This window comes from Mercenaria mercenaria, chromosome 8, assembly GCF_021730395.1.
Source record: "Mercenaria mercenaria strain notata chromosome 8, MADL_Memer_1, whole genome shotgun sequence".
NCBI lineage: Eukaryota > Metazoa > Mollusca > Bivalvia > Venerida > Veneridae > Mercenaria > Mercenaria mercenaria.
Window position 1 is genome coordinate 75,629,701 of NC_069368.1, and position 72,089 is coordinate 75,701,789.

At 32.9% G+C, this 72,089-nt stretch overlaps 1 protein-coding gene across 2 annotated transcripts; it reads left to right on the forward strand.

The window, feature by feature from the left end:
- Window positions 1-2,642: 2,642 nt before the first annotated feature.
- Window positions 2,643-48,756, forward strand: LOC123566039 (carbohydrate sulfotransferase 1-like). 2 transcript variants are annotated; one of them, XM_045359862.2, is made up of 9 exons: window positions 2,648-3,090; window positions 17,652-17,774; window positions 19,902-19,934; window positions 20,420-20,473; window positions 21,130-21,186; window positions 27,646-27,823; window positions 43,859-43,912; window positions 44,268-44,380; window positions 48,026-48,756. In XM_045359862.2, the coding sequence occupies exons 2-9, from the start codon at window positions 17,699-17,701 to the stop codon at window positions 48,715-48,717; spliced, it is 1,257 nt and encodes a 418-aa protein (XP_045215797.2). In that variant the 5' UTR covers window positions 2,648-3,090; window positions 17,652-17,698; the 3' UTR covers window positions 48,718-48,756. The 2 variants fall into 2 exon arrangements, with proteins under 2 accessions (XP_045215796.2, XP_045215797.2); XM_045359861.2 differs by lacking the exon at window positions 17,652-17,774 and having other exon boundaries at window positions 2,643-3,090.
- The last annotated feature ends 23,333 nt before the right edge of the window (window positions 48,757-72,089 follow it).

Here is a 72,089-nt window from a genome sequence, read left to right on the forward strand (position 1 = left end):
ACGCCTCGCGCTGACCCACACCCTGACATACATTTTAAACCATTTCCAAGGAATTTAGATAATACTATAATTTCTTTTATTATTTACTGTCATGCTCTAACAGAAATATTTTTGCTGGTATATCTATATATACGTATATAAACGTCAGTTATAGCACATTCTAAGTGAAATAAGTTCTTGTTCTGTTTACAATTTAAAACCTGTAAAGTTTCGTATACGAATCATCGTATACCCCGTACACATTAAACCAGCCGTGCATAAAGTGTGTCGTTAGCGCAAATCGTGATTTTCTCCTTCGTGTTGCGTTCGACTTGTGTGATAAAAATAGCGACTACTGTTCTATGCTTGAGTAATGAATATTGTCATTTTGATACCTTTTATTAAAGTCCGTCCATCCTTACGTACGGTGTTCCGTTTGGACGATCGTGACTTTTTATTTAATACTAAACTGCGATGCACGATGGTACGATGACGAAAACGCGATGACACGATGATGAAACAACGATGGTACGATGGTGAAAACGCGATGGCACGATGATGAAATTGCGATGGTGCGATGGTGAAATGTCGATGTAATATCGCGTTTTCATCATCGTACCATCGCGTTCACATTGCACTACGTACCTTCTACATCCTAACAAGAATAACAAGAGTTTGAATAATACCATGTGACTATTACAACCAGCTTTCTTTTTACTTCCATGCATAAATAAAATACAAAGGACGTGGCCTTGAAGACTTTACAGTTTTAATGAACTGAGCACTGAACATTTTGTAAAACATTTTGCAAAACAGCAAAATCTAAATGGTAAATTTCTTCTCACAAATTACATTGAGATACATTCATCTATTGTTCACAAAAATACAAGTGTACGAGACTACGCATTTCTAACCGCGGAAGGCGATGGAACGATGGTGAAAACGCGATGGTACGATGGTGAAAACATGTTGGTACGATGGTGAAACCTAGATTGTACGATGATGATAACGCGATGGCACGATGGTGAAAACACGATGGTACGATCATGAAACGCGATGGTACGATCGTGAAACAACGATGGTACGATGATAATAACGCGATGGCACGATGGTGAATACGCGATGATACGATGGTGAAAACGCGATGGCATGATGGTACGAGGATGAAAACGCGATTGCACGATGGTGCGATGGTGAAAACGCGATGGTACAATGATGAAAACGCGATATTACATCGACATTTCACCATCGTACCATCGCACCATCGCGGCTTCATCGTCGTGCCATCGCGTTTTCATCATCGTACCATCGTTGACCATCGTTGTTTCATCATCGTGCCATCGCGCCTTCGCGTTTTCGTCATCGTACCATCGTGCATCGCGGTTTATTTTTAAATAAAATGTCACGATTGTCCAAACGGAACACCGTACTTAAAGCTACAGTAGCTAGATAAATAAACGAACCCAGGAAATGGCCATTTGGCAAACGAAAACGCGGTTTTCCGCATGTTAATCACACTGTTTTCGTGCTCTTTGAAAAACAGTTTATAACTTTGAGTCGTATGTCCTACCTTTGCCGAGTTTGGCTGGTGATTCCCCCCCCCCCCCCCCCCCCCCGCCACCCCACTTTTGTACAATATTTTTTTTCCTAGGCTGTTGTTATTATTATTGGTAGGAATTATTCCATTCTCCTTAAAATTTTGTTACTTCATGGCAAATGTTCGAAGACACATTTAATTGAAATCAGTGCAAAACATGGCTTCACCGTGCTATTAAAATCTACGCAACCCACTATTTAAACTATGTGAAATAGTCATTTGAAAAAACTCGATCACTGTCTTTTGGCCTTAACTCACTCATTTGACGTGTTTATAGCATTTATTGGGTACCATACAGTAGGGACATTAATGTATTTAACTGTTTATATACTTTAATAATCGAAAAATATATAACATGATGGCAAATCAAAGATTATTATAAAGAAATTTTCTGCTTAATAAGAATATGAGAAAATCCAATTATTGAAATTTTAACGGTCTAAAATAACAAATAAGGTCATGATCGTTTAAACTGTGACTTCAAAACCAAGTTATATATACAACTAAGACCTATAGGGTACTCGAGGTCTGTGATTTTTACCGTTTTAACACGCAATTAACACACTACATGCTTGATTATCATTGTAAGCTGAACCTGGTGTAATGCATGTTTATTTAAAGAAAAAATAAGAATAATAAGAAACTAAGTATCTCAAAGTCCAAGAAGGAATAAAGCGTTTCGCTTTGATATAATCGATATTCGATTTAAAATAATATTTTGTTGAACGTGCTTTCGGACAAGATTTTCAAGAAAATATTTTGGAGATAACCGTAATATCGAGTTTCAACTGTATTTTCAAATTTAAATGCATCGGTCAAGTCGCAAACCGAAACTGGCGACAAGCCTTTTTGTTGCCTTCAGACATTGTCTAACTCTTTGGTATATGTCATCACTAACTTCTTTTCCAATTTCTATATTGTTAGAGAGAAATCGCCACTAGTTATGGTTCTCTTTCCGCAGTCATCTGGAGTGAGATACAGCAGGGCGTTCAGCATGAAGTCACAAACAAAATGATTGTACCTCTATGAGTTGCGAATATCAAATAATGAAATAAACTCCCAGTTGCCGAACTTATTATCAGTTTGTGTATATGATAAAGTCGTCTCTAAAAAATCGAGCATGTAGTTTAAGTGATGGTAGAAATAGCATGTATTTATAACTTTGCACGTGTTCATAAACATACTTTGTTATAACAGGAATAATTCTGATGTTTCCAAGCTGTTGTAAAATAAATTTTATATCTAATATTTACAAAACAGATTTGCTGCATCAATAATATTATTTACGCGTACTTATTAAATTCAAGGATAGTGGGCATACATCAAATATACCCTATGCCGTGAATCGATCCGTCCTGTTATGATATACCACACAGTTAGAAAGGTACGGCTATGCTTATTTACCATGATGCGATTACAACGTGTTGCATTGTTTGTTGGCAATCATAAAATCTGCGTATATGTTTTGACCATAAAAGTTGAAGACTTTCAAGACAAAGTTTCGGGTGTTGATGGTAAGTACTAATTTATTTTAGAATAAGTTTAATAATTTTAGTAAATTGATTTTTTTCAATGTGAAGAACACATCCAATTCTTTTTTGTTTCATAATGAAATCTTTAATTACATTTTAATGCATCGGATACACAAGTTGCTTCATATTATCTATGTTGACCTAAATGAAAATTTAGATCGTAGGTCCGTCTATAAATTTAATGAATTGTTTAAAGAACTTGGAAACGTCAGACATTTTGCATGGCAAAATTCTGAATTCTTCTCAATATAACTATGAAACAAAATAGCCGGACGTTCGTTCGTTGTTCGTTTTTCGTTGTTTCGTTCGTTCATTCATTCATCCTTTTAATCATGAAAAGAATAAATAGTTCAAACAATTATTTATTTATTAATTCAATTACTGTCGACAAAACGTTTCAATCACCAACTGATTTGATAAGAAAATGACCTTGTATGAGTTATTTAAAACAATGTTCAAAATGTTCAGATCCACACATTGTTTCAACAATATCTTTGGTGTTACACTATAATAGAATTTTAAGGAAGAAGCATGAACCTACAGATATATAGAGTTTTATTTGGTACAAGTAAATTATTCAACGGTTCTTTAAAAATGACTTCTAAAGGTTTGCTTTTTAGATTTTTATACACGAGCATTTTTGTGTTTTACTTGCCATGCCTTTTCGTTTCCATTACATATGTTAGAGATTCACCTGGAGGGGATTACTTTTATTTACACTGTTCCGTGTCTTTGGAACACGGTGGGGGTAAGAGTGAGGTTGGGTGCGCACCATACACCGGTTTAAGCTCCCCAGTGGTGTTTTTGCCACTGACCGTTCCAAGGCGGTGCCCCACTGTGTCCATTGTTTGTTCGTATTGTCCTCTTGTGTTGGCTTTGTATGTGTGCGCGTGTATGTGTGTGTGTGTTCCTTTGTTTGTTCGTTTTGTCCTCGTGTGTTGGCTTTGTGTATGTGCACGTGTGTGTGTGTGTGTGTGTGTGTGTGTGTGTGTGTGTGTGTGGTGTGCACGTCTGCGTGCTGTAGGTTTCGTCTTTGGGAGGCTGCGATTTTGGTACGTGGCATTCCCTGTTTGATATTTGTCTTTGTTTTTTTTTTAGCCTGTTATGTACATTAATTCATTAACAAATTTGAATCATAGAGAACATTCATGAATTAATATTGAGTAAAATTGGTTGTCTTAGCGTCCTCTTATATTGTATAGAATGATTGTAAGCAGTTTTGACACGTATAATCTAACCGTAGTCTTATATCGAAAGAAAAGAAAATACAACGTTATTAGGAAAGTTTATAATATCAAATATTACATGATTTTTTCCATATACATATTTTGGATGATAGTTTACACTATCCATTATCTGAGTTAGCATGCCTGCTATTAACAAATGAATTTAGTTTAAGGCAACATCACAGTTGATTTAATAATCATTATCTGAGATGTAAATTTAAAAATTCAAAGGAAAAATAATACGAAAAAAATGTGCGACACCAACCATTTTACATTTATTAAAACAATTATCCAATATGCCAGAAAAGAAAAGGTTAAAAAGTTAATATGTAAGCTATCAACAAAAGAAAAAAAGTTTTAGTTAGTATCAAAGTAGTTTTAATAAGCATTATTGTTAGTGAAATAATATGTAATTTTGAAAGCTTTAGTAATAACTTGCCTTAGGAGCCAAAGTCAAGTAAAACCCACATCAGTACTGTTGAATAAATTAGAGCTTTTCCTCTTTGTATATGCGAAATTCGAAGTGTTTTATTTTTCATAACAATTACTGTTTCATATACAAAAGCAGCAGGTGATAAATTTCATTTTTTGTAAAATGTTTTTCATTTCAACATTTATATTTTCAAGTTTTTATTAATTAAACGTAATTGTTGGTACAGGCTTTATGGGTAGGGTTGTCTAATGTATTTCTTTCTTTTCTTCAAAAATTTTCTGTAATGACACAATTAACAATTTTTTTTTAAAACCATTTAAGGCTTTAAGCCGTGGTATTCGCAATAATATGAAATTTAGCTTAAATTAAGTTGTTTAAAAGTTATTATTATTGTTGTCGTTGCTTTTACTGTTTTAATTATTCTTATCATTATTATTGTTATTATTATTATTAAATATAAATATGCAATTTCCATGTGGATATACCATCTATTTTCTGTTATTACTTCAAGAAGAGAATTAAATCAATTCATGAAATTTGTCTTTTTTAGTTACAGTAAAGTTCTTAAGCTCTCTGTTGAAAGAAACCCGAGCTTAATGACTGATACATTTGAATAAGCGTCTAAGATTGCTTTTGTAAGTTCCTAATGCCATACATTAATAAAGTTATTAATACAGCCATACATATGAACAGATACTACAAAAGGTACGAAACTCGACGTTTATTCCAGGTTCAATACAATGCAAAGGTTCATACTTGATCAGAAAAATCGCTTTATCTATATGATATTATAATGTCATGGTGTTTCTTTTGGACTGTTTTAATTCCATTTCTCTCACCAAACATCGAAATCATGGTGGTGAAAAGCAGAAATGCTATGATTTAAACTGGAAACTAAGTTGTGGAAAGCCAAAAGTCATTACCATGAAAGTGTAAGTCGTAATCACGATAATGGTAAAAGCACGCAACCACAGGGATAAAAAATGCTATCCAGCTTTAAACATTTATCATCATTGATTCTATTTCAGCATTTTTGTTTTCATTAGTGTCGATTAGACTTCATTTTTGTAGTTTGATTTTCATTATCATTGTTTCGGCTTTTATGTGTGTAGTTCGATTTTACCATTGTCTTTCACTTATTACGTTTCGGCTTTTTTCGTCATCCGGCGTAGCTTTGACTTCCAACACAGTTGTTTCAACTTTCTGTTGCTCATTGGCAATGCAATCTCAGAATTGATAACTGTATCTCAAGATACTTTAAAGGTATTATCTTTCTTTTGATTTATGGTTATGATTGATGTAGTAACAAATATTGTCAAGAATTAAATGACATATGCAAATGAGAATCGAAGCAGAAAATAAAAACTATGATGATGAATTAAAGTCGAACCAGTTTTAATGAAATTTGATTATTTAACGACTGACATATTGAAAGAATAATTTTACAAGCGATGTAGAATATGCGTTTTGACTGGTCGTAATTCATATTTATATTTTGTACAATAAAAACTTAAATATAAAGAGCATTTCAACTATAAATAAATCAAATAGTAATTGTAAATGATTTTTGACTGTATCCACATGCATATACGAGGAAATACTTATAAAATACAGATACAAAGGAGAAAAGTATTATAGTAATTTTGTAATTGAAATTTTAAATGCAAAATAATGATTTTTTACCGTTTTCAACAATACTTTCAGATCAAAGATAACATATATTTATTATAAGTATAATGTGTAATACAATATATACGTATCAACAATCATCATAACTAACAACACCTATGTCAATATTTCATTTGAAATGCCCCTGAAATTCTATATAAAACGATACATTATGTCCGCAACAAAGTTCTAACTCCAGAAAAAATAATTTGGACATCAATTAACAGCAAATGTGTGCCTGTAAATTTCAGATAGATGATGTATACAAAGTTTCAATTCAGATGGATTGAAACATTCAAAAACGTAGAGTATAGAATATTCTGATGAAGCTGTGATGCTTCAAAGTCTGAAAAGGTCTGAACTCAATAGAAATTTGTCTGACTTTACAGTCCCGGCAAAAATGCTTCCATCTTCTGCTTTGTAACCAAAGCATACGTTCTGTAGTTCTAGCGAAACCGTAAATAACCTAAAAAATGGATATCGTGCTTTGCAAATTTGCATGCATTGGCAATCTATTGATAAAAAATAACTTAATCGTGTTTTCTTCCTACAACTTGCTTATATGTGCTGGAAATGGCAAAATTATCATTACATCTAAAAAGAAGACGACAATCTGCCTCTAAAACATACAAACATAAAAATGCATGGACATACACTGTTCTTCTATTATGACAATTAACCTTTCAAAGACACATCTCAACCTAGAAAACCGCTTTTTCCTACAACATGAAAGTTTTGAAAGTTATTCTAATTATGACGGTGGACAATTCTGGCCTTCCCAAAATAATGTTCTTTTACAACTACATCTGTAAAATTATTATTCAGTCAATCTCTAATCAGAAGAGAAAAAAACATGAGTTTATAACTACAGTAAAAGGTCTTGTCTGAACTCAGTTTTATGTCTATGATACCGGCAACAATAAAATAAGTTAAAATCACCTGTTTGAATAAATGCCATCATAATTGTGATCAAAAATACTGTACGTCTAACAAAAATTGAAAAAAAAAGTTGTCTCCCTTCGACACAGTTTGCTTTTAAGCAGAAATACAAATCGGAAAATATTATGTGGGCTGTAATTAAGTAAACAATGATGACTGGCTTATCAAGAATGTTTGCAATGGCCACAGTCGTAGGTAGAACTTTACAACAATCGTAAATAGGTTAAAAAGCATTTCTCAGTGAATAAATGACATGTGCTTTACTTTTACATTAGTTTTTACGCCAGTCACTTCTAGTTTCAAAGAAATTGCAGAAAGGCACATTTTGTCATATTCTTGAACTGTTCTTTTTACATAACAACAACATTTATAGCCAGAGCCATCAATTTGAATAACGTTATCCATGTACTACGTTTCATGACAAAATATGTTGTACTTTAAAAGCCACCGCAGTACATCACTTCGTATGGCTGACATATTGATAGGAATGCGGGGCAAACCCATAAGATCCCTCCGGCTGTTGTGGAGGGATTACAAGTATTATACATGTAATACAAATAACATATAGTAAAACATAAAAAAAGACCCTTTTCAATGTGAAACAAATGATAAAGTTTTCGCTATGATGAACATAAACAGAATTTAATAAGCCAACTTTTAGCCGTGGCCATGGAAACAAAAAGAGATCAACAGCATTTAAATTGTCATTCTGTGCTTTTGATTCCAATATAAGATATATTTTATCTTATGTTTTTTATCTTTAATTGTTTCTTGTGTACGAATGTATGGGAGTTTTGGCGACCGTATTTCGGCCATTTTGAAAGATATCAAATGGGCCTCATAAAAATATGTCTCATGTTTTGATTAAATTTGAGCCAAATTTGGTGTTTTTTACATTTACTGAAGTATTTACGAATTGATCGTGCTAATAAGTAATAATTTCCATAGCTTCGAAATCACACATACTAGTATTCAAATGAAATATATGTGTGTTTTATAAATGAATTACAAGATTTAGCGTACCAAATGGTTCCTTCTAGCGCATATTAAATATTCTTTTTAAGGGATCTGTTTTAGCATCCTATTACAGATGTTTAATAAATTAAAACAAGTTTTATAAATTTGTTTTGTTAGTTTACGCGCAGTCTTATCTATTTAAAACATCTAAAGTTATTTCAAATAAACATATATCTAACTTATTATAATAATTAAACACCTTCTACCTAAATGTTATATAAGCGGACAATAAATCATAAAGACCATCATTCTATCAAAACATCGGGAATCCTCTGTCAAACCATTCCCTAGTGGCAAAGATCGAAAATTGGCCGTGTGTTAGCCTCTTTGTCATACTTAAAGTTTTACATAGCAATACATGGACAGAAAAGTGCTGCCAAACACATTTAATTGCATCGCATGATTGATGCATCCAACTCCAGAACGACATAATACACTCTGGGACCATTAAACTTAACTGGAAAAAAGGGGTTATATACGAGCCGGTAGTTACAATCTAATGTTTACAAAAAAATACGGCTTGATTCTGATAAAACTACTTACCTTAAGGCAAGAAAAACAAAGTTTGAAATAATTATATCGCTGAATAAAGTGAAAAGAATGCATTGTACAATTCTGGATAAAATCAAGGGATGTAATTGAAATGTTGTAAAAACGGCGACGGTGCGTAGAGTGTAAACAAGCGAAAAAATCTCGAACTACTTTTTAGGTGCAGTATGTTTTGATAGTTATACTTAACGTCAAATAATATAGTTGATATTAAATGAAATTTGTAAAAAACATCCTTTGGAGGCAAAGAATAAAACCAAGCAAAACAATAGCAGATTTTATTTTTGCGGGAGTCTATTTTCAGATGATGCATATTCGTACAAGTTAAATTTAGGAGTTATATGATTTAACCTATGTTATTGTTTCTTGAAGGTCTGTTATTACGTAGCTGTATTTCGTTAAAGATTGACTTGAAGATGCGTAAACAGACATTGGCAAAGAGGCTATTTGTAATGAATATGCATGAGTCCAAGATGGTGGCGCACTACTTGAATTCGGATGCCTTTGATGAGACCCTTGTATGTATTACCTGCTCAGTCAAGAGTGACATGTTCACCATAAGTGTTACTTCTCTTGAGAATGAACAATTAATCAAGTCCATTTGATAATTTAAAAAGTTTGATTAAATACGTTATAATTTAAAAAAAATCAACATTTAAACAATGTTTTCACCCTATGGGGTATCAACTGTTCAAATACTTTATAGTTTTCACTCTGTCTTATTAACGTTTTGACCTTAAGGCCATTATAAACAACACAAATCTCGAATAGTTCTTTACATCATGACGTTCTCTCAGTGCAACATAAATGAAATTCAAATACGGAACTAACGTAACGTTGTATGACATCACTGTCAAGTCCCACTAAAAACTGAAACACATTAACGATTTACAGGGAATGTCAATAGTTATCTGGTTAATATGAAAATATATAAGTTTGCGTCTTAAATGGAAAGTATTTGGAACACATAAAAATATACTGATGAATGTCAATCGTATGAAAAGCTTCCAATTTGATATACACAGGTCATGACAAAGAAAAAGCAATCAATACACATCAACTTTAGAAAAATGTAGAAATATATACTAAAATTATATATACAAAAAAAGAGTAGATGAAGGCAAAAAAAAACATATTGATAAAATTTTGCATTCAACCATCAAGAAAGTACTCAAAAAGCACTTTGTTAACAGTATGGGATCACCTACAATTAAAACTGCAAACTAAAAGTAAAATTAACGTATAAAGGGAAAAAATTCAAAAACAGTATTAACATTGAAACACACGTTATAAGGTCTGTAAAATTAAGATCAAAATGTATATGGATGTAATAAATATATGTTAAAGACAGACAGAAAGGACGTATTATATCAAACAAATGAAGAAACATGCTCTTTTAAGGTTGGCATTGACATGCAAAGAAAATTAATATGAAACGTATTTAAAACCAATCTTCTCTCCAGAAAAGTCAAAGTTACTTAAGCTCTTAATAGTTTTAGTTTGCATTATCTCCACAGAACCCAATGTATTGCTTTCGTGTTTAGTCCATTTGGTGCCTCTGTCTGCAGTTCGTGGATCAACACAAGTTCATTAATTTTTTGGTGGTATCAACTTTTCTCTTCCATGTGCCCTTATATTGAAACACCGACATCATCTATGTTATGAACAAGCATATTGAAATGTTCTGCCATCGATTTTGTGCGTTTCAGTCATATGTCCGCTTCATGTTCCCGTAATCACTCTTTTAGTTATATTGACGTTTCACAAACGTATACAGTTTTATCACACAGACTACAGCTTATCTTATATATCAGGCTTCATGCCTAGTAATGTCTGCATTCGCATGTCTCGCTCTGGTACGTCCATTTCGTTGTTAAACCTTCCTCTGTCAATCATGTTACACACCGCGCACTTTACATCTGTGTTTCATGTCGTCTGTTTGGCACTGTCTCATAACCCTATTGTCTTCCCACGTACAAACGGATTAGAAATATTTGTGTCCCTGCAGAACGTCCCCGTGAATTTGTTTCATTCTTTTTTTGATAAACGTAAATATAACAGAGTGAAACTTATCAGAGTCTTGGAAGCTATTTATACCTTAAATTTCTCTTATCTGTTTCTCCGATAATAAGGACTAATTTAGATATTTTTCAAGTAAATTTTCGTAAAATTCTGGGAATTTTGAAAGAGATTAAAACGGTCAGGATACGAGTTATATGACCCCGGGAAGTGCCTACGCCTTTAGTATCATCAACAATGAAATTGGTCCTATCCCTAGGGTGACTATGTCTTAGACTACCTGACAAACGAAATAGAATGTCCTTTGTTTAAACGTAAAGCTGGAGAGACCAAATATCTCGAATATAAAATTTTCCTTTGGCTACCTTGCCTAAATAATTCGTGTACCTATGATTCTGAAATGATTTCAATTGTGAGCTCGAGAATTTCAGTGATCAGGCAAATCACTAAATGTTCCCGTCAGACAATGTCTTTGTATCAACAACATACCAGTCCTATCGTATAGATGCTCGGCTTCTGTCTTCTTAGTTGAAGTTGCAACTCTATATAATTGCCCTGACTCCTGGATGCTCAGCGCCTATATGCTATCACATGTAGCATTCAACTACTATATAGGTATATCCCCGATGCCCTGCCTATGCTTCGGCAATAACGCTGAACCGTCTATAAGCTGGAACTCTCCTACTCTTTGGTAGATTACCAAACTCTGGGTCTCTGTCTCAGGTTTCCGATGCTCAGCCTATATTTGCTTTAGTCTATAGCACTCAACTACCATAAAGGTAAAACTCCTATGCGCCGGCCCTAAAGCTCGAAATATTGTTGAAATTCTGCAACTCTTCTTTAATCTATGAACTTCAAACGTCTTCTTTTTTAATAATTTATCCGCCCTGGCAGGGTAGTTGCAATAACCACCTTCTCAAGGTACTGGGATAAATTATTAGTTGAATCCTCTATGTGTTTTCTTCGATCGCTGGATACCGAATGCCCTCTCTGTCATCCATCAACCTATTTATACCTCAGCAGACGTGCTATTTTTAGAACTTGTTTCTGATTGGTCCAAATTTAAGCATAGCGTTTAACAACGAGTACTTGCTTTATCAAATATCTGGTTCCCTTTAACTTTTGTATATGGCATAATGTGTGATGCTTGGATCCAGCTATCCACATACTGAATCCAAACCAGTTACAAATGACCCAAATTCTATTATTTACAGTAATTCAACAATAATTATAGCATGGAAAGGGAGTCAAGCACTGTCTGTGCTTAATGTGTTACGTTATCAATATATCAAACGTACAAATTATTCTGACAAAAACTATTGGGTTAACTGTGATCGATTTTTAATCATCACGAGCAAAATAAGAATCAAGATAGCACGTTGACCTACAAACGTATTTCTTTTCTAAAAAATCGGGGTTTACAGCACTGCCACTGATGCAGAAATCCCAAGCGTAAAAATACGATAAATACATTTCTCCCGGTTAGAAATCCTATGTAAAACAGATGACAAAGTCAGATATAGTGATTCAATCTCATAGAACAAAGACATATGATTTCTCTGTATAGAGACATATTACCAAAACTCTTGACATCATTACATTTTCCAGTATTAACTGTATGTATGCGTATGCGACTGCGACAATATTGTTATGCATGTATCATTTATGAGGAAAATTGATAAACATTAAATCTAAATGGAAAGAAACATCTTGGATATCAGTATCAAAACGTTTGACCAAAGGCAGAATATGTATTTCCGAAAAATGTAAAGAAATTATAATTACTTATGTTGTTTATCTGCATCCAAAAGTATATGTGACAGGTAACGTAATCGCTAAAATCTTTCATCGTATGTTAGTTCGCCTATTAAAATTTACGCGTTTTGTGATCGCTTTGTTTCTGCGAAATGTTATGGATGCGAAACAATCTCAAACCTTGAGAAAACGTTCAGCTTTCATTGGTAGTCAGAGCTGAAAAGCTGTTCCGGGATATATGTCCATGAGATAAATTACTATAAAAAAGTAATTTGTTTCAATTAAAATATGATAATTCTATCAAATAAATCAGCTACAAAAATGTATATAATTTTGTGACCCTTGTTATAAGTAGGATAGCTAACCATAGTAGTAGGCACCAGTATCAGTACTTTATATGATTCTAAGTATGGGTACCATATCACAACTCACACTGTACCATAGTAATTTAAGGGGCAATATAGGGACATCCGAGGAGCAGAGATGTAGGGCTTCCCAATAAATATGAAAACATAACATTAATAAAATTCATAGTCCACCTAGGAGACAGTAACTACTGTTGTTATTGATGACGTTGTTGCTGATCTTGTGGTATAAAGTTCGACTGTGAGTCTATAGCTTACTGGATAGTGTATTGAGGTACCTATGTAAAACAGATTGACGATTCTGTTTTTTATTTTTATTTTTTTTTTGTGGATAGGGTCTGATGACATGTGTTGCCTCATTGACTTCTTATAATAAAGTTTTGGTTGAAGGTAAGATACAAGAAGTACCTGAAAAGTAGTGACAAGTAGTGGCAACAGTCCAGTAGTTTCTCAATTTATCGTAAGCCAACAAGTGTGGCATTTCAATTGACAGATTATTGACATGTCTGTCCATATGACCGGTAATTACAAATAAAATCATATTCAAAAGCACATTTAATTAGTAGTGGTATATCAAACTGCCTGAAAATAATCTAGCTGCAAGTCTTGCGAAAAGCAGAGGACGCATATAAGATACGTGGACTGCTTGGCATTGGCGCATCTTAAATTAAAGCCGACTTTGACAAAGTAAGGGGACAGTGTGCTGTCATACAGTACTATTGCCCGATTGGCATCTCTCTTAAAAATGAAGAAGCAGCACCAAAAGATGAGGCCCGTCCTGGGCGGACTCTGACTGCTGTGTCTAACAAAGACATATATGTTGTGAAAGTAATAATCGAGAAAGATTAACAGTGGAAAAGATAGGAGAAATGTTTGTCTTTAATTCATCAGTGTTTTTTTATTTTAAAAAGAAAGGCTAAACCTGCGAAAGGTCTGTGCATGCTGAATACTGCATTTAATAACCCCTGAGCCAAAGAGGGAGAGGTCAGAAAATGCATCCGGCCTGCTCGTCAAAGATAAAGTCAAGCAATCTAGATGTTTCAAAGTAATGATACGCACACACACACACATACACGCACACACACACACACACACACACACACACACACACACACACACACATACACACACACACACACATATATATATATGAAACTAATCTTATTGGGTTAGTGGACTTGCTGTGGCATGTGCGTGTTCGTTTTTACTGCTAGGCGCTTTGCCGTAATTGGTCTGGTATATTGTGGTGGTGATTTAGTTCGTATAAATTCTCTCTACTATATAATAATTTATAATGCGAACTTGTATCCTAGCGGATCTCACGTATGGGAAAGTCAACTGTTGTGAATATAGTTATATCCCTTAATGCAATTTATCTATATATATATATTCAATGTATCCTCGAGATCCAGTTAACTTTCAGAGAGATAAAATATAGCCTCTCTGGTCCCAATCAGTTATAAAGACTAAAAAGTCACTACTGATTTGTGAGACATGAAAACAAAGATTTGAGTATATATATGCAAATGTTGAACCAGTACGAATGAGTAGTACAATTCGGGCTCGTATATAAAGAAGCGTCGAAACTAATATTATTGGGTTAGTGGACTTGCTGTGGCATGTGCGTGTTCGTTTGTACTGCTAGGCGCTTTGCCGTAATTGGTCTGGTATATTGTGGTGGTGATTTAGTTCGTATAAATTCTCTCTACTATATAATAATTTATAATGCGAACTTGTATCCTAGCGGATCTCACGTATGGGAAAGTCAACTGTTCTGAATATAGTTATATCCCATTGAGTTCGTACATTTTGCTTTATACGCAATGTTGCTTAAAAGTTGCGCGCAATTACAGATCACTACTGGCCTAAGAAATCTTTTTCAGGAATACGTCATCCGACTTGGTGTTCGAAGAAAGCGATAAAATGCAAAGAGAAATAGGTAGGCCTTAGGCCTTCTTGATAAAATATGGAGTGGAGTTGCCTAGCCTGCTGTATAGAGTCAGACGTAACAACTTGTACCAGGACATGACTAAGTCCAAACCAAACGCAGCTAAATTTAAAAGTTATTATAAAATTCTATCTTAGCATATTTTCAGCTAGATTTTAAAGACAAGATCCCTTGGAAGACCAACGGGACGAAAACACCTTATATGTCTATGTTTTTTAAACTTTTAAAATGATGCAACTATAAAGATACCAACAAATATGCAACAGTGTTTATCATTTCCAATGTTTTATCACTTTTGCTGTTTCTGCTTGGATTCATACACATCTTACCACCAGTTTTTCGTTTGGGTATAAAATACCACCTTTTCTCCGTCTTAGCCTACTTTTCATCGTTTCTCTTTTTTTGTAGAGTATCGACGTTCTGAATCTCTACAATATTGTCACGTGAAGCATTTGGTATGATAAGATTCATTGTCCTCTGTTTACACTATTGTTTCAATGCCAAATATTTCTGCATACGTCTTCCGTTCTTCTGTGAAATAAAGAAAAGAACATTTAAGCAGTGAAATCTGAATGTTCTAAGAGGAAACACATTTGCTGTAAAAGCCAAAGCCAAATAGCTTTTCCTTGATGATTTTGATGATCTTGTCTGTTGGTAGTACCTGGAATAACCAAACCATGCGTTCAGTTTTCTCAAAGTGTACACACAACATTGTAAAGTGAACCTTATAGAAAGGGAGTAAAGAAATACAAATATACCACCATTTAGTCAATAACAATATCGCCTATTCAATCAAATAGTGCTGTGGATACGGATGTTATGAATACTGTGTTGTTTGTTATAATAATAATAATTATTATTATACCATATTTATATAGAAGTATTTTCATGAACATGTACACATTGAAAAGTGCTATACAGAATAAATTGCAAGCAATACAAACAAATACGCATGCAAGAATAAGGCATTCCACGTTAACAAAACTCATGAAAGTAAAACATTTAGATAAAACAAGACTAACATGCAAACATATTTAAAAGTATTTAAGTGACCATAGGATAAGATAAGGATTAGAAACTGTTCCACGCTGTTTTATGAAGAAGAAAAAACATCAATGTATCGGTCAGTTAACGAAATATTATACAAAAAAGGGTTTTAGCAGGCTTTTGAAAGCAGCTAGCGTGTTAACTCCCCTTATCTTGACGGGAAGGGAGTTTCAAAGCTTTGAAGCAGTGAACGAAAAGCTTCGATTGCCATACATCATGGTTTTAGTTTTTGGCATAACCAGTGACAGCGTGTCTAGTGATTTAAGGCTTTTGACCGCTTTATATCATAACCCTAACATAGGCAGGGGACTGATTGTCTAAAGCGGGGTGCGGGTCAGAACCTTGTACTGCACCCTGTCTTTTACTGGCAACCAATGAAGCTCCTTCAGAACCAGTGTTATGTGATTTCAACGGGGCGTCTTAGTGATGGCTCGAGCTGCCGTGTTCTAGAAATGTTGCAACTTGTTACGTGTGCTGTTTGAAATACCACTTAACAAGGCAATACAGTAGTCTAACCGTTAAGTAACCAAGCTGTTGATAAGGTCTTTGTAGCATCACTGGTAAGATACCGTCTGATGTGACCTATTCTGCGAAGTTGTGCGTATCGAGTCCGGCACATGGAGTTGACCTTATACTCCATTTCATACTCTTGTCAAATGCTGCACCAAGATTCCGAACATATTTTGTGGATTTTATCACAAGGAACCGACTTTCACAGAGACGTCATCAATGTGCTTAGAGTTAAGCTTTGATCTGAATATCATTACTTTCGTTTCATCAGAATTGAGCTACAGCATGTTGCAATGCATCCACGAGACAATTTAAGTCAGACAGCTCTCAATGCAGCGCAAAGCCTAACTTTTGGCCACAGCCTCTATCGGCTTCAAGGATAGGTCTAATTGAGAGACATCGGCCTAGAAATGATGCAGAAGTCAATGAGATCTGCATTTGTTAATGAATTACAGTGTGCCAAAGGGATCAGTGCTTGGTCCAAAGAACTATATCATGTATACTAAGCCCGTGGGTGTCGAAAGCTGCAGACAGATGGAGTAGGACGAGGACTGTTAAAGATTTTTGAAGTTATTCTTCCATTTATGTCTTTCTCAGGATGACATCATCCGTTGTTAGTACATTTTCTAGCTTTGAAATTATTTGGTGTTGCTGTGATCTAATATCTTGCGTTGCATCTTTTGCGGTTTTGAATTGTTTCTTTTAAGGGTTTTTTTTCTAGGTGTTAAATCTGCGCTTGTATGCGGTTCGCTTACACTGCTAAAGTCACTGCGTGATCTTTTTATCACTGTCCTTCCATGCATACTTTCTGCCATTATTTAGAATAGTCTTGTATCTCTGTTGTATCTCGTAATAAAGTGTTACAGATCTTTGCAAGGGTTATTATTGTAAATAATTGAATATTATCACTTTCTTTGAAAGATAAATCCCTACAATTCTTTTTCCATAAAGTTATATAAAATGAAGGACTCTTAGTCTGAGTTATATATAAGATTTCTTTTTGACGCGTACTAAAAGTCGATTGATCCTTTTCGCAATATGTTATTGAAGTATTTTGTTAATTGTAGATTAAACAAGGCTTTCAAGTGCCCCTACATAAATTCGCACGAATAAGATGTATGGATGTCGACACTTAAAAAGCATATTTAACAAAAGCAAGTGTACGCTCCTGATAGCTGTTGTCAGTACAGGTAATAATTTAAAGCATACACTTTAATTCCGTCTTCGTTTGTTCAAATATATATATCAGTATCTTTACAGTAGCATACGGCAACTGACTAGGGCGACTGCTTCAGCAGAAAGTTGGTAATGTAAGTAGAAAAATAGTGCAAGATACAGAGCACGTTTTATTCTAGAAGCTTCCCTGATTCTTTAGAGTGCGAGGTGTAAAGCAACATTAAAAGGGACTGTTGACAATATGCTAGATGTTTTAGATAAGAGGAGTGAGGTCTCAAATGCTGGTTTTCTAATCAGACAGTAATACCACTAGACAACTGCCTCCGCTCTGAATTCCGCCTTACGAGCAGCCCAAAATAAAGATCTAACGATAATGTAATGGAAAGTTCAACGTAAGTTTTCACCCATTCCAGTGGACAATATTTTTAAATTTGTCACTTTGGCCGACATTTTGCTCGACATTTGAAAATGATTCCTGAATTGTATTTGTAAACAATCGAAGGTTGCAGTCAGCAAGACACACATGTTACTTAAGTCGTACATGTTAATCATTTTATTTTTACATTCACTCATTATGTCTTGTCGAATTAGAGTAAGTCATATTTCATTAATTTTCGAGAGGAAATCGTTTTGAAAATTCTTTGTTCAAAAGTTTGTGACAATGCACATAATTGAATACTAACGACAAATATAGCTCAAATTCATTTTGTCTTCAGAAATTCAAATCTGCGAATTCATATCTAAAAAGACCTCGTTTACGCTTAACCGCTTGTGATGAAAAAATCTAATGATTAATATAGGGAAAAAAAAGCGAATCAAGCATCGATTATGATTTACACATCCCTTTTTACACACATTCATATACTTACGTTGCAAATATAATTTTGGACTGGATCACATTTAACGCCACGTTTCTCGCCTCATTTTTGCAAGATTGAATAAATAATGTTGGAGAAACATCACTATAGTATGAAAAACAAAAATAAATTAAAAAAATAATGCTATTTATTTTCGTGCATATATCTTTAAAGAGCAAAATATTATTTTGACGTAAGCTTTTTATTGCGTATAATCTATAAAAGAAAATTATATATAGTTAGGTTAACATCAAAAGTCCGCATTACACTTCTATAGTAGATGTACGATTCTTTTTACATAAATCACACGTACACACACAGTGGTATTCATCTTCTATACCGTTCGTATTACATAGCTCACTTTTCTCTTTGGCTAATGAGTGAGTTTAAAATCTAAGCTTGTTTATATTGATTTCTGAAATTATTATTTCAAGCGTTTATAAGAATTTAAGCATCCTAAACGTTTGTTGTATTTCCTCTTGTAACGGTAACGTGCTGTGGAATTAACTTCTTCTCTTCACTGCCCTATAAAAATATGTGCAAATCTTATGTCTATAATTAAACATTCTACATTTACAACGGATATACAAAAGCGTAAACATCATTGAACGCGCTCTCTTGCAACATATTCTTCACATGTGATGATCAGTTATGTATTATTTCCCATGAATCTAATAGATAGTTATAAAACATAGTTTAAATTCAAACGATAACATCTATGATGAAACTGTACTTTCTTATTTGTTTTATCAAATTAGATCAAACTATAGTTATAAAAAGCCATGAAAACATGGCGAATGCGGATATCAAAGACAAACGGGCGACCTGCCTTTCGTTTGAGGTTAGATTTGAGCCAAGTTTGAAGTTCAAAAGAGACTATTTAAGACAACATCTATGATAAAACTGTGATTTTTATTTGTTTTATCAAATTAGATCAATAAATAGTAATAAAAAGACCATGAAAATATGTGATAAATGGTTGGATTTACAACTCTTATTATCACTTTTGCCTTTACTTTAAATGATTTCATTTAAAAAGTGAAAGGAAATATGAAAAGTTCCGCATTTATCGTTTTTCAATTTGACGGATTTCAGTAAACATTGTTACACTGATATTTCTGTGTACTTTACAGGGATTGATAAAACAGGAAGTGTTCTTTTAGCTATCGAATTTTGAATGCGCTTTTGATTATATAAAGATTTATACATAAATATTTAGAGAAAAGATTAAAGATTTGTTTATCATGCACTAATTCATACAAAATAAAACCCTTTATTTTTCAGCAATCATATCTTTGCACCTACAATATGTATCAAGTGAGTATAATTCAATACGAAATACGTTTTCTTATAAAGCTCATGTATAAGTGCGAACTTTTATTTACTTACAATATTCTCTGTTTGTTACTTTATACAGAATTTATTATTCAATCATGCATTTTTAAACCATTAGTATTAATGTTTACTAGGTCAGTCTGCATAAAAAATCTTTGTCGATTAAAGCAAATCAATCTCGAAGGTTGAAAACTAGTTTAGCTAGTCTTCTGATTTCTCTACGAACAATACTAATTGCATTTTACAAGTTTTCTTTCACCTTTTTTACTTGTAAACTTATGTCAGTGGTTATATTCTGAATTACATGTGCAGAGAATGACTGACTCACATTTTGTATGCTTGTTTTCCCCCAAAAATATTCACTTGGCTAGTAATATTGCATGGAGACCTCGGGGGTAAAGAATTATGCCAGATTCCCTATTAATATAATGTATTGTTTCACTAGAATTGTATGTGTATCATTTCAGTACAGACGTTGACAACAGCTAGTAGGAATGCAAGGATAGTAAAGATACTAATCGGTAATAAACTTGGTAAATAAACATCATGCGTAAGAAGCTTAATAGTTTTATGTCCGGGACCAAGACCATTAAAGCCCATTGTTATATATAGATTCTAAGTATTCAGATAGCAAAAAAAAATATGTTTGAAAAACCGACATGCCCCATCATGATGTCATTCCGTGACCACTATGATTTTTGACCTTAGACCAAATATTACCAATAACAAGCTGAATTAAATAATGACCACAAGCTATCACCATATGACATCTGAGGCATATTGGCTTAAGCATTATTCAGTTATCAGTAGGAAATGCAAGGCAGAAAGGCAAACGGACATGCTTTGGCACAGGCAGTAGTTTTCTTTAATTATGGTAATGGCAATTATTTAGATGAAAATTACAATGAACAATTATACTTTTTTCTGTTATGGCAGTTGACAATTATTTAGATGAAAATTACAATGAACAATTATACTTTTTTTCTGTTATGGCAGTCGACAATCAAGAATATTTTTGTGTGGTATATGCAATCTCCTCACACAGCTTACAACTGGAAATAAGCAACCAGACTCGAAGCTGCCAATACCTGTTACTCTGTATCAGCTAGATTATTAAACGACAAATGAAATAGTACAAAAAAAAGAAGAAGCTAATTTTGGTATTGTGTTGTTTCAGATAAGGACCAGGAACATAGTACGGGTGTACCAATAACAATCAAACCAAATGTTAGAAGTAAGTACTCCAACTTAACCTAAACAAATTTTAAACCCTCGGAGTATGCTTTTTCGGGGTTACAAAATTTAAAAATGGTAAAAGTGGTATTTAACGTGATACAGATATAGTTAAAAGTGATAAGTAGCATATATATTTATTTATGAATGACGTTCTAATACAATGCTAGATGAAACATTGGTCTTTCGTGTAAGCACTCGACCGCGGCCTCAGGTCATGTGATGAAATGTAAAATGTTTCATGATATGTCACACAGAACAGTTTTGCTCTCAAAATATGGATAAAACTGCATTAAATTTTAATTGCTAAACTGTCCTATGTGATTTTTAACATTATTGTAAAACAACTCATATTTTTATTCAGTATGCTTTTTAAGTGGTGTTTTAGCTGCCTGAATGAAATTAAACAAAAAAGAAACTGTACTGTGATGTTTCTTTTATTAAAACTAATGGTAAAATGAGTTCTCTGCAAACGTTTTGATATTGGCTATCAGTTTGAAATTTGTCTCTACTTGAGCTTGAGGAGATACCATAAGTTATATAAAATTTATAAAAGACGGCACAGTAAAAATTGTTTAAAAATTGCAAAATAGTGCAAAACATGGTTACCTTTCAGAATATACCAGGCAAAGGCCATTTTGTAAACATTACTCTTAGTGTCCTAACACCTTAAGACAGTTCTAGTAAAATAATAACAATGCGTCTGGGCGGGTTAAGTATTTTTGTCAAAACATATAGAAACCGTGAGACATCAACTAATAAGACAGTTTTTCAACGTCGCTTTTTTCCAAAACACAATTTTTAGTAATTAGGAACTGCATTGAAAATGTTATTTTATAGATCAAAAATAAATTACCTTTTCCGTATTACTTTTTAAATAGTGCTGATTTTAATAAAGTTACCAGATATGTTTAATCATTAATCTCAGACTTATTTTGAAACTATCAAGCATATTAATTTTGATGACGGTATTACCGCTAAAGTCTTTTTTCTGGATACAATTTATGCATTCCATTTATATTTCAACTCAACTGACTAAGAACTTATAGACATTAACACGTGAGATCACTTTGCAGTAACACTAAAATAAACAATACGAACATTATTTTTAGGCACAAGATGCAACCTCGTTCTGATTTCTAATTAGTACTTAAGTATTTACTCAGTAACTTAATAGACCGGTATTTGGTGCTCTGTGCTTCCGATAAATCTACCGCTACCTATTATCTTTTGGATGTGAAAGTTGTCATATTTTGCAAGAACAAATGCTTTAATAGCAAGAAATACTTGAAATACTTGCCCAAAATCAGTAAACTGTACTCAAGTTTAGTTACTTTGCATTGATCTTATATATACATTTACCTTTGAATTATAAAAATACAAAGGAACTAGCAACCATATAATAAAAATAAACAAGTTTGTAATTTCTTCATATTCGAAAAAAAAAATGCTTTTGAAATAACAAACTTAGTTTGGTAAAGATTTAATAAGTGCCTTCAAGAAATTAGGGCTAGAAGTGTTGTTTCAATTATATCTATTATTTTGGGCATTTGTTAATAATACTAATAATGTCAGAAACATAACATTACTTCAAGCATGATGAAAAAGATCAACCACAGTTTAGGCTCAAAGAGTACTATCTTTGATTGATTTTGCGAAATTAATACAGCTGTCACATTTTCTCAGAACTGATAAGTTGGTCAAGACTAATATCATTATTTTAAAAAGCATGATAGAACAATTAATATTGTTGTCATTAATTTCTAAAATATCAGAAATTTGATTCAGTACGGAAACTGCCTAGTTTAAGTACTTTTAGGTGTCACGCATTAAGGTTTATAAGTTTTAGGTTTGCGGGCACTTATAAAACGTGAACTTTGCCACTGTATCCATAATTCACGTAACTTCAAGTTGTATATAATGAAAATGAATGAACCAAGCATGCAGAAAAGTGCTATTAATATTTTCCAAATTTAATGCAATCACCGTGTCCAATCGTCCAAAGAGAAATTGGATAATTAATTTTAATTATTTAAATATAAAACAACAAACACTCTCATGCATGAAGTATCAACACAACCTGACAACATGCTTATCAGTGGCCTGAAGGATTCCTCGGACATATAACCAAAATATATTTCCTGGCAAAGAATTAAAGGCAAGTAGCATTTACGCGCGTGCAACGCTCCTTGCCTATCTGTGCCATCAGCCGAAGAAAACCATCCAGCGAAAAATGCTTATATGTATTCGTCGAAGTTATTGTCGTCCATACACAAGTTTCTTAAATAAATGTGTATACAATTTGCTTCAAATCTTATTCATTTTGTGCAAGAACCTAGCTAGGTCTTTAATGAAAGGAAGTACTAGTTTAACTATGCAATTACCCATTTATCCAATCTGCCGTCTGTACCCAACAATACCCTATAGACATCAGTAGTCTCTTGCATTTGCTTCAGATCAAATAGGCAGCTGTTGGTCATCCAAAAATAACCTCTAAGTCAACAAACATCTATTATGATTATATCTACGTAATCATAACAATATCCTCTGAGCAACAGACAATCTATCCATAATACACATGTGATCATCAAAATGAAACAGTTTATTACTAAGAAACAGTGCGGTTATGTATTTGACTCAGTCCGTGTTCCTCTGATAAAACTAAAACAATTAGTGAATAGTTACTACTTGTGCGTGTAATCAAATAAGCTTGACACATGTCCTGAATACGACGTACTATTGTCCAATGCTCAAACTGTTTCATATGAATGAGAAACAATTGCAACATTCGATGGAAAACTCTACTATAACATTTTGTCTGTTGTACGCAAGCTACATGTAACCATCTAGGGGACGAGAGAATGCTCCAGATTTGAAGTCTATATCGATGCACATCCAACTTAAATACAACAACATAATTATTCTCCAATTCGTAACTATGTGATATACGCAACTTAAATCATCCATACAAAATTCTTCTTCACTTCGTGATAAAGTAGTGTACTTACCTTTAGAATATCCCTACAAAATTAAGGAAAGACAACCGGGCACCATCTCATGTGACAAAACATTTTGAAAATTGAACCATATCTTAATCGAAAACAACTCTTTTAAAGCAGGCGCCAACAACCCCGTCCTGCATCAGATGAACAAGCAATCAGAGATGCGTCAACTGCCCAACATAACAAAACAACAGGGAAATGACAATGTCCTTAGAAACATAACGTTCAATAATCCAAATGTAGCTTATTAGTATATTCATTTCATTTTTCTTAGTTTATTAAAAAACATCGACATGTTACGTGCACAAGAGATTTACCACCGTACCACCTTAATAAGAGAGCCATAATGACCCTGGATCGCTCACCAAATGTTTCAAATGGGATACTGATGCTAAAATATTAGGAAAGTAGGTCAGTAGGTCACATTCATGGTCATTGGAAGTCAGTTTTAAGATTGGTGTACAAAACTATATATGGCATCCAAATTTCATCAAGGCTATATCTTAAAAACAAGAATGTAGATCAGTAGGTTAAGGTCACAGTCAGATGATCCCTAACCACTTGGGGTCATCAGGTAATTATAATTGAACAGTCTAGGAAATATAATCTTTTTTTAAGTATTTCTTTCTATATAACTCATGCAACAGGGCGAGGCCTATTTTCACTCCAGGTGCATGATTTGAAATTTAAACAATCATCGTCATCCACCAGTCAATGCTAAATACCAAATATCAAGGACCTGGTCCTGGAACTTTTAGACAAAATGCATACTTTTGGCAATTCTGGATTTGCAGATTCAGACAAGAGATAAACAATGACTCATGTTTGTTCGAACCATACTGTGAAAGTTATTAACCCCCGAAATGTGCTGATGAATATGGGAATCTCTTGGCCCATTGCCAAGATGTAGGTCCTTAAAGCTCCTCCACATGTATAAATATTGATATGTCAAGTTGGGGCACAAGGATGTGAACAGTATCTTGCATTTTCTCTACTGTTTATGAATACGTTCAATCAAACTGAGCCTGCAACAATGTCATGCTGGGTGACCTTTGTCGTGTTGAATGACCAGTGGCTTTTGACTTGGTTAATATGACATAGACTGCAGGTAAATTTTATAAGGGCGACCTACCTGCACATATATAAACAAATTTAAAACAGTAGCACTTTTCTGCGTGCTAGTTCGTTCATTTCTTTAGATACGGCTTGAAATTGTGTGATTCATGAATACTTGTTATAAGGGCTGCCAACCATAAAAACTGTATGAAATTCTGTATGTAGAATTGTCGGAATATGTTGATGCTTGGTGCTTGAGTTTGGTTGTGCTCAGCCTATGTATAATTGTCCATATTTCATGTGAAACGTTCGGACATTGTGATTTTGTGGTGTTATTTAAATTGGAATATTTAAAACGAACTTTTCTGTGTGCTAGTTCATTCATAATAATATTATAATATACAGCTTGATGATGCGTTATTTATGAATGCAGTGAGAAAAGTACTTTTTTATAAGGGCTGCCAGTTGCACATATACCAAAGGAAACAATTCAATGACCCCATCTGTGATGTCATTATCAACTATTATGACATCACAGTTTAGACAGTTTCACATTTAATCTTGAAATATGTTTTGCCCTGAGTTTAATCCGAAACTGTACCATCTTAAAATCAAACTTGTTTAATTTGTTTCTGTGTGTATTTCTTTTAATGTTGTAAATCACAGAGAATTACCATAGCTACTGATACCATTGGGAATAAAATTCTGTCATAGTAAAAACATATTTTAATAGTGTAAAAAGAACTTTATTGCAAAATATCACACCTTCTAAATGAAAGCTTCTAGGACTTTGAAATCATTATTTTCACTTAGGACAACTGGATTTGCTTTCAAATTTATAAAATTTCACTTGGAACATTTTCTAAGTGAACTTGATCGAGTTTCGCAATAACTTTTATGTCTTCAGATAGGAACATTTAAAAAAAAATATTAAAACTTCACAATAAAACAGGAAATGAAAATCATATCAATGCAGAATGTGTGTCTTTACATGTTTCTATACATACCATATTTATTGATGCAAAAGAAGCGGTTTTTTAAGAAAAAAAAGAAAGACTAAGAACAGTTTCGCAGTCAGCCCTCAATGCATTATAATCTTAGGAATATCCGCGATCAGTAGAATTGTCGATTTGTTTGCAGCATCTTGTAATGCTTTGAATTCCTCTTTCTCTTTCGTAAAGGCACTCGGCTTGTTGTCTCAGGCCATGCCATGTTATGTTAATTATATCGCCTTCTACAAGTTTCTTGTATTTCTATTGGTCAATAGTCGTCACGTGAAGACAGACTATTCTTCAGTTTGTTGTTTGCTCATTTAATCTACATGCAGGAAAATGGATGTAACAGGAATGAAAGCAGAAGTTTAAAGACATCTCAGACTTCATGGAAAAGAAGAAATTTCGAAATGATGGAACATTACGTTTTTTTGTGTGTTTCTGATAAAAGCCAGCTCATAATTTTTATATCTTTATATAACCTTTTATCATTGGTGATTCAGTCAAAGTACAGTTCATTGTGTATTGTATGGTTGTGGTTAATCAATTACAACCGAACCATGATTTCATAACCAAACAAGGATTAATTGTAAGTAGCTTTTTGAATTTGAAAAATGATTTGATTTTTGTACTAACCGTCAGAGTGATAGTATTTAGCCTGTGCTATTTAATGACCATATTCCGTTCGATTGATTAAGCAAATATTGAAGTGTAGAATAGAAGTAAAGATAATGATTTTGTCTGGTAATGACCAAAGCTGGAAACCTGATATGGATTTCATCAACAGCGTATATCCCGCATCTTCTCACAAACAAGCAGTGTTTCTAATAACACACCATTGATAAGTCGAATTAGCACACGGCTTCTGGCTTCTGGTCCGCATTAATAACACATTCCTCAGGAAACAAATGGCAAACCATTATCTCGACATAATTTACCGAATATCATTTCAACGTGAGATAAAATATAGTTTTGCCTTTTGTTTCAATCTTAACCGATGTCGATTGTGGAAATTGTTTTATTTCTTGTTAAAGATGAAATATATGGGTAGAATTCTCGCAAACATAAAACACCCCAAACACAGCCATAGAGCCATTCAACCCAGAGTGGGCCCACAATAAAAAAAACGCTGTAACAGAAATAAATTGTAGATAGGTGGTTAATAAATGCATCAACAAGTACAAAACACAAACATAAAAAAATGAGTAGTGACAGGTAGCCTTTGAACAATTAGCAATTATCCACTTAATAATATCACAAACATAAATTGGTCAGGTAAATTTATCGAGCAGACATCGGATCTTTGTCTGATTTATCTGCTGATATCAAGACTAATTTCAGACTATGATCTGACTATCAGATTAGTGTGGTATGGGCACGCTGTAATTAAGTAATATTTATACATTTCAGTTAAACACTACGACGTTTTGATCAGCGGTTACATGAGAAGCGGTAGTACGCTGACGGGTACTATTCTAGGTTGGAGAACTGACTCGTTTTATCTATATGAGCCATTCCTGAAGAGCTTTATGTGGAATTACTGGCATGGAAACGACACTGTTTGTCGCTCTGATCGTCTAGACTGCAGGTTAGATATACTGCATATATAACATCCTACATAAGTAATACTTTAAGTGTATCTTATTCGTTATAAGTGAAGCCATTTAGTTATTCATTCATTATATGATTCTTTGCACGTGCATGGCATACTAGGCGTTTACACGCTTCTCATCAGGAATAATGCATAATCTGGAAAAGCTATCGATATGAAGCACAGTGCATGCACCATTTAATATGCAATATACTGAAATCATGATTTATGCTTGTGAAAAGACCATATAGATCTCTGTATACGATCTCATCTGAAATCCAACTGAAAGGTGAACTACTGGCCTATGAAGTCTGTCAATTCAAAACAGACAGAAAACATAAACGAAAAAAAAAAAAAAGTCATGGCTTGCAGGATTTCACGATTTCATAACGATGCGTGGTCTCGATTTAGTGCCAAAATCATTTTAACGAATATATGCAATTTTGATAGATGTAATTTTGTATTAAGCCAAAGTTTGTTCCGGCGGCATATCCATAAATTTTATATGACCGAAACACAGTTTGTGGTTTGAACTGATTGAACATAATACGGTGTAATGCTTTACATTGTTGGGCATTGTGCTCACTGCTACAAGAAGACACCGTCGTTTATATGACTGAAAAGTTGTTGAAATAGACGTTAAACCCGAAGGAAAAGACACACATATTACCCTGTTTTTCTACAATTATTGACCTGAGTTATTTATAGTAATGCATTTCAAGATCTCTACTATCCCACCCTATTAATAGTACCATACTAGAAACAGGTTTCATGTAAAATTACACATATTTACTACCAATGTTTGATTAACTTCAATCCGAATAAAACTGAAGTAATAATTGCATATATTTATGACCAATGTTTGGTTAACTTCAATCCGAATAAAACTGAATTAATGTTTTATTTCCTTGAGTAAGGACCATTGTCCGTTTCTCTTTTTTGAAAACTCTCAGCTGAATTTTGTCGAACATCATAAACATCTTGGCCTTACAATTAGCGAGGATGGCAAATTTCATTAACATATATATGATATTATATTGTGATCTGCCTATTAAGTTCTTGATTTCATTAGAGCTCTGAAATTAAAACTTAAAAGGACAACCCTAAGCCAAATATACATTTCCTATATGCCCCCAACTGTCGGATACAACTCAATAGTCTGGGACGCAAATCACTATGCATTATGCATAAATGCAACAGTTAACTTAATACTATAATGCATCATTTAGTGTAAGAAAGCAAAGAATGAAACAATGCTTTTAAAATGGCTCCCTGTTTATGTATGCAAAAGCGTGACTTGTGGCGATTAACTATTACCTATTGTAATAATGGGTTGCATGAACACAATAGCCGTGGAGGTAGGGCTTTAACTTTACATTATAGGAGAAATCGTCCTGACGTCACGCATCAACACCTGTTTATCTGACGGTGGGCAAAACAAAATATTTTTACATCGTTTGTGTATGGGATCAGAATTTTTAATTTCTAATAACTTTTTCGTTCATTTATGGATTTTAAAAATTCAAAAAGTTTTGAAATGCTTACGATTTTCATATTTTTATATTCAAATAACTTTTGAAAATTAATAACCGTTTTAAATGACATATGATTTTAATAGCGGCGTATCGATGCTCCAAACTTTTAGAAAAAACACCGTAAGTTAAGCGTTCATATTAAATCGAATTTATTTCGAAATAAAAATTAAAAGTTATCAATAAATTGCTTGTTTTATATAATTTTTTGATCAATGGAAAATTGATCAAAAAATTATTGATATCATTTATGATTTAAGAAAGTTTAAGCCGTTAGGAAAACATCAATGTTTACAAAAAAACATGGACGCTCGGCGACAGGCCACCCGGTCTTTGTCTTATCAGTTCTAAAAATAGAATATACAACGGATTTTTATACAAACACGATCTCTCCTATAGCAAATGTAAGTTAATATGGCACCCCACAAACACAATCTTCCATGTACCTTTTCTCTTTATCTTTAATGATTAAGATAGGATAGAAAAAAGAGGACTTTACCAGCCAGTAACAGGACATGGGCAATAAAAGCAGATAACAAACTAACATACAGAAACAAATTGAGGCGAAGAAAAGATTTTTTCTTTGTGTTAACAGTTTTCATAACCTATGTCTCATTATCGTCTTGTAAAATCCTAATTAGCCCTTACCATGCTAAATTACTATAATGGACTAGTCCATCTTAAGATGTGGACAGTATCTTTTATAATTTGAAGGGATGTTTACTGAAAATTTTCTGACTGGATAGCGAACAGTGCAGACCATGATCAGACTGCACGGATGTAGTCTACACTGGCCGCAAAGACAAAATCAATCGTGTCCAGCATGGTAGGGGTTAAAATGCTTTAGCTGTTGCATGACACTGAGAAAGAAAATAACTCTTCAGTGAAACTGTGATTTATATATCATCCTCATCATCACTACAAATGTTTGCCAGCATTGTAAAGAGCTTTTGGCATATACTTTGACTGTCCAATGACCCTTCACACTGACATGCTGATGTGCAAGGTTGTTCATTTGAGGAACAAACACAATCATCCTTGCACTGATGCACACCATGTCATTGAGGAGCTCTGGGGGAGACATTGGTTGTGACATTAATTGGGGAGTGTACAATCCAGATCCAGACTTAGTGTACCCAAAATCTAATGGATCAGGCAAATCAACATGAGGTGTTAATGCATTTCTCCAAATGTAGAGTTGGTACACGCATCTCAACAAATGTAACAAGAAGCTGTTACTTGTGGGAGGCAGTTTTCTTGGCTTTACCTTGCCAGCTTGAACAAGAAACCGTCTAAGTAAGTTCAAAGACAGACATTTGTCATGACCATAAAGAAGTCCGACGAAATAGGTAGCTGCCGATATTTGTGTTTGGTTAATTTCGGTTGTTTCTCCAAGACTGGCAAGCCCCGAAAGATTGGCAGCATGTTGACAGAGAATATTATACGCCTTTTTCTTTCCAATGCCATAGAAGGCGGAAAATGTGTCGCACCCTGTCATGCAATAGACAGTCAGCAGGATAGATCTGTTAGCTGGTAGCAATTTTGAATGTATTGTATGTACTTTGATGTACCTTGTATTATCAGAGTGCATGCCCTTAGTGCCTGTTCTAAAGTACAACTCTGACAATCCAAGGCAACTATAATGGTGAACAAGTAGTACCAGGACATCTGTGTCGGGACTGAATAAGACAGCATTCTTTGCACCTTCAGAGGCGGCATGTACAAGATGCAGCAACATCCTAGTATCAGCCTCTTCCTGTGTGGAGAAAAGGGATTTGTCATACGCTACATACTCATTTGTCATTCTAAGTACTTTGTCATAGAGAACACCTGAGACAAAGACCTCTACACCATCAAGAAGAAGGACATGAGAATTAGCAGCAACATACATTGTAAATAGCTTCGTTAGTTCAGATTTGGACCTGCTACTAGTCAGGACATGTTTCCTATCTCCAATGACCATGTTGGGCTGGATTGAGACAGGGGCAATCGATAATACATTCTCACCACGTTTTTCTCGAGTTTGCATCTTCAAGCTGTTCTCATCATACCTGTCAAAAACAACATGTACATTTAAAACACCTGCACTCAGTCTTAGGATGTGATCCCAAAATGCTTCAGCCATTTGCTGGTAAGTGGCTTTTGACATCCTTGGTTGCAACATCTGTATAATGGCCATACCATCAAACACAACAGAATCAATATGTGATATGTCAGAACAATTCCTGATAACATTTTCAGGTCCGGCAAGATTCTCTAACTTCTGCATGAAATCTGATTTTTTGGTTGAACACATCGTACCATCATCTGCAAACAAACTTAAGGGAGCTGGGGCATTCTCGAAGGAAACAACACGTTCCAATGGAACCTTCTTGTATGCTTTGATGGCAAGTAATCTGAGGTACATCTCTTCGCCATTGATGTTAAGGGTCTTGTTTTTTAGTTTTACTGATGCCTTTGTGGCTCCCATTGTCTTTACCTTTGTTCGAGGCATTGGATCAAAGAATTTTTTCTTCGGTGGCTGTTCACCTTTCACCTGAAATCGGTCACGTACAAAATTGTGCAACATCGTTTCACCAGTAATGTGACATCCCAATAGACTTGCAACAATCTCTGGTGGGGCTGGCACACCGGTGGCCATGTTTGTAAGGGTAGATGGGGGTGAAGTCAGACAAAACGGATCAATGAAGGTATCCTCTTCAAAGAGCTTAAGCATTTGATCAACAGACTCATTGTATGCTTTCCTATGCTAAGGAGTATCTGTGTGATGTTTCCCAGGGTCATGGTGCGATGGTTTCTGCCCTGATTAAAACCCCATTGCATACTTGGCTGTTGATGGTCTTGATAGGAACCATCGCATCAAAGCACTGTCATTGTGTGTTATTCCAACTATTCCACCTGATGATTTCATACTTTTATTCTGAGTGACCTCCAATACGTAATAAATCCAAACACAATTAAACGTGCCATCTGTGAGTTTTGCTACGAACTTGCCTTTCTGAAAACTATCTAACAGAGTATCTGGCAGACGGTTCATGTTCATCACCATGTAAGGCATGTACCGTGCATACACAGTGCGGTTCGAACAAAAGAGAAACGGCAACAATATGGTCTTACTGTATATATAGGTATCCCAGAGTGCATGCCTTGAAGCTGCAAGGTAGAGTTTGAGGGGCAAAGAAACATGAGTCAAGTAATCATCCCAGAACTGAAATAGTGGTGAATTGAGCCTACCTTCAGCACGAAACATTTTCAAAAGTGGGCTGATTGACATCTCGATCTGGTTGCCGATTTCAGCCAACACTGTGTCAGATCCATTTGATCTAATGTTGAGAAGCTTAAACTTCTCAAAAAGCGACAGCGGGATAGTGTGGCCATAATTCACTGCCCATCTGAAAAAATCAACAGGCGCCTGTTTAGCACTTCGTCAACCATAAGCAATGCTCGAAGTGCACGATCAAAGTCTTTGCCTGACAGTATATGATCAGCGGTGTTTCGAGCAAAAACGTCTGATTCAACCAATAAGTGTTTCAGCCCTGCATCACCATAGATTAATCCGATACCACCAAAAAGACTCATCAGAAAATGCATTCCACCCTCAATCGGTACAACACCTTCAAATTCCTCAGGTCTAGACCACACAATTTCCAGAGCTTTGGTCAACAAACCCATATCAAATATTACTGGACACACAGATTGACCCAATGCATTTACTTGCTCTTTTGTGCGTTTAAGTGTTGTGTAAACAGTGTTTTGATCATTTGGAGGTGCCATGATGATTGGATTATACACAATTTCAGATGGTTCTTGAACTGAATCAGGAAATGCATGTGTTTGAAAAACAGTCCACGGCGGACATTCAGTGGTTACTAATCGATTAATGTTATACATTAACTCATTTGTGTGCATCTTCTGAGTTTCGGCGGGCTCGGATGGTTTGAGTTCGCTGATCTCAACTGGAGATAATGGTGGAATTGGCCTGCTTGTAGGTTTCTTGTACACCAGAGTATTTGATAGTCCAACACCTGCAACATTAATGCTTTATTAACAAATATGTTATAACAATGAATTTACTGTCGCTATTGAATTAATCTTATCGTTTATTGATCACCTAAATAGTATCAATTTCATACGCTCACACTGCTAATGTCAAGGAAGCTTGCAATATAATTATGCAGTTACTTACATGAATATCAAACATCCTATATTATGAAATGAACATGTTCTTTTACTGTCATGTCATTTTAAAAACATTGCTACTTATTATTACTTTTTATATCAATATTCTTGTATAGTAATAATAATAAGTCATCATCATTATTATAAAATATAACTATTCTTCTTATTATTATATTATATCGATAATAGTAAAACTAAAATATTACTCTATTATTATTTTTCTGTTGTTATTTTATTATAGCTGGTAGACTTGATAGATTGATTGACCGTTCTGACACTCTAGGTATGCGCTCTGATGCACACCGGTTGCTTCCAGTTACCAGGATACTTGTCATGGCATGTGTAGACTGTTTCCCACTAAGCGTTGCTTCGTTGTGGTCCCAGTTGTCCGCTGCAACTACGATTAGGTCATCATCAGGTCTTTCTTCCCGTGACATATGAGCAGGGATAATTGCACCTTTATAAAAAAGATCATGATTACACTCCAGCCAAACATGATTACACCTTAAAGATTTTTTTAGTGATTATTGTTATTGTTGCTGTGAAATTTCATTTGTATTTAAATAAGTATTGTATAATTATAATGTTATATAAGGAGAGAATTTCAAATAAGCTCAGAGTTTCCTACTCAATCCTGTATACCTTTGTTATATATAATGTACATATTTTAAATGAATTGTGATTAATAAATATTGTTTACACCAAATAATTATTAGACTAAGTACATTGTATTTTTTTTAAAATGGCTATCAGCCGTTCACGGAAAGCACTTTTATATAAAAGGCAGTCTGCAGATAATAAGTGGTCGGTTTGATCACCTGTGAATAATGACCACCATTACAAAACATGTCTGCAAAGACCACCATTTTTAACTCTTGTCAGACCATTATAACATGTTGATAAAGACCAAACATTTCTGAAACCATTGGTGATCTTTAAATAGAGATTTAACTGTAACTGTTATTTGACATGAGATTTATTATTATATTTACCTGAACATGTCTTCTTCTGCATGGACGATGCATGTAATGCTGCAGATGTTACAAACTGTCTATATTCGTTGTAAGACAATGTGTATCGTGACTGTGTAAATCCTCTATCAGTTTCTTACTCCCGAATGAGTGGTGGAGATATATGGATAATCCGAGGTGTTTGGGAGTTATCACATGTTTAACTAGATATGTGATATCTGAACACACAGATACTATTCTCTGGTCTGGATCATTATGACTATCTTCTAGTTTTGAATCAGAGGCTACCCAATTTACAAATTGGAACTATAAAGGATCTAAGAATTTGACCTGTTCGTTAATGTTGATCTCATCTTTAGAAAAGTACATATTGTCAAGGCCAATTTGACTGCTGAATTCGTCTTCTCAATATAACAGCTGGGTCATACAAAACTGTGTTTTCATTTGCATTTTCATCTAAGAATACACTGGATAGGCATTCTTCAATATCATTCTGTTCGGCTGCCGACTGAAAAAACTTCTCTAACTTGACATACTTTGCTAACGCTTCATCAACATCAATCTCTCGTGAACAAACGAGGTCGGTGGTACCTTCCCGTGGAATAAACATAAGTTCCGGCCAAACTTTTCCAAAGGCAACTTTTAATCTGTTAGTGCGCATCATCGAAACTCCAATTTCCATTCCGTGTTTTTCAAAAAGTTCAATCATTCTCGATTTTAAATCAGTCAATTCAAGTACACTTCGTTTTGTTTCAATCTCAATATGTAACTCATTTTTCAACTGTGTACATACTTTTTCTAAAATGCTCTGGTCAAGAAGTTTATCAGTATTTGGGCTAGGCAAATTCAGCAGATACTTAGACAAGCAATTTTTGTTTTTACTGCCCCTATGATATCTAGCCTCCACAGACACCAAATCTCCTTTACAACTTAACAATCTTGTGTGTAAGTTCATGTCATTTTTTGATGAAGATATATTTAATAGTTGTGAATACATTTTAGAATTTTCATCAATTGATCCTTCAACCATTGACCATTTAGAACGATGTTTGGTGCTACACTTGCACCCACATATGAAACAATTTTCTTTCCAATTAAACTGATCTGACTGTGACGTGGTATACTTTGGTGGTGTCGCAAGATCACTATTCGATGTAGAGGCACCATTTTCTACATCTGGTTTGGAAATAAATGGTTTTAAATATATAAATTTTGTTCGACAGTTTTTATGATATGACAATTTTACATCACCATTTCTAATGTTGTCTTCATTTGCGACAATATTTTGTGATATTTCATTATTTTGTTCCTTGCAAATAGATAGCAATGTATCAAACTTAAGTGGGTTTAGTGTTTGTTTGCCAGTTGAAGTAAACTGCTTTTGACAAAAGCAGCAATAGTCTGAAGAAAATGTTAAGTTTTCGTTTCTTTTCCATGGTAGTTGGCCTCCCCGCACAAACTGCAAATTAAATGGGATAAATCTGAAGAGCATCATTTTATGCTAACACCGTTTCAATTTACCTAATATGCAGAATTAATCATGCACATAAACATGTACCAAACATCATTTCTGTATTATCTAGAATAACCCTGAACATAGGAGCTACTTGTCTAACGTAAACATCTCACCACATGCATTTTAGAAAGGACATTATAGATCTAAGACTAATAACTGCATGTAAACAACATTCAATGATGACACTGCAAATTTGAATATAAATCTATTCTAAACAAAGTTCCCTTAAATATTGATCCTTATATACATTTATACATATATAATATGTAAAACCACCATAACTTACAATTGGACTAGTATTTTGGTTTGTGGCAAACATTTAAAACTTTTTTTTGATGATTTACATGGGCGTGAATATTATCCAATTATCTTTCAAAAAACGTAATATCATCCCTTTTACTTCAAATTTAAAAAAAAGCTTATTGACAACAATATCTGTCTTTATGTAAGAATGATGTGACTTTGGAGAATTTCACAAACTTTCATGGTCCTGTTGATCGGTATTCTGTTATTTTATCAGATATTGCAGGAAATTCATTCCCAAAACTTCAAGAAATGGTTAAACTAAAAATAAAGCCATGGTATGATGCTGACTGTAGGACCGCTACTCGAAAACGTAGAGCGGCAATTTAAAAATTCAATATTCGTCCGAGAAATGATTCGTAAAATAAGTGGAAATGGAAACGTTTCCAATTTTACTCAATTAAAAAGAAATCAGAACAGTCTATTATATCTACCAAAGAGGACATTGCCAATACTCTTGGTGAATATTTTGAAAAAAAAGAAGAAAAACCTCTTCTCAAATAGTTTTTATCAACGTTTTCAAAACATTAAATCAGCTAAAGAAAGTAGACCTTTAAAGGTTTGACTCACAGAATTACCTGATTCCCTAGACAAATGTCATGATACTGCAGGTAATCCAGACCAAATTCATTATCAACTTTTAAAACACTTACCATAAGAATCATTAGACCTTCTCCCTGACATTAACAATATCACATAGAAAAATAATATTTTTCAGACTCCTTGACAAAAGCTATAACTATTCCCATACAAAAACCCGGAAAAGATAACACGAAACCCAGTAAAGATAGACCGATTGCACTTACTTTTGATTATGTAAAGCTCTAGAATGTAAGGTTAATTCTGGACTAGTTTGTATCTTGAATCTAAAGGCCTAACTACGAACTTTCAAAGCGGTTTTCGAAAGCAGTGCAGCACAACTGATCATATTGTTCGACTGGATTTTTTTATTCATGATGCGTTTGTTAAAAAAGAGCATCTCGTGTCTGTCTTTTTTTCGACTTGGAAACAACTTACTACACAACATGGAAATATGGTTTTATGAATGACCTTGACGACTTAAGTTTAAGAGATCGTTTTCCAACATATATATCACAATTTTCATCTGATCGTAGTTTCAAAGTACGTGTTGGCTCAACCATTTCTGACTCTTTTGTGCTAGAACAGGGCGTTCCGCAAGGTTCTATCGTATCTTTTACATTTTTAGCCTCACATTTAATAATATTGTAAACTGCTTGTTACCAGGTACAGATTGTTCACTATATGTCGATGATTTTTTGATGTGTTATCTTTCAAAAAATATGCGTACAATTGAACGCCAACTATAGCAGTGTGAATAAAGTTAAAACTTTTGCCATGATAAATGGTTTTAAATATATTCCAAATCGAAACTTATTGTGTCCACTTTTGTCAAATACGGAAACAGCACTCTGACCCTGAGCTTCTTTTCTAAATGGTACAAAAATGCCCGTTGTTGACGATAAAAGCTTTCTTTTATACCACGTATAAAATACTTTAAACTCAAATATCTGAAGTCATTGAATATTTAAAGGGTAATTTCAAATACTTACAGGGGAACCGATCGCATGGTTTTATTCAGACTTTATAGAGCTTTAATTAGATTTATGCTAGATTATGGTTGTATTGTTTGTGGTTCAGCAAGATTAGCTTGTTAACAAATGTTAGATACCATCCGTAATAAGGTATTGGTATTGCTGTCGGTGCATTCCCAACATCGCCAGTTAAAAGCTTGTATGTTGAAGCAAACGAACCCTCTCTTTACACACGCCGAGAAAACCTGTCTTTGCAATATGCTTTGGGAGGTACGGCAAACAAATGTAATCCTGCCTTTAGAAAGTCTGAAACAAACGTTGAAAAATTCAAGTCCTAATCCAATAAAACCAAGTAAAGTTTTAAGGACTATTTTTCAATTGACACAGACGGTTCAAAAAATGAATCAAAGGCTGGGTGTGCTGCTGCCAGCCACCATCACCTATCAAAATTGCGTTTGTCAGATAATTCAACAATATTTTCAGCCGAGGCCAAAGGTATTGATTGGTATTCACGGAAACTATGATGCTGATAATGCAGCAAAGAAATCCCTTTCATTATCACAATCTTAATTGGATTCACTACATACCGAGTTATTACCAAATATTAACAAATACATTTTATCTTAATGGCCATCGTCGTGCTTCATTCAATAAACTTCATGAACTTAAACCTATTCTAGGTGAATGGCACCAAAGGAACAGGTCTGTTCGCAGGGAGAAAGTTTTTCTTTCTCGTTGTCGAATATGTCATACCATTTTGACACATTCTTAATTTTTGAATAAAGATTTGTTTGTTTGTTTGTTTTGGGTTTAACGCCGTTTTTCAACAGTATTTCAGTCATGTAACGGCGGGCAGTTAACCTAACCAGTGTTCCTGGATTCTGTACCAGTACAAACCTGTTCTCCGCAAGTAACTGCCAACTTCCCCACATGAACCAGAGGTGGAGGACTAATGATTTCAGACACAATGTCGCTTATCAAATAGTCACGGAGAACATACGCCCCGCCCGGGGATCGAACTCACGACCCCGCGATCCGTAGACCAACGCTCTTACCTACTGAGTTTGAATAAAGAAGATCAACTCGAATATGTACCGCTTACTATAAAACATACATTTTAATCGACTGTGTGGACTTTGCTCCACGACGCAGTATATACTTTGACGTTCAGTCTTTAAAAGTGGTGTTTGAAAACGTTTCAGTAGGGAAATATTTGATCGTTTTCAAAGCAGATAGGAATTTATCAAAATATCTGAACATTTTATATTTTTAATTCACATCTTTTGCAATATTTTTATGTCTGCAGCTGATAATTTAACATATATACGTATATTTATTTTTATATAAATGATTTTAGATATGCTTTACATTGTTATATAAATTATTTTAGATATGCTTTACATTGTTAAATTAACTATTTAAGGTATGGTTTACAACTTGCGTTTTCAATATAACTTCTTCCCGGCGATATATGACCATTTTGTGTCGATTTGCCGTAAAACCCAACACACTCATTCATTCTAAGCTTTCTTAAAGAACATCACATTTCCTCCATGATGATATAAATCCAATAGGCACGTGTATAATATATCATCGATAGAAGCTTTTCAAATATTGTTTTATTTTCCCGAACTTAATTTCAAAATAGTGTTTGATCAATGTGACAGATTTCAATGACATAACAAGGTAACAAATCGATTTTAAAAAACAACCGTGTCTATCAATCATGAAACTGTGAAACAGGATAGGCAACGTGATAATTGTTTTATATAGCCACTGCAAGCATGTAATACTTGATACACGACGAGCAGATATAACATGAAATAGAAAGTAATAGCAATTTTTGCACTTGATTTGAAGAAGCCAACGTAAGACTTTCATGGCAGTATATCAATTTCTCAAATGAAGCGATTACTTTCAATCGTAAACGCCACCTAAATGTCAAGCATAGATCTCTCATGTTATTTCAGCAAAAAAAATGCAATGAAAATAAGAATGAAAAATTGTCAGAGCAAAATAATTGAGGACTATATGTCATATGCGACTACCATATTTTTCCGCACCATTTTCCTTTTTAGTGTCTGTATGCCTTTACTGGATTGAATTTTGTTGTTTTTGTTTAAAACATCATCTAGATTTTTACGTATGTAGACTTACAGTCTGTGGTCAGTGAAAAGAAAAAGGGATGGATAACAAAAAAACATTATAGTACCACAATATTACTTGAAATGTTAAATGTGTTTTTCTGTCTATAGGCCACTGTACAAGAGCACTGCGGAAAATGGTTCCGTCTACGGGAGTGTACGCATTCCGTATACTCCTAATATATGGGCGTATACGGAAACATTTTTCCCGTATATGGAACATTCTATATACGGGAATCCCGTATTCTTTAATTGGACATTCATGTTCATTCATACTAAGCATAAATACGTTTCAACAGTTTATGTCAGTATTCAAAGTTAGGGATTGTCAAGGTCCAAAAGTATGTTTAAGGCGTAGGTTTTGATCATACTTTCAGGAAAGATACCTTTTATATGATATTCGTATATTAGACATATACGGGACCGTATACTCCCGTATATACACATATTTTTCGCAGTGGAGGCTGTCGGAAAATATCCTGACTTTTCATGCTCCCATCATTTCATATGCAGCTTTCTACACATGCAGAAAACTACATTTTAGTATGTATACACATTTTTAAGAGCAATTAAACAATGTAGATGCTACGGGATTTGTTTCTCAGTTCCGGAGAAACAAAACAAAGGTGAGGGACAAGCCTAGGCCAGAGATGCCCGCTGAGGCAGTGACCCTATAATTGTGATGATAATTGAGGTTTTGTCAACAAAGATCAAAGAGTGATATTGCAGGAGGCAGATTATCAGTTAAGACCCGGTAAAGCGTCGACAAATCATATTCTTGCAAAATTTTGAGTGGGCAAGGCTAGTGCTAGGTGGGTAATGACAGAGCTGTCAAAAAGACCGAAAGGCATCCAGGGTTACCTTAGTAAAAGAACATTTGGGCAGTTTTAACTGAGGTGAAAAATCTAGGTTCTCACTGGGGATAAAAATGTGGTTTTACTGTTCTGAAACTGAAACAAAAGTTCAGTAAAAGCAGTGGAAAGGAGCTGGTTCCCCAACTCAAAGGAAGTTTAAGCTGCGTGACTTTGCTGGAAATGTTATTCTGGTTGCTTTTTATTATTCATTTTGAACGATATTGGCTCATTTCATTTTACATGGTCAAACCTTGACTGTAAGATAATAATCGGAGGTGATTTTGAATAAAAAAAGTCAAAACTTGAAAATAATTGCGACAAAAGCTAACCTATCAACATGTATATCTTTTGCATGAACATACCCCAACTTACAGGGGTCACATTTAGCAACATTTTCTACTAGCTAAAAGAAGCTAGTGCCCTTTTTGTTCACTAGCTAAAATGAAAAGATACCGGCTAATGTTAAACAATAATATTTAATTACTTTATTTATATTTTACTGGCCAAAACCTACTGATTTACTCTGTAAGTAGTCAGTCACAAAGAAACACAACAACAACAACAAAAAAACTATTAGCTTAAAATAGCTAGTGCCATTTTTATCCACTTACAAGCTAAAATCAAATCTTTCCAGCAAGCTGCAATCATGCATTATATCAGAGTTTTGTTGAACAATAAAATATCATTTATAAACATAAATGATAACATTCCTTTCATGCAGAAAAATGTATACCTGCAGAACAAACTTTATTCAACCTTTGAAAACATTTGCTTGGTATATTATTGACTAGCTGAGATTAGTTAGTACATTCCAAGCCCACTAGCTATTCTCAAATTCCACTAGCATTTAGCTTGTATTCTTGTCTTAATTTGAACCCTGACTAATACTGTCTCAGTAGAACGTATCGACCCCTGCATGTTAGAATTATTATTCTGCCACCATCCATACAGTCAAGATTTTGCTAGCTGCGACTTTTTATGTTTTTAAAACCGAGAACAGGCTTCAAGAAAACCTTTTTGAAACCAGACCGGCGTTGAATACATCAGTAAATCGACACTTCAGCAGTCGTTCTCTTTCCTGGTTTGCGGACGAGATACTTAAGCTCCAATATTGATGACTAAAATGTACAGAAGTAGATAGTGAATTCTTAGCAAAAGAAGGCAAACATTTCTTCAAAAAAATATTGAACGATTTTTGAGAACAAGCAGAATATCCGGATATTTCACGAACACCCCTCGTAGTACATATATAGTTAAATGATTTATGAGGGGTCTGTGAAAAACAAAAATGTTTTCTTTATATTTATTTCCACTTTGGTTTTGTTTGTCGCCGTCTTCTTTCCACTGTATTTTTTATTTTTTATTTTTTCATTCTTGATACAGTGTCTGTTCGGCATGTATATGTTTACTATTGATTTATTCCATCACGGTTAAAGATATTATGTCAAAGCAGTCACCAGGTTGGTCGGTTGATAATCTTGAGCAGTTTCCCCTTAGGCATATGAGATAAACCGTAAATATTATTAGGTAACCGCCTCAGTAGCACAATTGTCTAAAGGTATTTGAATCGTTACTTTTATAGATAAGATTGTGCTATTGTTAATAGTTGTTAGCTGGTTTTTCTGTTAAGTTTAGTATTTTATTTAAATAACAAGCATTTACTAATTTCAGACGTAACCAAAATATGGGTTAATCTGGGAACAACCAATGATTGCTATACGTTAAATTCATATTTTGAGACTATTTCGTCGAAATTTGCAAAATATTTTGTATAAAATAAATTTTGATTTTTGGGAAGTACTCATAACAGCAAGTATCAAAATGTCGTTTGATTTTGGTACTTTTGCAGCTGAGCCATACAAGGAGATATTCCAGTTAGCTAGGAATGTTTATGACTTCTTCTTGTCAAGCATTATAACATTTCTGAAGTAAAGTCGGTCTTGCTCAAAGAAGAATATCAGAAAACTTTTGTTTAATATTTCATGGATGAAGACATTTTTATTCATCTGCTTAGTCTTAAAGCATTTCCGCTAAAATGAACAGTTTTTATTCGGTCTATTCCAAACTTGCTGACAATGTTTGCGGGCATAATACCTCTTGAATTACTTGAACAAAAGTTGCACACAGCCTTGTCCGTTCTCTAAGTCAAACAGTTTTCATCCGACCTATACCAAACTTTGTGACAATGTTGTGGGCATTATAGCTCGGCCAGGTCCGAGAGTCATCCATGGTCCTTGAGTTACTCTAAATATGCGACATTAGCCTTGTCTTTTCAAACAGTTTTGGTCCGGTTGTCAGTTTCATCCCATATGGAGTCTCACAAATACCTACAAAGATTCCTTCTTACTTGTTTTGGGGTTACCAAGGCATACAAAATGAACATTATTACCTTTATGATACGTAACTAAATATTTAGACGGGCGTATTTTGTAACAGTCTTGAGCTTTTTTGAACATCCTGGCAGTAAAGAATTATGTCTGTTCTGTGAGTTTATTGAGATACTTCAAAGTTATGTAAACCTTTGCTAAATCCATTTACAAGACAAATGCAGAGAGGAGTATGATTAACTGTTTTTTGTTGTTGTTTTTTTCGGTAAATACATCCTTTTCTCCTGCTGTATTTTGTTTATACATTAGTCCATTTCCATTTCAAATATTTCTGTTTTACATTATACGTTTTCAGATATATCACATACCGATCGTACTTTAAAATGACATGTAGATTTCTGGGTTTTAATTTAGAGGAGGGCGTAACGTTGTTATAACTTCTGGCCCAACCCCTTATGTATATTTGTATTGGCTTTGGTAAGTATGTTCGCTGTATTATGTGATTGCAGTGTATAAACACATACAAAGAATATAACTAAACTGAAATGGAATATTTATAGAACTAAGATTATGTGTTTAATAACGTGTAACACTTTAGAATGTATATATCTGTTTGCTTTATTTATATATATATATTTTTTTTTTTTTTTCAGAACGGTAGACCCAAGACAGGCTGTTGAGGACAATTTCCTTTCCAACATGTACAAGTAATATCTTACATCTGTATTTTCTTTCTAAAGAACATTCTCACAAATCAATTCAGGACTTTTTTCCTCTTTTCCTTATTTTCTTTACGCAAGACAAAGCCTTTGAACGACATGATTTATATCTGCCAATTTCCAGTGTTATAGCCTAAGGAATGTACTCATTAAGGCTCCTGCAGAACAATGTTTTAGTATCCAATTTGCTTTTCAAAATTGTGTTGCTTATATTACTTAAGTATTCTGTTTTACCAAGCATTAACTTGGCCAAGTTTTGAATAGAATCAAACATAATTAAATCTTGAATGGCGACAAGTTACATGTTTTGGTCAAGTGTCAAGAGTAATTCTTTATTTTTCAGTGGGTCCGCATGTTCGTTAGTTATGGCAATGAAGGTATTAAGAAACATCTATGATTGTCAGTTTAACGACTTTGAACGGACAGTTTTTCACCCCTTAACTGCTAGATTTGGAGGTACGGATAAGAAATATATCTAATATATCTAAGTGTATGCAGAAAGAGATTCCCATGAGATTTGAAAAAAAAGGAAGTTTAAAGGTAACATAAACCAAACTGTTAGACAATGCATAAATTTTACTAACAGACCGATCGATGGTGTCATTAAAATGGTTAAAGTGTTAGAAAATATAAATTTGATTATCTTAAAATCAACTTTAGTGACACAACAAAAGTGTAACATCGCCTTCTTTGTTTATCCTTCCTAGAACCGTTGTTGTCAGTTTTTTCTAAAACAATATCTAAATATATATGGGATAAAATGATATGATATTATCAAAATCTTGCTTACCCAATCCTATTTGTTTCAACATTTTTTCACGTCCAAAATTTCCTTTCTTGTCTATTCCTTTCTCCTTCATTGATGGATTTTAATATAGCTCTGAAATGGTTCCCATATGCAAAATACGGACCCCTGGCTGATAGTTCAACATCAAATTTATACGTCAACAGTGTTTCTACTGTCTGGTCTGTAACACAACAATCCATGAAAGGACTTTGATTTTATTTTGTGTATTTTCCATAATATAACGACATCTCATGCACTACATGATACCGGACTCAAAGGTCAAGGTCACACTTGGAGGTCACAGGTCAATAGGGATTTTTCTTTCCAGGTCCTTTTATTCTTTCAGCCATTAAGAGATTAAAGAACAAATTTGCAAAACTAAGCACTTTGTGTATCAATTTTGTAATCTATGAAACAAGAAAAAATGCAAGCTTTCAATGTATTTAAGGTACATAAAGCATATTTTGGACAGAGTTTAGAAAAATACAACCATAATAATGATCTATGAAACTTAGAACATTGTCCCAAGGTCAGTTCTCAAAAGACTTGTTTGCACATTTCTCTCTTTAAAGTATATTAATTTGAGTTTCAAAAGCAGTTGGAGATACTCATAACCAACTGTTTCTACCCCTTCAGGTATTACATGGTTACTTATTATGACTGACATTTTTCATTAAGTTGTCATGGTTTCAACATTCTTTTTGCATTAAAAAGTAACGTAAATGATCCGTATTATTTTAGCTGCAGTTACTATAAATCCATTTATATTAAATGACACTTTTAGATAAGATAACACGAAATTTTATGTGTTTTTTATGTATAGACAGTGTTTTTTCACCTTTGTAACTCACTTTGTCTAGCCATGTTGATGATCCATTAGCGTATACAGTATAGATAGATTTATTTCTGTTTAAAATGTATACAAAACATGGTAAAATAGATACCAAAACATGCATGTAAAAGAACATAAATTAATTGAATATAATGCCTTGTCAACCACATTATACACACAGGATAACCAAAAAAAAAAGAGAAAAGATGTCTCTTATTTCCATTGTGGTCCTTATTATAATAATTAGTTTGACAAAGGAAGGCATTGTTATCACAGTTAACATTTTAATGAAAGACTTGTGGAAAAAACATTTACAATATCGAATGTCATAAAAATATCACAATTAGGCAAATACACCTAATAAAACTATTGCCAATAATTATTGATCTTAATTGTAGTGTAAAATGAAATCACATTGGATAAAAGTACTAACATGAAATTATTGCATTAATGTTAAAATGCTAAATTAAATATCATTGTGCAAAAACGTTGCTCTTTGATATTGACTTTGAACTTATTATAGGACTGAATATCCCTTATATGCTGTGGTAAATTATTCCATACGGAAAAACCTGTGTATGCAAAAAATCGTATACCAAAACTTTTAACCTTTGCAATAGAGTATCTGCTATTATCAGCAAAACCGAAATTAGTGTTTCATTGTTTTTCTGTAGTTTTAACTCGGAATCTAGTATTGTAATTATGAACAGAACTTGCCAAAACAAAATTTTCTTCCATATAGAAAGGAGCCACATGGGAAAAAATTAAAAACATGACAAAGTGTCTTAACCGATAGCCAACCTAAAAGGGACAAAAGTCCTTTGTCAATATGAAACTTGGCTTGACAACAACATTTTGCCAATATAAGTATAAACCACTAAAATATTCAGACACGGGTCTCATTTCGTAGAATGCGTAAATATGTGCTACATATTATTGGTGTAATTCAAGTCTGGTTTAAAAACATTAATAGTAACTTTAAGCCAACTTTTCTTACGAAGAACATCACAACCTAAGGATTATGTGGATGTTTGCACATAAGATTTTAAGTGAAAGCAATTTTCAATTATACGTGACAAGATACAAAAGGTGTACGTAAATCAGTCAGTTTTTCAGCCCCATGTTTCTTGTTGAGTCCCAATACAGATGGCAGGTCCGTTGTTTCTGTGACAAGAAATGTGAAGGCCTCGATGAAAGGCAATTATTAAAGTCGGGCGCAGAAAGTTCTATTATTCTTATTGTTCTTTTTTATATTTTTTTTAACCTGATATGGCACTAAATGGATGCTTATAGCTTTTAAATGTTGTATATTTAAGGGAAGCACAGTTGTACTTTATACACCGTGCATTTAAAGAGCACCACAAAAATAACTGTTTTCTTTTGCGTTTTTAGATGGTGATTATACAGGATTTGCATAAGGAAAATAAGAAATAACAAGTATCTAGTAACAAATTGACAGTCGCATATATAAGGCCCAGACAATGTGTTTATCGTCTTAACATTTTATTGAGTTAGTGATCATAAATCAGTGTATTTAGTTTAAATTTCAATCAAATTTTGTTTCTTCAGGATAAGATCGTTATTCCTCTATATTCTTAAAACTATGCTGAAAAGAAATTGACTGAATTAATTTTCAGATGAAGTTTTGAAAACACATTTATTCAGCAAGGGCCTAAATTGTCTACCCGAAAAATTGAAGTATAGCTGTATAATACCTGTTTTATATTTATTTATTTTATTTATTTTGTTGGATTTAACGTCGCACCGACACAACCTGTTTTATAAGAATGATTTTCACGAAGTTTATGTCAGTGAAAAAAGTAGGTCACTAGGCCGTGGTTGGTCTTTAATTACATTTGTTGTGATTCACTTTTATTTTGTGCTGAACGTTTGGTAAAAAAAATGAGAATAAAGACTTAAGGTTAGTTTAAACTGGCTGTCCAAAGTAGTGTTTCGTTTTGCATATATATTTGACTGTTACCTAAATTTTGTATATACACCTTACCTTTGTACATATGTATGTATTTATATCATTCAAATAACTATACTTACCTTTGTACATTCTGATTTGAGGTGGTTGTGTCTTGTTTGCGTGACTTTCCCAGATGGACCTTAGTGATTGTACGAATCATTTTTGTAACACAGTCAGTTTTTTCAAGTTACTGTGAAATCATTGGGAATGAAATTTCGTGGTCTTAGTAAAAACTGCAACTTCGTGGGAATATGAATGCGTTGATTTCAACGTTTGAACATAAAATTAGTAGGAAATTTACTTTTTCGTTGGGATTAAATTTCGTGGATTGACTCAACCACGAAATCATCGAAAATCCGTCTCCCATGAATATCAATGATTTCACAGTATAGGAAATTAAGAAAAGTAATGTCAATATTATATTTCAAACAAGGATATTGAAATGCACTATGTATTTAATGTCTAAAAATACTTTTTCTGACTGTTTTTCGATGTTGTTGTTTTACATAGGTCCCAGCTGGAGTCAGACGTATTCTTGCATAAAAGACAAGAAGAATTCTACATCATGCCTACGTAAGTATATTCACCGAAAATGTCAGAACGCAACACACCGTGTAACCAAAGTACTGAGGCTGTCAACTGATCTGCTGGCAAATTTACTCAATGAACGTGAAAACTTGAAGGTCATTCATCTGTTCAGAGATCCTAGGGCAATCATCAATTCAAGAATTAAGACCAGATGGTTTCCAATACATGCAGAAAAACAAATCATTCAGGACGCCAAAGCTTTGTGCAAAAAAATGTTGTATGACTTCAAAGAAGGCCAAAAGTTACTAAAACTTTTCCCTAATAGATTTAAGGTCGTTTACTACGAAGATTTAAGCAAAAATACATTCAATAAATCAAAAGCATTATTCAAATATTTGGGTATGGATTTAGATGTACAAAAGTTTCCGACATTAAGGCTGTTAACTGTATTTAGCGATTCGAAGAAGCAAACTGAACGTGAGAAAAACACAGCATTCTGGTGGAGAAAATCTTTAAGTTGGGACATTCTGCAGAAAATAGATCTTGTATGTAAAGGTGTCTATACAGAACTTGGATATCTCTTTTTTAAAAACGTGGAAGAATATCAAAATATTTCACTTTCAACTGTTGATATACCAAAAGAATTCTTAATTAAGAACATTTATCCCTACTGACCATTATTTTATGCATTATCCATGAAATAAAAATTGCTACAAAAATGTTATGTTTATATTATCAGCATTATTATCAATATTGCCGTGCATGGAGATAGATAAATTCTCATATCGACTGAAGGGCAACAATTGTGTTTTTCAGTCAAAACCAAAAATTTGACCCACTTTAGAAAATTCCTTGTCGCCTTCATTCTTGTTCATCTATCACAAACACATGATAAATGAATTACATTGGAAAGAGGTTTTTACTTTAGCCAGGGCATATTCTTTGTTTTTTTATACTTTTAGTCGATCTTTTCTACTTTCTATGTGCAGTAGGACTGAAATAAAAGCTTTCTGCTCATTTCTGCCATGTCGCCAAGTATATTGAGCCAAACAATAACTCTGTTGATAGCACTGGAGTACATCTGTGCACCAAAACTACATGCAGTATTATGAAAGAGGGTTTATTGTAATTGCGGAAGGACATTTTCAATAGCATAAGCACAGAATGCATTCATCCCGGCCATAATTATATTATTACTGTCGCCCAAAACAGTTCTCACCTACCGTAACAATAACTAATATATTAACAAAGTATTTTGAAAAAGGTATAGATGTGACAAAAGTGACACAAACTGTCGTCAAATGATATAACTTTATTAAAATAACTTCCATGTTACTATCTGATAAGTAAATATTTCTGATATTATCGTTCCCAGTTCATCTTTATTTTGTCGCGATTTAAAATCTCTCCTCCTTAACGGGGACTTCTTCAAATATACGTGATAACAATGGTGTTTTCCCTCTGTGTCCGTATCATATACCTTGAATGCATCAGTAAGAAGGCTTGTTTTCAGTATATGCCATCAAGGTATCGGACAGTTATCAAATATTGAAATAATTTTATCTCTTCAGTAACGTATCACTAAAAGACAGACAATGTTAGTAAGGAAACGTTTATTAACATTATTAAGTAAGTTGATATTGTTCAGAGAATGGTAGACAAACACACTAATATCAAAAAAAAGTAACCGAAAAATGCAAATTCAACTCTTGCTGACAAATCACAGAAATGTGCCTGCGAGGAGACACATCTGGATGGCTGCGTAATTTAAGACATGGCTCATGATAAAGTTCTGATTAATTTTCTTACTGAATTTTGGAAATATAGTAACAAATTTAAAGTCCCATTCGTCTAAGATGTAAAAAGAATAAAAGAAATCAGACGTATACAAAATAGTTGATTTTTTAGAAAAGATAGGAAAATCAAGAAATGTTCGATGTTCTTTGACGGATATCGTAGATAGATAGAAAGCCTGCATCATGAGAGGGCTTTACCACTTGAACTGTTTCTAAAGAGCCCTGATATTTTTGTACTATGCTCATTAATCTATTACACACAGCAGTTTGAATATAGGCTTAATTATGCATGTAATACAATTTCCGTAACGCATAATCACTCCCGTTACTAGATGCTCCAATATTTGCTGTATATACAGAATTTGTATAAAAGCCACACATTGTGGTTTAGTTTAGTTGCTGTTTAGTCTTATACAGGTAATTGTTTTAAAATGTTCTTTTTCAAGGGCTGTCTCTTTAATGAAATGTATTGTTTTTGAAATTATGTTAGGTGACAGGTTTCTAATACTTTAGCACTGCAAGTACTGTAATATGTCAACTTGTTGTGTGTTTTTTTTAATCAATGTTTTAAAACATTTGATAAAGTTCCCAAACCATGTTCCCATGGTAGAAAAAAACAACAGTATATTATTTAGGCTTATGTTTTCATTCCATTGTAAATTTTATCACTTCCGTAACGGAGTTGTATGTTTTTAGAATCGCCATTCCAGCACTGTGCTATACGTAGGACAACCCCAACATTTTGTGTGGTGTTTAAGACATTCTAAATCGACAGAGGGGTGCCATTTTTCTTCTATACGATGTTCAATTTAATAGTTATAACAAGTGTAAATATTCAAATTTTTGTTTTAAAAATACAGCCTTAAATTGTCAGTAATAATCCTTTATTTTCTCTCGGTATTGACGGTAGAAAATGTCATATTAATTGGATTGTGTATCGGACGTTTTTTCAATTATATTAGATTAAAGGGTTTCTTTTGAATAAGTAACTGCGTTAATGTTTAATTTTTTAATGTCTGAAAATATAGATGGTCACTAAAATCTACCCTCCGTAACATGAGTAAATGCACATATGTATCAACAGTCGATATATTTTAAACGCTATCAATGTTGTGGTAGAAATTTTTCAGAGACAACCAGGAGATGTTGGACTTTTAAATAATACAAGTTCAGAACTGTTATTTAACATTCACATTTTTAAGATTTTTCTAACGGTAAGTGGGTCAAAATTTTGGTTTTGGCTGTTTTATCAAAATTCAACATATGTGTAATAGAGTTCTGATTAAGCCAGTGCTATGGGGATTGAGAGGGGTTGCACAATTCCATTACCTCTTATGAAAAGACTCAATCAAACCGTGTCTACTATTATTCTTCTTGGTTGCATTCTTTTCTTCCAATTGATCTTTTTTCCAGATTTTATTATTTATATTTTTTTTAGAAAAAAAAAACAACAAACAAATAACATTTAAGGCAGTTCATCACAATGTCTACTACAGTCCTTTGGTCTTAATATACAACATGATTTTAATACTCGTCTTACTAATTTAACTAGTAATATCATAAATGAAGACTTGTAGCTTTAATTGAAATTACAATTGCAAGAAAAAACTTAATTATCTGGCATGAATTGGGGCAATTTTCAATAGCAGTAAATGTAACAAATACATCCTATGGAGTTTTGATCAGGTTTGTGAAGCGTTAAGGTTTATGTTACTGGATGATATATTTATCAAAATTTAAATAAGAATAACCTATAATTTTCGGAAACGATGAAACAAAAGTTTTAAAAACAGTTATAGCTTAACAAGGCTAATACCTCCGATTAAGAAAGTCAGATTGGACTTAAATTAAAAAAAATTAATAGTGATCTTGAAACAAATTATATATGATAAAATAGACTTGATCGTTTTGCAAAATAATGCTCGTAGTTAGAGGATTTGTCTGATAGGAATTGTTATATCACTGAACAATATTTCAACAGTGTTAAATAAAATGAATCAAAGTTTTAAGATATGAACATAATAATAATAGACTAATCACCTAAGCTATCTATAAGAGTAAGGCTTCAAAACAGGTATATGCAGAAAGTAAAATTCAAGATACAATTTTTTAGTAAGTGTCTAACTGTCCCGTAACCGGGCATCTATCCTACGTATTTCTGTCCGGTAGCCGGACGTATAGCCTATCCGCTGCTTAGTACGTTTAGCAGTCCTGTGATCAGTTAGTTTATTTATAGTGTAATACAATAATTGATTATCATATTTTTCTGCCCAACATAGCAACATTTACCAGTACATAAACTAAAGGCTTTTTTCGGACAAAAAGTCAATATAGTTTGTTATTTTAATACCAGTTAAAGCGGAGACGTGACACATTTCTAATTAAGAACAGATTTGAATGTATAAACAATATCTGTTATTTTCTTTTAAGGAAATGCTTTAACATACTGACATTACATTTACAAACTATTCATAGACAAAATGCCAGTGCAATTTTTAAACGGTATACTTTATACCTACTACGAAAAGGTGTTTTCTCGGTAGAACACAACAATTAAAATACATTGAATCAGAAAATATCAGATATTGTTTATACATTCAATGCTTAATTTTTAAAGGAATTTTTTGTAGTGCTACTTATTATTCTAATTAGTATTTTTTGAAAATTAATAAATGTATAGCTAACAGTACAGAGCATGATCAGCCTGCAAATCCGTTTTGGTCTGCACTGGACGCAAAGGCAAAATCACTTGCAGCCAGCGGGGCTAGAGGTTGATGAATAATGACAGTAACTTTCTTCGCAGCAGCGTTTATAAAACATACGTTGATAAATTAAACGAAGCAACGTAATACCTAAATAATTGTAAATTAATTTCAGTCTTATATAAATTGATTACAAGATGGCTAGAATAGCCTACGTCCGGTCACTTGACGGCTAGACAATTTCAATTTCTATTTAAAGTCAGTCGCTTTCATTTAAATGTTAGCTATGGAAAGCTGTATGTATAGTCAGTGACCGGCTCAACGAATATCTATAAACACTTGGGAACAGGAAACATATTTATTCTTAAATACCTACATTGCTCTTACGAATTTTTATTCTGTTTCTTAAATGTCTTCAATTGCAGCTAAATGCAAGACGAGGAACATAATTGTCATATGATCAGCTCACCTGCATTTGAGTTTGATTTATTTGTCAACGCTACGCACATGTTCACTTCTGTTTTATTTGTTAAATGTTATTTCACATGGTATATCGTTTCAGTTGACCTTCACTTAAAGCTAAAAGTAAACGCGACCTGAGGCAGAACAGCTGAGTCTACATGCGTCGGATATATGTTTTATGGGTTTGTTGAAGTTGCGAACAAACCGTTATTTTCGTATGTTTTCGCGTCTCTTCCGGGAATGAACGTTTACCAAGGTGTGCATTGAGACGCCAAGTGGGGAATTGAACTTAATAAAAGAAAGTGCATTAGCCATACTAAGAAAAAATGTTACTTTCTAGACTGAATACGCAGATTTGCAGTATGATCAATTCGTTTTAAAAAAACTTTTGATGATATATGCTCTCGCGTTATATAAATCACACCCGGGCTACATGCCCACCCTGTAACGCATCCAAAACCATTAAAACTGATGAATTTACATGTTGTTAGTTAATGAAAATAAGTAGTCTGACATTGTCTAGATTACATACTCTAATAGATTCATATTAAATAAAACAAAACACTAAATGAAAAAAAAATGCAAATCATGCTTACAACATTTTCTCAAAAAATAGTATCAAATGTTCATATACCAAATTGTTTAACATTTAATGGTGCTCAAACTGTACGAATGCCAGAAGTGGGAATAAAGACATACATTTTCAAAGTTTTCATAACCAATTATGTATGTTTTGTAATTGATGCAATTTTCGAAAGTATAATAAGAACATATCAACTGTCTTCAATAATGCATTCATTTGACAAAAGACAAAGTATTAGAAAAGTTTTACTTCGCCATATCAAAACATTTAGAATGTGGTAACTGCTACAAAATCCTATCATGATATAATTGTAAATATATGAAACCAACTAAAGATTTTAGGGGCCTTTTTGTTGTCTAGATTTAACCAGAGCAGTCCTAAAGGAAAAAACTCTATTGTAAGAAAAAAAATAAAGAACACTTTTCAAAAATATAACAATATATGCGAAGATGAGGCTTTATCAAAATAACTTCTGGTCTTATTTGTCCTGAAGAAAAAAAGAAAAAAAAACAAAATTTATCTTAAGTAAGAGAAAAAACTCATATATCAGGGAAGTTTTGAAGCATTACTCATGCACAATGCAATTTCAATTTCAGACAAACAAATCCCAAAAAACCAAATATTGTCACATCTTAGTTTAAAATCACATATCTGAGAGCGAGTGTGAACATGCTCAAATTCAAAGTATACACAACGGGAAAACATAATTATTTGATCTTGAAAACTAATGTCTTAATTTTAGCTGAACTTTGAGAAAACTGTCTTGGTACAAAAATAACTTGATCCTCGACATTACTTTAGTAGTGATTGGTTGTCTTTGGATAATATGTTAAAATGACTAGAATACGACCAGACTTAATAAATGATATTAACAAGTACCTTTGGATTGAAAAATAATATGGGGAGAAAAGAGTTTTATCGCTTCAACAGCCAAAGATAATATATAAGGGTGGATTTTTGGGAAGCAAAGAGCACCACAAACACAGCCTCAAAGCCTTGCACTTGCAAAGTATACCATTAGCAAAAAAAAATCCGTAACAGAAAAACATCATAGACGGGTTGCTTCAAATTTCCAACAAGAATATTAATCTTATGCATTGTTGGATATAATGTCATTATTTTATTTTGTAAGCAAATAATAATTTCATAAATTACATGTACTAAAGTCATAGATTAAAAAGGCAATACATTACGTTCCTCGACGTAAATAACATCTATGGACGGGCCTTAAGTCGACCGTTGCCCTCCGGAAACTTTACATCTGTCGCGTTAAATGATATCTTCCTTTACTAATGATAAGGGTCAGTAGTGCCAGAAGAGCAAAATGCTCAATAAACAAAGCCTATAATTAAATGTAATATTGAATTTCCAAAACAACCGCATGATCGTAAACAATATTATCCTTTGGCTCTTGAAAAGCGTTTTATCGCTAATACAACAAAAGATAATAGGTACGGGTAGATTTCCCGGAAGCAAGGAGCATCGCAAACACAGTCTCAGAGCCACACATTTGCAAAGTAGACCCACAGAAAAAAGAATTCGTAACGAAAAAACATTATAGCCGGGATGCTTCAAATATGCAACCAGAACATTAGTTTTATGCATTGTTGGGTATTATGTTATTATTTTATTTTTAAGCAAACAATAATGACAAGAAATTCATTTACTTTAGTCATCAATTAGAAAGCAAATCTATTATGTACATTGAACTAATTGCTCTCCAGAAACTTTATATCGGTCATCTTAAGCGATATATTCCTTTAAGGAACAATTATAAGGGTGAGTACAGCCAGAAGAGCAAAATGCTAAATCAAACAAAGCGTATGTTTGAATGAAATATTGAATCAAAAACAAATGCTTGATCTTATTATTTTAAGCTCTTGAAAAGGAAACTCATTCAAAGTCAGTGTATTTCAAAGTACAGCAATCCTATTAATGGTAAGTTTGAAAGAGGAACAGTTGATGCACATAAGGTGATTACAATTTTAGTGAAAACAGTATATTGATCTGAATATGCCAAAAATATCAAGTATTGAATTACTTAAAAACGGGAATATTTTTAACACACGATTGATTTTGCATTCCTCTGTTTATCTATTGAGATTTACACGTGATTAAAGGATCTATTAAAGAATATAGCCACACATCATTTCTTTGTAGAACCAGCTAAATAATAACTTCGTTGTTTTTCAAATAATTAGAGAAAATATGTTATATTACTGGTCTAGCGATATCGGAATGTGTATTCTGATTTAAAAACTATCAAGATTTCCTTTTCAATTATATCGAATTTTTAAAGAAGTGCTAAAAGCTGGCATCACTTATATTTCGCAATTAATGAAATTGTGATCGGCTATTTTGCAGATGAATGTTTTCTATTGTTGGATTGCTAAAGTTTTGGACTAACAATAGAATGTGATATGAAAGTTATAAAACGGTACAGGTATAAGAGAGTCAGTGTAAATGTATCAATAATAAATAAAATTTACAAAAATACGTTGTTGGGTAGAAGCCGAAGCAATTAGCATACCTTTTAAGTTTTTTGTTTAAAAAAAGCATACTCGTTTCAGTTTTGTTTTAAATAACAGTTCTTTATCAAGCTATGATGATAAAGGATATATCCTCGACATTGACGTAATTACATAAGCGTATGGTAACTTACAGGACGACGAAGTCCCTTAGAGATATAAGCTTGATACGTAAGGGTCTCCTTGGCAGAGTGGTTAAGGTCGCTTAGTAATATTTTTGAAGTGCAAGTCAGTATTTTTCGTTACCTAATGATTAATATTCATTTTGTTTAATTATTACATTACATTATATTTTAGATTTAACTTAGGCTAGCGTAAATTCATCTAAATGATCCACCAACAGTGTCTTGTATAGCAGATGTTATGTACCAAGGAAGTTTTCTTGTTCTTTGTATTTTCTATTTTATTTTATTCTTTCACCGATACTATTAAATTTCTCATAAAACTTATTAACCACATAGAATGTTACCTAACTTCCTGGTTGAAGAGTAAATTCATGACCATTGATTTCCGCTTTCCAATATAATATTTATTATTAAATGTGTCAAAAATATCCTGTTTTGTTTTATATTTGTTATTTTTGCGACATCTGCTTATCTCTAAAAATCACCAAGGTGAGTAAAAGTCTGAATAATTGATGATTTTAATAGCGTACGCGCAAGTTTAAAATATCAGCTGAAAATGTATATGTCTTAAGACTATTGTGTTTCCATGGTCACGCTTTTTAAAACAACTATATGATATTTGTTCTAAAATTTGGTGTCATTCTGTGAATGACACATATGGAATATTACAGAAATGTTATTATCAAAATTACAAACATTTAACACCGGAATCCAATTTGTCTTAGCATAAAAGTAAATAATTTCTACAAAAAGTGTAAAATACACGTCTCGTTTAATGTAGCTTTAAATCAATTTATTTCCAAGATCAATTGTAAGTTTATATTATTTGCATATTATTTCCATTAATAGTGTTGAAATACAGATAAAAACTCTGAAACTGCGTTCATTAAAAAGACCAGTGTCAACGCCTTTTGATTTTACTTTTAGATATTTAGATTTTTTGAATGTGACGGGATGATTTGTTTCCAATGTAACATTATTTAAATTTAAAAAAAATACTTTTTTCTTCTGACATTTGAACAATTTTAGAGCACACGTTTAGTGTATAAGTACGAAATTATCCATGGAAACTGTTAAACAGGGATTACAAATTAATCTGCCCAATATTTATTAGAAAAAGGTTGTAATAAGTAACCATTCACCCAACATTATTCCTTATAACATCAGTTACCATTATCCATGATAGCACATTCCGCATAACATTTCAATATACTAATACCTGTACATGAAAGCTGCAAAATATTGATTATAATTCAAAACGAAAGAGTCATAAATATATTTTTGCAAATAAATTGTTGTTTATGAATAGTTCAATTAAAAAAAATGCTTGTTTTAATAAGTGCTTTCAAAATGACAGCTATTCCAGCTTATTTTTTAAAACCTTCCCGAATGGGCGTTTGCATCGAACGCAGATAGTAAATGACGTAGATGTCATGCTAGTTATAGGTGAGAGGTTAAAATGACCACAATTGTAGTTTGCTCCAGCCAAAAGTATATTTCTATCGATCACAACGGTTTAAAATTTCAGAAAACAGTAGTGTTAATGGTCAGTTACAAAAGCTAAATATTACTTGAATTTAGTTAAAGATATCCTGCAAAATAAATACATAGATGTGCATGTACAAATACACAGAATAAACAGTTAAAACATTTGAACTGTCAGAAGATCGACTTTAATGTGTATACATGTATTTATAGGAACCCCCGACGAAATACAACAAAAAAAAAAAAAACAAAGACAAATATCAAACAGGGAATGCCACGCACCAAAAACGCAGCCTCCCCAAAACGAAACCCACAGCACGCAGACGTGCACACCACAAACACACACACACACACACACACGCGCGCGCGCACACACACAAAGCCAACACACCAGGACAAAACGAACAAACAAAGGAACACAGTGGGGCACCGCCTTGGAACGGTCAGTGGCAAAAACACCAATGGGGAGCTTAAACCGGTTTATGGTGCGCACCCAACCTCACTCTTACCCCCACTATGTTCCAAAGACACGGGACAGTGTAAATAAAAGTAATCCCCTCCAGGTGAGTCTCTAACACACGTAATGGAAACAAAAAGGCATGGCATGTAAAAAAACTGCTTCCACAGAGTTTGCCTGTAATATTTCGAAGGTTTCATGCATTTAATTTAAATTGATGTACATGTATCCAGTCTTCGTAAAATGTCCACAAATGCCCGTTATGATGTTTTTTTCAAACGCGGAAAATATCGCATACTCGGTGTCTTTATACATAGAACTTTAAAGTTTGTTTTTCAATCCTCCTTTCAGTTGTGAGAAAACAAACTCGGTAGAATTTGTTGATTCATTTAGTTAATTTATTTAAACTAAATGCAGTATTTTGTCGAAATACAACCGAAAGTTTTGTCCCTAGATTTGTGAACGTCTCGTTATACCTAGTATATATAATGTCTTTCTTTTTATGAGCCTCAAAGTTCTGCCACAGCTTGTTGCAAATAATAGAAGATTTGGTTCTTGTTACATGGAGAATGGAAATCTTTAACCATGCACTAGATTTTGTAATAATGTCAACACTCGAGTCTTTCTGTCATATTGATTGCTATTTTAACTGATCTTACTCTACTGAATATACTTTTAGGTCACTGTTATACAATAGCACTAAGTCTTGTTCAGTAACCGTTGTCTTTTACACATGTGTATTTCACAGTTCTGTAAAGAGCACAACGCACGCTGAGTGCGACCTGGTAAATCGTGTGCAATCTTGACACTTAATTTGGTGATTAACGTCGTACTTTTAACAGTATTTCAGTCATGTAACGGCAGGCAGTTGCCTAACCAGTGTTCCTGGATACTGTACCAGTACAAAAAAACAAAGACAAATATCAAACAGAGAATGCCACGTACCAAAAACGCAACCTCCCCAAAAGGAAACCCACAGCACGAAGACGTGCACACCACAAACACACACACACACACACACACACACACACACACACACACACATACACGCGCACATACACAAAGCCAACACATGAGGACAAAACGAACAAACAAAGGAACACAGTGGGGCACCGCCTTGGAACGGTCAGTGGCAAAAACACCACTGGGGAGCTTAGACCGGTGCGCACCCAACCTCACTCTTACCCCACCATGTTCCAAAGACACGGGACAAACTGTTCTCCGCAAGCAAATGCCAACTTCCCCACATGAAATTTCAGAGGTGGAGGACGAATGACTTCAGACACAATGTATTTTATCAAATCGTCATGGAGAACAAAAGCCCCACCCGAAGGTCGAACTCGCGACCCCAGGATCTGTAGATCAACGCTCTCCCTATTTAGCTAAGCGGGCGGACATTGCACTTTTTATTTGTTTCAAAAAATTACTAAATGGTGAAGATAAACACGCAGCCAATTTTTATTAAACTTATGCGCATTTCCTTTCCTACGTGGTATTAACTTACGTATAAATTGTCGCTAAAATACAAAGTAATGTGGACATTATATTATTACGTCCATCTGAGTCTGATTACTATATACAGTATTCAAGTTGAACCGATATTTTTTTCTGAAACTGTAAAATAACAACCCAAAGGATCGACATCGAATGGAATAACTTTTGAAAAAATTCCATATGAAAGGTCATACATCATTGCATAAAAATTCGTCAAAATTATTACTGCATCCAGAAGATATCTGGTATGCAATGTCATAAATACTTTAGTCAAAGAGAAAAAAGTAGAAATGTAAAATAAGCTGTTAGTCGGAGCCATTGCACATAACTAAATTGAGAGATCTAGGTCAACGTCTGGCTGTCTTGCAACTACATACCTATGTAATTTCTAGACTCCGAATTGTTGTATTTATCCATCGTGTGGCTACCTACATAGTCAAGTGGCGAAATCAATGTTTCCTCTGACTGATTTGGTGGGGATGGGGTGGGGGGGGGGGGGTCGAACCTTGCCACCGACCATATCTTTTTATGGGAAAATTGGCAGTTTTGTTACGGAGGACAGGAGCCTTGTACTGGTTCTTCCAAGGAACGATGGTTAGGTAAACTGTCCCTTCGGCATACACGAAAAACTGTTGAAAAGGGGCGTTTGAACAAAGAAAACAGATAAATGAATTTCTGTCAGGAGCAAGTTTTAGGCAAGGACACTTCGCTATTATATGAAGTCAAATGAACGAATCCAAAAGTTATTTTTGTTTTGGTTTAACGTTGCACCTACACAATTATAGGTCATATGGCTACATTCCAGCTTTGGTTGTGGAGGAAAATCCTAGGTACCCCTCTTTGCATTAATTTATCACGGTAGGCACCTGGGTAAAAGCACCGACCTTTCGTAATTTGGCTGGATGGCTTTCTCACATGAAATGTTCAAAGCCCTGAGTGAGACTTGAACTCACATCGATAATGGGCAAGTAATTTGACGTCAGCGACCCTGACAACTCGGTGAGTCCAGCACTTAAGGCTTTTAACTTCATGTACAACGGCTACATGGCCATCAGTTGATTAGTTGATAATTAGGTGTACATACTACACATGTAGTACAATGTTCGAACAACTGATTCCAGTTGATTCAAGCCTGTCTTCAAAATCGCAGATTCTCAAACCTAAAAAAAAATCTGTTATTACTTTTACAACTTAATAGGCCTTGCATATATATATTCAGCAAATTTACCTGAAAATGAGTCTAAAAAAAACCCCTTGATTCATTTTTTTTTTGCTTTCGTTCTCATATTTTTATAGTTCTGTTCTGATTTCTAATTGATACATATTACGTAACTTTTTTTAAACGTCAGCAATATTGTCTTTCAATTCACTATGTTTAACCTTACTATCTTGAAATGTATCTACCTGATGGAAAGTAACAGTTGGATTGAGACAAAATGCTATTTTATTTCGTCGTCTTTTATGTACTGTGTCTTTTCAAGTTCCTCCGTGGCATGAGACAATCGTTTTTCTTTCAATTTTACCTAATATTTCGACTATGACTTTTCATTACTTTTATATATATGTTATTATTTTTCCCAATAGGCACGAGATCTATTTAAAGTGTATTTTATAACGTTTAATGTCTTCAAGTTTGGTTGTACTCTTTACTAATCATTTATTCAGTTTTATAAATTGTCCTTAACAGCATGGTTTTTCTAGATTTTGTTGTTATATTTTTTACATTACTACCAATATCTAACGTTCTGTTATTCAATACATTCTTTTTATGAAAATATGATTCTATTTCACTTTTAAGTAAAATAGTGTCGCTTGGTAGCATATCCCCGTAAGTCAATAGTAATACCTTTTGACAGTCGGTTGTCAGTTCTTAAAAAGAAATAATAGTATTACTGACATTCCCAGTTATATGTTATATTACAATAGTGTTAATGTAGACTAGCTCCTAGACTATGATATATCTTTTTACATTTTTATGATTGAATGTAGTGAACTGAGCCAGTCTATATCCTATGTCCAATATCATAGTCTAGTACAATCCGAAAATTCACAAACCTCTTTTTAGGTTTGTTATCAATCAATGTCAAGAACTGACCACAGCCTAACTGATAGAGATCAGTGGTTTACTGCCACATGTTTCTGCAATTTATTGAGACCATCTGGTAGCTGGGATTTACAACTGCAGGGGTCAGCTGAGTTGAAAATTTATCAGAAATGAATTTTCATTTCTCTGTATTGGTACTTGCAGTTAGATTGGAAAATCTGAAAAATACACATTCCTATGGCTTGTCATAAAATGGACATAAGGAATTAAACTGCAACTGAACAATAAAAGAGTAGAACAGAATCTGATGTGCTTTTTTCCCTGAACTGGTAGCGGAAAAAGTTAGCTTTTGCGATATTTGTGTTAAAACCTTGAACGTTAATAGACGGAATGAACGAACATATAATATAGTGGTATCACCTCTTGGTGCATTAATGAATATCCAGGTTCAGGGGCTGAATAATGCATATTGAAGTGTTGTATTTGAAGGACAGTGAAACACAAGTACAGGCACATAAATCTGCAATCTCGCTCTGAGAATATTCGGAAAGAATGCTTTCATTTCTTGTTATCCTGTATTCTGCTAGTTAGAAGGTCTATGGCTTTCTGTGGATTTTTTAGCTTTAAAAAATCTACATGTAAATACATGAAAGCACACTTTTTTTTACATCAAGATTGGTATTTCTGCAGAAGATAGAAACGTCTCAAAGTTAGATATACATTTAAGCTTATAATTTGTGTATGTTTCTTATTTGTGCAAATTTCGCATGTTGCATACTATATTCTTAAGTTAACTCCAGTTAGTTAACTACTACTATACAATTCAAGAAAAACCTTATACTTGTATAATCTTTAGTAAAGATTAGCAGAGCCAAATGTTTTAAAATAAAAATTAATTGATTTGTGAAAAATATAGTGTTAGAGACATGTGGTTTCAAAGTGTTTTGGTGTTGAAAAGGTAACTCTACATATTAACATTTAGTTACATATCTCTTACAAGGTACATGCATTTGTTCAATTAATCGCCAGTGTAGTGAGGACTGGAGATGGTTGAAAATCTTATGTATACTATAAAGTAATATTATTTGAAATTTTAAGCGCTGGTTATCACATCTTATTAGACCACTTTATTTGCTATTTAGTTTATAATAGTATAGTTTTATTCATGGAAGGCTTGTTCAATTTACCAAATACTTCATTTTAACGTTAAAAATGTTTAATGCTCTAAATACAAGTAAGCATTTGATATTTCGCATAACATTAACATTATAACTCCGCCCTTTCATTTGAAAAATGCCACATGCCAAATGCAAAATATTTAATGCCAAATGCTAAATCTTAAACACTGCGTCATAATTGTCAAATGCGATGGCAAAACAATACTGTGGAAGGACGGTGCGCCATGCTAATTGCAAAATGTTAAATGACAAATAATTTAATAAAAAATGGCATTTAGCATTAAATAATATGTATTTAGCATAAAGTAATTGGCATTTAGCATTAAAATTGACATTCGGCAATTAGCATGATGCACCGGCCCTCCATACAAAGCTGAATGCTAACATGCATTGTCCGATGCTGGCATGACATAGTAGAAGATGCTTCAAATCAGACTCATAAAACATGATGCAGATCTTTATTTCATAAAATCAATGGACAATTAGCATTATCTTTCAGCATTATAAACATTAGATATTTGAATATTTCGCATTTATTATGAGAGTAAGAATAATGTATTTAGCGATTAGCATTAGATATCTGGCAATAAGAATGGTGCACCAGCCTTCCATATATGCATCGACCTTCAATAGTTTTGTTATTTATAAATCTTTGTTAAGAAAATAAAACGTCTTTTTTGTTTGGTGCTGCAGTGACTGCAGTACGGTGCTTGGTCACTGAATAGAAATCATTTTATGCTGACACTTGTGTTTCTTTTAATTTTGGTACAGCTTTCTCATAATTTTGTCTATATCTACTGGCTTTCCAATGGGCCAACAAGTCTCGGTTTTATTAACACCTTTGAAAAGTTTTATATGGTAGCAATCATAATCTTCTTTTTTGACACATGTTATACAAAGCAGTTTCTTTATCGTTTGAATAAACTTGAACTCGACATATTTTTTAAAATGTGCCTTTGACAAAGACATGCTGTAATAAACTATTAAAATCCATTCTTCAGTTTCAGAATTTTAATGATTAGAATAATCCTTTAAATAAAATAAACATATTATTGTTGATAAATATATTTGCAAGATGACCCATCAAGATTTCAAAAGTAGCAAAATGGTTTATTCTAGATGAGAATGGTTCTTCAACTATCACCATTAAAAATCAGTTAGGTAAACAGATTTATGATCAGCAGCACAACACTTGACCACTAGCATGATGTACCAAATTATCCATGGGTAATCTAATAGCCATAGGTGCCAATCATCTCTCCGAGAGTATTTCGGATTGTACTAGACTGATAATTTCAACATCAGTCCTGTGTGAAAATCGTTAAAATAGACTGGCTTTTGTCTCTATGAAATTGAATTTGTCAAAAAAGGGAAAAATATAGAAATATAGTTATTATCAGTCTAGTGGCTAGTCTAGTGTTAATGTAGAGAAAAAACAATCAAATTTTCTAACAATTAATTTCCTTGGGCATCTAAATTGAGAATGTCACAAATACATTAAATGGGGTATTAATGCTTCCATCGGCGAATGAAAACCGCTACTATTAATCATCTTTTACGACATACAGTAAATGAATGAAATAGCTAAAACTAATTGTTAAAAGTAATCTACAGACGGTATTTTTTTATCTGTGTCATGGAATGAAAAAATGGGGTTTATGGACCAAAAATAATGTTTTTTTGTTTTCTTTATTTCTGGATTGTATGATAATTCCTAAAAATAGAGGGTCAAATCTAAGAAAATGGAGAAGTTACATTAAAAACTATGTTGATGATTGTTTAAAAATATGTTCCATTCTGCACTGATTTGGAGACATTTTTGTTGCCTTCAGGTAAGTTTGTTTAATACAGTTTTGTAAATAGGAATTAAAATACAGAAGCAAATCACTGTGTTCAATGTCTTTATTTCATGTCAAAACTACTTCTTGAGAAAAAAGCGGAGTACAGTAGACAAATGATTAAGTTCTGCTGCCTAGCAATTTTCTTACATTTCAAGTTATTTATGACAACAATTTAAGTGCAATTGTGTCACGAAATGAAATTGTTTTCAAGAAGAGTAATAACATTCTCTATCTAAACAGTTTTGAAATTTTCTGAGCAATATACAAGGTGGTTTTGCAGATATAATAATTTTAATACATAGACAATGTGCAAAATATTTCATCTGCAAACAGGCTTTTTATTTATGAATTTTATGCACCTAGCAAGATTAGTCTTTAGTGGTTCACAAGCCCTTAACAAGGTGTTTTCTTTGCAAACATGGCTGTAAAATAAAGCTATCATAATAAAGCATAAATACAGTTACAAAAACAGTGATCTAAAATATTTCTGTTGCTAAGCAACAATGGAATATTTCCCGATATCCGTGTTTTTTAGATTTTTAGACTTGAAATTTGACAAAAAAATTTACATTCATCTTTATTTTAAATTTAAAAAAGATAAGAGGTAAGGGTAGATTTCTCGGAAGCACAGAGCACCAAAAACACAGCCACAGAGCCACGCATTTGCATAGTAGGTCCACAACAAAAAGAAGCTGTAATGGAAAAAAATTTGAGACGGGATGCTTCAAACATCCAACAAGTACATATTAATTTATGCTAAATTTAGATGGAGGAGAAGGAAATGGCTAGGGGCAAAATTGGGCCGTGGGGGGAGGAGGGGGAAAAGCCCGAAGGGGAAAAGTAGTTTATTAAATACCGCAGCGGGGCCCTATTTCACCTAATTTAACATTCAGTCCCCGGTCCAGACTGACCAATGCCAGACAATTTAAAATCCACAGGTTTTAAACCAAGTAAAAATCAACTAAAATGTTTTAAATACATATGATATAGATGAGTTTACAGAATAAAATATATTGTTTGAAAGAAAGAAGATTTACTGATAATATAAATCCTCATTATGTTACAACAAAAAACGGGAGAAAAATGATAAGGGCTACTTGTTCATCTTGTGGAAAAATGAAATCAAAGTTTGTTAAAAGTACAGGGGGTAATTTAGATATTCACAAAGCAATGTTACCTTTATTACCTAAGAAAGGTTTAACACTTCCGGGATATAATTATTGTGGGCCAGGAAATCCCCTAGATAATGGACCCCCTGTCAATGAACTGGATGCAGTATGTATGGACCATGATTTTTGCTATGACAGTGGTGTAAAAAAGGGTACATGTGATAAGCAAATGCTTTCCAGTTTAAATAAAACTAAATCAAAAACATTTGGAGAAAAGATTGCAAAACATTTAGTTGTAAAACCAGCCATCAAAACGAAATACACACTTGGTCTCGGACAAAAATCAAAACACGGGAAAAGGGGGTAGAGTATACCCCCGGAATCACTGTACCAAGCTACCGCTCGAGCGATGAATTAGCAGAAGAATTACACAAACCAATTAAAAGAAAATTTAGGAAACGAAAAGTGATAGTTAATGATATTGATGATACTTGGTCAGCTGATTTAGTTGATATGCAAGCTTTTTCAAAATATAATAAAGGAGTAAAATACTTGTTAACCGTTATTGATATATTTAGTAAATATGCTTGGGTTATTCCATTAAAGAATAAAACTGGAGAGTCTGTTACTGAAGCATTTGAAAAAAATATTTTAGAAGGACGATTACCAGTAAATTTATGGGTAGATGAAGGAAAAGAATTTTATAATAAAAAGTTTGAATCATTTTTGAATAAAAATAAGATTAATATGTATCATACATTTAATGAAGGAAAGGCTGTAGTAATAGCAAGATTTAATAGAAGTTTAAAAAGAATAATGTGGAAATATTTTACAGCAAATAATACTTATACTTATTTAAATAATTTGCAGGATATGGTTGATAAATATAACAAAACAAAACATTCTAGTATAAAAATGACAACAACCGAAGCTAGTAAAAACTTAAAAAAAGGTACTGTTTACTTTAATTTATATGGTGATTTAAAGATACCAAAGAGTAAAGCAAAATTTAAAATTGGTGATCGAGTTCGCTTAAGCAAACTTAAAAGACATTTTGAAAAAGGATATACACCAAACTGGACAGAGGAAATATTTATAATTTATGGAATTAATAATACAAATCCCAGAACATACACTATTAAAGATTTAAATGATGAAATAATTCAATGTTCATTTTATGAACAAGAACTTCTACCTACTACACAAGAGGTTTTTAGAATAGAAAAAGTTATTAGACGAGACTATAAGAAAAAACAAGCTTTAGTAAAATGGAAAGGTTACAATGAAAGATTTAATAGTTGGGTACCATTTAGTGAATTGAAAGAAATTTAATTTAAAATATATATTATATAAAAGAGTAATAAAAATTTAATTTCTAATAATGGAATAGAAACATTACATCAGTTAATCATTCACTTAATAAACTAGCTGCTGCTTACAGAAAAAGTTATAAATTTTGTGGGAGAGTAAGTACCGGATTATATATTACAGCAAGTGTTTTTGGTTGTTCAGCTGCATTAGCACTTGTTCCAGCTATTCCTATATTTGTAGCAGTTGCTGGGGCTGTTCCATCAGTAATTACCATATTTACTAACAGACTAAAACTTGACGACAAGAAATTTATTTTAAAAGCACATCATCACAAAATAAAACAACTAATAACAAAAGCACGGATTGCAGCTTTAGCTGTTCATGACCCTAATGATCCTGGAAAAGTAAATAAAGAAGAAGAGAAACAAGTTATTCAGGATATTTTTACAATACTATTAGAAATGCAGAAAGAAAATAAATATTCAATGCCTTTTGAAACGCACATGAAGGAATTTAAACTTAACGGATATAAAAGTAAAAAAAGAAGAAGAGCTGTATTAACTTTAATTAAAGATTTTTTCTATAAGTATTTTATATAAATGAAAAAAATTATATCAGTTGAAGGTAATATTGCATCAGGAAAAAGTACGTTTATAGATATTATTAAAGAATATAATCCTAATTTTAATATAATTCCAGAACCAATTCACGAATGGCAAAATGTTATGGACCCACGTGCAACCGAAGGTTCCAGCTTCGCAAGTTATAATTCATATAACCTTTTTGAACTTGCTGCTCAAGAACCTTCCAAATATTTATTTCCTTTTCAGCTAACAACTTTAAACAGTCATATAAAAATGTTATCTTCTGCTAAACAGTTTGATGGTGTTTCTGTCCTTGAACGTTGTTATTTAACTAACAGTAACGTTTTTACAAAACAACATCCCGACAGTGGTGTTATAAATGACCCCGAGTGGGCAGTATACAATCTTTTCTTAACTGATCATATTATAAAACCATACGGAAAAAACCCAATTGATGGATTTGTTTATGTTAAAACCGACCCAGAAATATGCTTTAAAAGGCTTCAAAAAAGAAACAGAACGGAAGAAAATAGAGTTGGTTTAGATTATTTAGAAAAACTACACAAATTACACGAAGAATGGTTAAACAGAATGTTTCAAGAAGGTATTAAAATTTTAACAGTTGATAACAACTTAGAAAAAATGACTTTAAAATCTTATTCAAAAGATATAGATAATATAAACAAATTTCTCAAATCAATATAATTTCATTAGATGCGTTTTTAGAGATTTTTTTCTATAAGTATATTATATATAGATGGTTAATAGAAAGGTAGATAGAATGATTATGCCAAAATTATCTAGCACTTTAGGAGAAATAATGAATCCAGACAAAAATTCATATAAGAAAGTTCTTAAAAGAAGAAATGTTATTAAATCAAAACTTGATCAAATAGTTAGCGATGAATATAAAAATCATGTCATTGATAAATTACAAAATGTTATAGATCCTTATCTTTTAAAAAATAATTTATTTGAATGGAACTGTGGTTGTCTATTAAATGAAGAAGAAAATGCTGAAAGATTATGTGATTGTCCCAGACCAAATAATATTCGAAACAATCCTAAAAAAGTAATTGTAACCGACTGTGATACTAATGAAGAAAAAACATATAAAAGCAATTATGCAGCGTCTAAAGACCTTGGTATTAATTCTGGGTTAATAACAATGTGCTGCAAAGGAGAAAACCGAGTAAAATGTGGAATATCAAAAACTAATGGAAAAAGATATAAATTTGAATATTTTATTTCTTCGTAAAGATAATTTAAAACTTTATTTATTTTATTATTTTTTTAATTATTTTTTTAAACCTTTTTTGCTTAACGAATTTTATTTTCTAAATATAATATATAGATGGAAATCGAGAGATCTACAAAACAATATTATAAGAAATTTGAAATTAAAATTACATATAGACAAGATCCAAAGAATCAATTATATTTAACTATATTTAACTATAAACAACTCTTATGAAATACTTAAATCTGAACTTAAAACTTTAAAAGGTATAAAAATAAACGTTGTTTTAAAAATACCTTTTGCAAAAATGGATAAAACTGATACAATATATAAATCAGCTTATTTTCAATCAAAGGCTTTAGAAATTATTAACACAAACGAAATAAAAAAACTTTACATCAAGCTTTTGATGAAATAATAAATAGAATTGGTAATTGGATTTCTGAAGGAAGTGGCTGGAGAATAGAGTCAGTTGATGCTCATTATATAAATAGATATAAGTATAGTCCATTGGCTGCTTCAAGTTATTTAGAATTACCAAAACCATTACAAAATTCAATGAAAGGATTAATAAATATAAAGAATGATGATAACGAATGTTTTAGATGGTGTCATTTAGCTTACAAATTTCCTGTAACAAAATATTCTGAAAGAGTTTCAAATTATAAAAAAACATATAAACGATCTTGATTATACTGGAATTAAATTTCCTGTTACATTAAATCAAATACCTAAAATTGAAGTTTTAAATGACATATCATTTAATATATTTGGTTATGAAGAAAATAGTATTTATCCATTGTACATATCAAAATATCATTATTCTGAAAGATGTGACATGTTATTAATTACCAACGAAAAACAACAACATTATGTTTGGATAAAAGACTTTAATAGATTAATGTTTAATAAAACCAAAGATCAACATTAAAATCATTTTTGTAAATCATGTCTACAGAATTTTTCACAAGAAAGAATATTAAATGAACATATTCCAAATTGTTTAGCTATTAATGGTATCCAAGGTGTACAAATGCCAAAAGAGGGAAGTAAAGTACAATTTAAAAATTATCATAAAGGTTTAGCAGTACCTTTTGTAATTTATGCTGATTTTGAATCAATAACTAAAAAAGTTTTAACTGCTTTACCATCAACTGAATCTTCATTTACTGAACCATATCAAAATCATATAGATTGTGGTTACGGTTATAAAGTTGTTTGTTGTTATGACGATAAATATACTAAACCAACCCAGATTTATAGAGGTCCTAATGCAGTTTATAAGTTTATTGAAAAAATGCTTGAGGAAGAGGAATATTGTAAAGAAATATTTAGTGTTAACTTTAACAAAGAACTAAGAATGTCTAAAAAGATGAAAGTGAATTTAAAAAACAAAAGTTTTGTCATATCTGTGAAAAAGAATATAAGGAAAATGAAAATCCTGTCCGGGATCACTGTCATATAACAGGAAAATTCAGAGGAAGTGCTCTCTCAGAATGTAATATTAATTTTAAACTAACACATAAAATTCCTGTTATTTTTCATAATTTAAGAGGTTATGACGGTCATTTTATTATGCAGCAAATAGGAAAATTCAAAAAAGAAATTAATGTTATTCCTAACAATATGGAAAGATATATGGCATTTATGATTTTTGACTTGGTCTTTATTGATTCATTTCAATTTATGTCTCAATCATTGGAAAACTTAGTAAAAAATGTTCCAGAATTTAAATTTTTATCTCAAGAATTTAATAAAAATATAGAATTATTAAAAACAAAAGGTGTTTATCCATATGATTACATGGATTCATTTAAAAAATTTAAAGAAACAGAATTACCTTCTAAAGAAGAGTTTTATTCAATTTTAAATGAAACACACATATCTGATAATGAATATGAACATGCTAAAAATATTTGGAATAAATTTAAAATTAAAACAATGGGAGAATATCATGATCTATATTTAAAAACTGACGTATTACTTTTAGCTGATGTATTCGAAAATTTTAGAAAACTATGTTTGGAGTACTACAAATTAGATCCTTGTCATTATTTTAGTAGTCCTGGTTTAGCTTGGGATGCAATGTTAAAAATGACTTGAATTAAGTTAGATTTAATAACTGATATTGATATGTATCTTTTTATTGAAAAGGGACTGAGAGGAGGAATAAGTTATATTTCAAACAGATACAGTAAAGCAAACAATAAATATATGAAAGATTATAATTCAAAAGAAGAAAACAAATACATTATGTACCTCGACGCCAATAACCTTTACGGCTGGGCTATGTGTCAACCTTTACCCTCTGGAAACTTTAAATTTATATCCGAAAAACAATTTTAGAAATTAATTGCAAAAGGTATAACTAACTTTATAGTTGAATGTGATCTTGAATATCCAAAAGAATTACATAAAACCCACAATGATTATCCTGTAGCTCCTGAAAAAATTAAAATACCAGATCAATGGCTTTCTGATTATGGTAAAAATATTAAAACAGAATTTGAAATAGGAAAAAGTAATGTAAAAAAATTAGTTCCAACTTTAATAAAAAAAACTAAATTATGTAGTTCATTTTAAAAATCTTGAACTATATACACAATTAGGGTTAAAAGTAACAAAAATACATAAAATATTAACTTTTGATTCATCTCCTTGGTTAAGAAAGTATATTGATTTTAATACTCAAAAAAGATCTAAAGCAAAAAATTCATTTGAAAAGGACTTTTTAAGTTAATGAACAATTCTGTATTCGGTAAGACGATGGAGAATTTACGCAAGAGGGTTAATATTAAATTAACACATGATGAAAATATTTTATTAAAATACATAGCCAAACCTTCATTTGTTAGTTCAACGATGTTTAACTCTAACCTTTTTGGTATTCATAGAATAAAAGAAAGTTTGTTATTAAACAGACCTTGTTATGTTGGAATGTGCATTCTAGATTTATCAAAATATTTAATGTATGATTTTCATTATAATTACATTAAGGAAAAGTACGAGGGTAATTGTAAATTACTATTCACTGACACTGATTCATTATGTTATGAAATAAAAACCAAAGATGCATATGAGGATTTTTATAAGGACAAAGATTTATT

Coding starts and splice junctions, on each gene's coding strand:
- LOC123566039 (XM_045359861.2), top strand. CDS start 2,937: ATGATATACCACACAGTTAGAAAGGTACGGCTATGCTTATTTACCATG. Junction 27,824..43,858: donor TCTGATCGTCTAGACTGCAG/GTTAGATATACT, acceptor TTTTTTTTTCAG/AACGGTAGACCCAAGACAGG. Junction 44,381..48,025: donor CTTAACTGCTAGATTTGGAG/GTACGGATAAGA, acceptor TGTTTTACATAG/GTCCCAGCTGGAGTCAGACG.